Source organism: Strongylocentrotus purpuratus, unplaced genomic scaffold (genome assembly GCF_000002235.5).
Source record: "Strongylocentrotus purpuratus isolate Spur 01 unplaced genomic scaffold, Spur_5.0 spur5_scaffold_18, whole genome shotgun sequence".
Lineage (NCBI taxonomy): Eukaryota > Metazoa > Echinodermata > Echinoidea > Camarodonta > Strongylocentrotidae > Strongylocentrotus > Strongylocentrotus purpuratus.
This window is the reverse complement of record NW_022145603.1, coordinates 3,988,617-4,060,705: the sequence shown is the minus strand read 5'-3', so window position 1 is coordinate 4,060,705 and position 72,089 is coordinate 3,988,617. Positions and strand designations below refer to the sequence as shown.

The following is a 72,089-nucleotide window of genomic DNA, read 5'->3' as shown; positions in this document are numbered from 1 at the left end:
CACGTACGAGGATTCAAATCCTGATCCCAGTGGGATTACTTATAACGTAACCAAAGGAGCAGACGGAGATTTGTTCCCGCCCGGACAAACCCCAGTGACGATGTACGCGGTCGACCTACATGGCAACAGAGCGACATGTCTTTTCTACGTGGAAAATACGCGTAAGTATCTAGAATTCTAGATGGTTTGTGCATACAATGTAATTTTAGACCTTATTTGAAGTAGCAGTTCTAAAGGGTTTTTTTGGAGGGGGGGGGGGGGGGTTCTGGGCAACTGAAGCTCCACCCCCTTAAAAAAAACCTTCAAGCCTTCAAATATTTCGCGAGGCCAATGTAGAAAATCAATACAAGAGCCCTAAGCCCCCGATGAGCTACGACCCCAAAAGATAATAGCTTCTATCTACTCTTCTAGCTCGGACCTCTATTTCAAAACCATCCCTGTAACTTGCTCCCAAGTAAACGAATAACTCGATTTGTTTTTCTTCCTTTGTATAGTGACTGAGCTACCAGTGAATTGCCCAGACCTGAGCAGAACGGTCGCCACTGACATAGGACTGCCCACATATTCTTACACCCCTTCCATAGAGGCCAGTGACGTCACAAAGTCCACTTCCGGGTACAGATACCACGGAGGTGCAGTTTCTGTGGATCCTACAATGGCCATTGGTAGCAAGCTAGATGTCGGTACCCATCCAGACACAGTCTTGATTTCGGATGAGGTGCTGAGTAAGACGTGCATAGGGTTTATTGTTGTACAGGGTAGGTTGTTTGAACTAAGAAAATGTCTGACTTATCTTAATGATAATCATCATAATGACAATACATTGGCGGATCTACGGGGGGGGGGGGGGGTAATAAAAATGTGATGTGCATAGAAACACGTATAGATGCCAGGAAAACATCACTTACGTGGGTTCAAAATAGCACCCCAAAAATTTCGCTTTGCCGCATCGTCAATGGGTCAAATCCCCCTTAGCAAAAAGCTAGATCCGCCCCTGTAATATAATGGTTATGATGGTCATAACAATAAATTATACTCACTTCAATGTTATTTCTATCATTAATATATTTACCATCATTGTTTTAAACAATTTTGATTGTGATTACGATTACGATTATCATTATTATTGTTATCGTTATTTCGCTATTATTGTTATTATTGTGGTCATTATTGGTGTCATGAGTGTTGCTTTTGTTTGCTATATTATAACTATATTCATGATACAATTATTAATGGTAATATCTTATCGCTTTTTGTCTCATTTTTATCATCATTTGTTATTGTATTTATTAATTTAGTAGTAGTAGTAGTAGTAGTAGTAGTAGTAGTATAGTAGTAGAAGTATAATTGTTATTTTCAACAACCTCATCATTGGTAATATGATTATGATCCATACCATCATTTTGAATTAAATTCTTGTGATTGTTACATTAGTTAGTAGTAGTACCATCGCGATGATTATTTATGTGTAATATCATATCTCCTTTCTGTACTTATTTGAAGTTCAATTAAATATCATGTGTCATTTATTTTTAAAAAAACGCTGTGATAAAGTTGTGTATTATGTGGAGTCTACTATAAATGCCAGTTATATTTTTATGATTATTATCATGTCCAGTGACCTTGCAGGATGGTCTAATCCCTCCTATAAAACATTACATAAATTATAAGCTTTAATTGTTCGCAGTTGCTCAATATATGTATAGCAAATATATATCCAGTCAATGTACATGTTATTGTACATGTTACATGTTATATTAATACTTATAGCTTTTGATTTTTTCTCTCAGGAACAACTCCAGGAACAACACCAGGAACCACTCCGGCTACAACACCTGCAACAACACCTGGAACATCTCCAGGAACGACACCCGGAACAACACCTGGAACAACACCTGTGACAACGCCAGCTACAACATCTGGAAGAACACCTAGAACAACACCAGGCACAACACCAGGTTAGGTCAAGTTTTGTTTGGGTTTTAATGTTAGATAAACTACTGTACTATCAAGGAGTTGGGTTCTCTGAATGTCATTTCCAATGCCAAACAGCAACTGATAATCAAGTAAACTAAGCACACAAATCTTGAATATATTTATATATATCATATCTCCTTTCTGTACTTATTTGAAGTTCAATTAAATATCATGTGTCATTTATTTAAAAAAAACGCTGTGATAAAGTTGTGTATTATGTGGAGTCTACTATGAATGCCAGTTATATTTTTATGATTATTATCATGTCCAGTGACCTTGCAGGATGGTCTAATCCCTCCTATAAAACATTACATAAATTATAAGCTTTAATTGTTCGCAGTTGCTCAATATATGTATAGCAAATATATATCCAGTCAATATACATGTTATTGTTAGGACACAAATAAAGGCATTATTATGCCCCCGGAAAATTCATTATTAATTTTTGTTCTTCTCAATTCGAATTCAGACACCACTCCACCGAATGTGACGTGTGATGACGTCACAACGAGGCCCTTTTTACCGAACAGTTTTCTTGGACTGAATGTGGGTGTTTCGTACACGTACGAGGATTCAAATCCTGATCCCAGTGGGATTACTTATAACGTAACCAAAGGAGCAGACGGAGATTTGTTCCCGCCCGGACAAACCCCAGTGACGATGTACGCGGTCGACCTACATGGCAACAGAGCGACATGTCTTTTCTACGTGGAAAATACGCGTAAGTATCTAGAATTCTAGATGGTTTGTGCATACAATGTAATTTTAGACCTTATTTGAAGTAGCAGTTCTAAAGGGTTTTTTTGGAGGGGGGGGGGGGGGGTTCTGGGCAACTGAAGCTCCACCCCCTTAAAAAAAACCTTCAAGCCTTCAAATATTTCGCGAGGCCAATGTAGAAAATCAATACAAGAGCCCTAAGCCCCCGATGAGCTACGACCCCAAAAGATAATAGCTTCTATCTACTCTTCTAGCTCGGACCTCTATTTCAAAACCATCCCTGTAACTTGCTCCCAAGTAAACGAATAACTCGATTTGTTTTTCTTCCTTTGTATAGTGACTGAGCTACCAGTGAATTGCCCAGACCTGAGCAGAACGGTCGCCACTGACATAGGACTGCCCACATATTCTTACACCCCTTCCATAGAGGCCAGTGACGTCACAAAGTCCACTTCCGGGTACAGATACCACGGAGGTGCAGTTTCTGTGGATCCTACAATGGCCATTGGTAGCAAGCTAGATGTCGGTACCCATCCAGACACAGTCTTGATTTCGGATGAGGTGCTGAGTAAGACGTGCATAGGGTTTATTGTTGTACAGGGTAGGTTGTTTGAACTAAGAAAATGTCTGACTTATCTTAATGATAATCATCATAATGACAATACATTGGCGGATCTACGGGGGGGGGGGGGGGTAATAAAAATGTGATGTGCATAGAAACACGTATAGATGCCAGGAAAACATCACTTACGTGGGTTCAAAATAGCACCCCAAAAATTTCGCTTTGCCGCATCGTCAATGGGTCAAATCCCCCTTAGCAAAAAGCTAGATCCGCCCCTGTAATATAATGGTTATGATGGTCATAACAATAAATTATACTCACTTCAATGTTATTTCTATCATTAATATATTTACCATCATTGTTTTAAACAATTTTGATTGTGATTACGATTACGATTATCATTATTATTGTTATCGTTATTTCGCTATTATTGTTATTATTGTGGTCATTATTGGTGTCATGAGTGTTGCTTTTGTTTGCTATATTATAACTATATTCATGATACAATTATTAATGGTAATATCTTATCGCTTTTTGTCTCATTTTTATCATCATTTGTTATTGTATATTATTAATAGTATAGTAGTAGTAGTAGTAGTAGTAGTAGTAGTATAGTAGTAGAAGTATAATTGTTATTTTCAACAACCTCATCATTGGTAATATGATTATGATCCATACCATCATTTTGAATTAAATTCTTGTGATTGTTACATTAGTTAGTAGTAGTACCATCGCGATGATTATTTATGTGTAATATCATATCTCCTTTCTGTACTTATTTGAAGTTCAATTAAATATCATGTGTCATTTATTTTTAAAAAAACGCTGTGATAAAGTTGTGTATTATGTGGAGTCTACTATAAATGCCAGTTATATTTTTATGATTATTATCATGTCCAGTGACCTTGCAGGATGGTCTAATCCCTCCTATAAAACATTACATAAATTATAAGCTTTAATTGTTCGCAGTTGCTCAATATATGTATAGCAAATATATATCCAGTCAATGTACATGTTATTGTACATGTTACATGTTATATTAATACTTATAGCTTTTGATTTTTTCTCTCAGGAACAACTCCAGGAACAACACCAGGAACCACTCCGGCTACAACACCTGCAACAACACCTGGAACATCTCCAGGAACGACACCCGGAACAACACCTGGAACAACACCTGTGACAACGCCAGCTACAACATCTGGAAGAACACCTAGAACAACACCAGGCACAACACCAGGTTAGGTCAAGTTTTGTTTGGGTTTTAATGTTAGATAAACTACTGTACTATCAAGGAGTTGGGTTCTCTGAATGTCATTTCCAATGCCAAACAGCAACTGATAATCAAGTAAACTAAGCACACAAATCTTGAATATATTTATATATATCATATCTCCTTTCTGTACTTATTTGAAGTTCAATTAAATATCATGTGTCATTTATTTAAAAAAAACGCTGTGATAAAGTTGTGTATTATGTGGAGTCTACTATGAATGCCAGTTATATTTTTATGATTATTATCATGTCCAGTGACCTTGCAGGATGGTCTAATCCCTCCTATAAAACATTACATAAATTATAAGCTTTAATTGTTCGCAGTTGCTCAATATATGTATAGCAAATATATATCCAGTCAATATACATGTTATTGTTAGGACACAAATAAAGGCATTATTATGCCCCCGGAAAATTCATTATTAATTTTTGTTCTTCTCAATTCGAATTCAGACACCACTCCACCGAATGTGACGTGTGATGACGTCACAACGAGGCCCTTTTTACCGAACAGTTTTCTTGGACTGAATGTGGGTGTTTCGTACACGTACGAGGATTCAAATCCTGATCCCAGTGGGATTACTTATAACGTAACCAAAGGAGCAGACGGAGATTTGTTCCCGCCCGGACAAACCCCAGTGACGATGTACGCGGTCGACCTACATGGCAACAGAGCGACATGTCTTTTCTACGTGGAAAATACGCGTAAGTATCTAGAATTCTAGATGGTTTGTGCATACAATGTAATTTTAGACCTTATTTGAAGTAGCAGTTCTAAAGGGTTTTTTTGGAGGGGGGGGGGGGGGGTTCTGGGCAACTGAAGCTCCACCCCCTTAAAAAAAACCTTCAAGCCTTCAAATATTTCGCGAGGCCAATGTAGAAAATCAATACAAGAGCCCTAAGCCCCCGATGAGCTACGACCCCAAAAGATAATAGCTTCTATCTACTCTTCTAGCTCGGACCTCTATTTCAAAACCATCCCTGTAACTTGCTCCCAAGTAAACGAATAACTCGATTTGTTTTTCTTCCTTTGTATAGTGACTGAGCTACCAGTGAATTGCCCAGACCTGAGCAGAACGGTCGCCACTGACATAGGACTGCCCACATATTCTTACACCCCTTCCATAGAGGCCAGTGACGTCACAAAGTCCACTTCCGGGTACAGATACCACGGAGGTGCAGTTTCTGTGGATCCTACAATGGCCATTGGTAGCAAGCTAGATGTCGGTACCCATCCAGACACAGTCTTGATTTCGGATGAGGTGCTGAGTAAGACGTGCATAGGGTTTATTGTTGTACAGGGTAGGTTGTTTGAACTAAGAAAATGTCTGACTTATCTTAATGATAATCATCATAATGACAATACATTGGCGGATCTACGGGGGGGGGGGGGTAATAAAAATGTGATGTGCATAGAAACACGTATAGATGCCAGGAAAACATCACTTACGTGGGTTCAAAATAGCACCCCAAAAATTTCGCTTTGCCGCATCGTCAATGGGTCAAATCCCCCTTAGCAAAAAGCTAGATCCGCCCCTGTAATATAATGGTTATGATGGTCATAACAATAAATTATACTCACTTCAATGTTATTTCTATCATTAATATATTTACCATCATTGTTTTAAACAATTTTGATTGTGATTACGATTACGATTATCATTATTATTGTTATCGTTATTTCGCTATTATTGTTATTATTGTGGTCATTATTGGTGTCATGAGTGTTGCTTTTGTTTGCTATATTATAACTATATTCATGATACAATTATTAATGGTAATATCTTATCGCTTTTTGTCTCATTTTTATCATCATTTGTTATTGTATTTATTAATTAAGTAGTAGTAGTAGTAGTAGTAGTAGTAGTAGTATAGTAGTAGAAGTATAATTGTTATTTTCAACAACCTCATCATTGGTAATATGATTATGATCCATACCATCATTTTGAATTAAATTCTTGTGATTGTTACATTAGTTAGTAGTAGTACCATCGCGATGATTATTTATGTGTAATATCATATCTCCTTTCTGTACTTATTTGAAGTTCAATTAAATATCATGTGTCATTTATTTTTAAAAAAACGCTGTGATAAAGTTGTGTATTATGTGGAGTCTACTATAAATGCCAGTTATATTTTTATGATTATTATCATGTCCAGTGACCTTGCAGGATGGTCTAATCCCTCCTATAAAACATTACATAAATTATAAGCTTTAATTGTTCGCAGTTGCTCAATATATGTATAGCAAATATATATCCAGTCAATGTACATGTTATTGTACATGTTACATGTTATATTAATACTTATAGCTTTTGATTTTTTCTCTCAGGAACAACTCCAGGAACAACACCAGGAACCACTCCGGCTACAACACCTGCAACAACACCTGGAACATCTCCAGGAACGACACCCGGAACAACACCTGGAACAACACCTGTGACAACGCCAGCTACAACATCTGGAAGAACACCTAGAACAACACCAGGCACAACACCAGGTTAGGTCAAGTTTTGTTTGGGTTTTAATGTTAGATAAACTACTGTACTATCAAGGAGTTGGGTTCTCTGAATGTCATTTCCAATGCCAAACAGCAACTGATAATCAAGTAAACTAAGCACACAAATCTTGAATATATTTATATATATCATATCTCCTTTCTGTACTTATTTGAAGTTCAATTAAATATCATGTGTCATTTATTTAAAAAAAACGCTGTGATAAAGTTGTGTATTATGTGGAGTCTACTATGAATGCCAGTTATATTTTTATGATTATTATCATGTCCAGTGACCTTGCAGGATGGTCTAATCCCTCCTATAAAACATTACATAAATTATAAGCTTTAATTGTTCGCAGTTGCTCAATATATGTATAGCAAATATATATCCAGTCAATATACATGTTATTGTTAGGACACAAATAAAGGCATTATTATGCCCCCGGAAAATTCATTATTAATTTTTGTTCTTCTCAATTCGAATTCAGACACCACTCCACCGAATGTGACGTGTGATGACGTCACAACGAGGCCCTTTTTACCGAACAGTTTTCTTGGACTGAATGTGGGTGTTTCGTACACGTACGAGGATTCAAATCCTGATCCCAGTGGGATTACTTATAACGTAACCAAAGGAGCAGACGGAGATTTGTTCCCGCCCGGACAAACCCCAGTGACGATGTACGCGGTCGACCTACATGGCAACAGAGCGACATGTCTTTTCTACGTGGAAAATACGCGTAAGTATCTAGAATTCTAGATGGTTTGTGCATACAATGTAATTTTAGACCTTATTTGAAGTAGCAGTTCTAAAGGGTTTTTTTGGAGGGGGGGGGGGGGGTTCTGGGCAACTGAAGCTCCACCCCCTTAAAAAAAACCTTCAAGCCTTCAAATATTTCGCGAGGCCAATGTAGAAAATCAATACAAGAGCCCTAAGCCCCCGATGAGCTACGACCCCAAAAGATAATAGCTTCTATCTACTCTTCTAGCTCGGACCTCTATTTCAAAACCATCCCTGTAACTTGCTCCCAAGTAAACGAATAACTCGATTTGTTTTTCTTCCTTTGTATAGTGACTGAGCTACCAGTGAATTGCCCAGACCTGAGCAGAACGGTCGCCACTGACATAGGACTGCCCACATATTCTTACACCCCTTCCATAGAGGCCAGTGACGTCACAAAGTCCACTTCCGGGTACAGATACCACGGAGGTGCAGTTTCTGTGGATCCTACAATGGCCATTGGTAGCAAGCTAGATGTCGGTACCCATCCAGACACAGTCTTGATTTCGGATGAGGTGCTGAGTAAGACGTGCATAGGGTTTATTGTTGTACAGGGTAGGTTGTTTGAACTAAGAAAATGTCTGACTTATCTTAATGATAATCATCATAATGACAATACATTGGCGGATCTACGGGGGGGGGGGGGGGTAATAAAAATGTGATGTGCATAGAAACACGTATAGATGCCAGGAAAACATCACTTACGTGGGTTCAAAATAGCACCCCAAAAATTTCGCTTTGCCGCATCGTCAATGGGTCAAATCCCCCTTAGCAAAAAGCTAGATCCGCCCCTGTAATATAATGGTTATGATGGTCATAACAATAAATTATACTCACTTCAATGTTATTTCTATCATTAATATATTTACCATCATTGTTTTAAACAATTTTGATTGTGATTACGATTACGATTATCATTATTATTGTTATCGTTATTTCGCTATTATTGTTATTATTGTGGTCATTATTGGTGTCATGAGTGTTGCTTTTGTTTGCTATATTATAACTATATTCATGATACAATTATTAATGGTAATATCTTATCGCTTTTTGTCTCATTTTTATCATCATTTGTTATTGTATTTATTAATTAATAGTAGTAGTAGTAGTAGTAGTAGTAGTAGTATAGTAGTAGAAGTATAATTGTTATTTTCAACAACCTCATCATTGGTAATATGATTATGATCCATACCATCATTTTGAATTAAATTCTTGTGATTGTTACATTAGTTAGTAGTAGTACCATCGCGATGATTATTTATGTGTAATATCATATCTCCTTTCTGTACTTATTTGAAGTTCAATTAAATATCATGTGTCATTTATTTTTAAAAAAACGCTGTGATAAAGTTGTGTATTATGTGGAGTCTACTATAAATGCCAGTTATATTTTTATGATTATTATCATGTCCAGTGACCTTGCAGGATGGTCTAATCCCTCCTATAAAACATTACATAAATTATAAGCTTTAATTGTTCGCAGTTGCTCAATATATGTATAGCAAATATATATCCAGTCAATGTACATGTTATTGTACATGTTACATGTTATATTAATACTTATAGCTTTTGATTTTTTCTCTCAGGAACAACTCCAGGAACAACACCAGGAACCACTCCGGCTACAACACCTGCAACAACACCTGGAACATCTCCAGGAACGACACCCGGAACAACACCTGGAACAACACCTGTGACAACGCCAGCTACAACATCTGGAAGAACACCTAGAACAACACCAGGCACAACACCAGGTTAGGTCAAGTTTTGTTTGGGTTTTAATGTTAGATAAACTACTGTACTATCAAGGAGTTGGGTTCTCTGAATGTCATTTCCAATGCCAAACAGCAACTGATAATCAAGTAAACTAAGCACACAAATCTTGAATATATTTATATATATCATATCTCCTTTCTGTACTTATTTGAAGTTCAATTAAATATCATGTGTCATTTATTTAAAAAAAACGCTGTGATAAAGTTGTGTATTATGTGGAGTCTACTATGAATGCCAGTTATATTTTTATGATTATTATCATGTCCAGTGACCTTGCAGGATGGTCTAATCCCTCCTATAAAACATTACATAAATTATAAGCTTTAATTGTTCGCAGTTGCTCAATATATGTATAGCAAATATATATCCAGTCAATATACATGTTATTGTTAGGACACAAATAAAGGCATTATTATGCCCCCGGAAAATTCATTATTAATTTTTGTTCTTCTCAATTCGAATTCAGACACCACTCCACCGAATGTGACGTGTGATGACGTCACAACGAGGCCCTTTTTACCGAACAGTTTTCTTGGACTGAATGTGGGTGTTTCGTACACGTACGAGGATTCAAATCCTGATCCCAGTGGGATTACTTATAACGTAACCAAAGGAGCAGACGGAGATTTGTTCCCGCCCGGACAAACCCCAGTGACGATGTACGCGGTCGACCTACATGGCAACAGAGCGACATGTCTTTTCTACGTGGAAAATACGCGTAAGTATCTAGAATTCTAGATGGTTTGTGCATACAATGTAATTTTAGACCTTATTTGAAGTAGCAGTTCTAAAGGGTTTTTTTGGAGGGGGGGGGGGGGGGTTCTGGGCAACTGAAGCTCCACCCCCTTAAAAAAAACCTTCAAGCCTTCAAATATTTCGCGAGGCCAATGTAGAAAATCAATACAAGAGCCCTAAGCCCCCGATGAGCTACGACCCCAAAAGATAATAGCTTCTATCTACTCTTCTAGCTCGGACCTCTATTTCAAAACCATCCCTGTAACTTGCTCCCAAGTAAACGAATAACTCGATTTGTTTTTCTTCCTTTGTATAGTGACTGAGCTACCAGTGAATTGCCCAGACCTGAGCAGAACGGTCGCCACTGACATAGGACTGCCCACATATTCTTACACCCCTTCCATAGAGGCCAGTGACGTCACAAAGTCCACTTCCGGGTACAGATACCACGGAGGTGCAGTTTCTGTGGATCCTACAATGGCCATTGGTAGCAAGCTAGATGTCGGTACCCATCCAGACACAGTCTTGATTTCGGATGAGGTGCTGAGTAAGACGTGCATAGGGTTTATTGTTGTACAGGGTAGGTTGTTTGAACTAAGAAAATGTCTGACTTATCTTAATGATAATCATCATAATGACAATACATTGGCGGATCTACGGGGGGGGGGGGGGGTAATAAAAATGTGATGTGCATAGAAACACGTATAGATGCCAGGAAAACATCACTTACGTGGGTTCAAAATAGCACCCCAAAAATTTCGCTTTGCCGCATCGTCAATGGGTCAAATCCCCCTTAGCAAAAAGCTAGATCCGCCCCTGTAATATAATGGTTATGATGGTCATAACAATAAATTATACTCACTTCAATGTTATTTCTATCATTAATATATTTACCATCATTGTTTTAAACAATTTTGATTGTGATTACGATTACGATTATCATTATTATTGTTATCGTTATTTCGCTATTATTGTTATTATTGTGGTCATTATTGGTGTCATGAGTGTTGCTTTTGTTTGCTATATTATAACTATATTCATGATACAATTATTAATGGTAATATCTTATCGCTTTTTGTCTCATTTTTATCATCATTTGTTATTGTATTTATTAATTAATAGTAGTAGTAGTAGTAGTAGTAGTAGTAGTAGTATAGTAGTAGAAGTATAATTGTTATTTTCAACAACCTCATCATTGGTAATATGATTATGATCCATACCATCATTTTGAATTAAATTCTTGTGATTGTTACATTAGTTAGTAGTAGTACCATCGCGATGATTATTTATGTGTAATATCATATCTCCTTTCTGTACTTATTTGAAGTTCAATTAAATATCATGTGTCATTTATTTTTAAAAAAACGCTGTGATAAAGTTGTGTATTATGTGGAGTCTACTATAAATGCCAGTTATATTTTTATGATTATTATCATGTCCAGTGACCTTGCAGGATGGTCTAATCCCTCCTATAAAACATTACATAAATTATAAGCTTTAATTGTTCGCAGTTGCTCAATATATGTATAGCAAATATATATCCAGTCAATGTACATGTTATTGTACATGTTACATGTTATATTAATACTTATAGCTTTTGATTTTTTCTCTCAGGAACAACTCCAGGAACAACACCAGGAACCACTCCGGCTACAACACCTGCAACAACACCTGGAACATCTCCAGGAACGACACCCGGAACAACACCTGGAACAACACCTGTGACAACGCCAGCTACAACATCTGGAAGAACACCTAGAACAACACCAGGCACAACACCAGGTTAGGTCAAGTTTTGTTTGGGTTTTAATGTTAGATAAACTACTGTACTATCAAGGAGTTGGGTTCTCTGAATGTCATTTCCAATGCCAAACAGCAACTGATAATCAAGTAAACTAAGCACACAAATCTTGAATATATTTATATATATCATATCTCCTTTCTGTACTTATTTGAAGTTCAATTAAATATCATGTGTCATTTATTTAAAAAAAACGCTGTGATAAAGTTGTGTATTATGTGGAGTCTACTATGAATGCCAGTTATATTTTTATGATTATTATCATGTCCAGTGACCTTGCAGGATGGTCTAATCCCTCCTATAAAACATTACATAAATTATAAGCTTTAATTGTTCGCAGTTGCTCAATATATGTATAGCAAATATATATCCAGTCAATATACATGTTATTGTTAGGACACAAATAAAGGCATTATTATGCCCCCGGAAAATTCATTATTAATTTTTGTTCTTCTCAATTCGAATTCAGACACCACTCCACCGAATGTGACGTGTGATGACGTCACAACGAGGCCCTTTTTACCGAACAGTTTTCTTGGACTGAATGTGGGTGTTTCGTACACGTACGAGGATTCAAATCCTGATCCCAGTGGGATTACTTATAACGTAACCAAAGGAGCAGACGGAGATTTGTTCCCGCCCGGACAAACCCCAGTGACGATGTACGCGGTCGACCTACATGGCAACAGAGCGACATGTCTTTTCTACGTGGAAAATACGCGTAAGTATCTAGAATTCTAGATGGTTTGTGCATACAATGTAATTTTAGACCTTATTTGAAGTAGCAGTTCTAAAGGGTTTTTTTGGAGGGGGGGGGGGGGGGTTCTGGGCAACTGAAGCTCCACCCCCTTAAAAAAAACCTTCAAGCCTTCAAATATTTCGCGAGGCCAATGTAGAAAATCAATACAAGAGCCCTAAGCCCCCGATGAGCTACGACCCCAAAAGATAATAGCTTCTATCTACTCTTCTAGCTCGGACCTCTATTTCAAAACCATCCCTGTAACTTGCTCCCAAGTAAACGAATAACTCGATTTGTTTTTCTTCCTTTGTATAGTGACTGAGCTACCAGTGAATTGCCCAGACCTGAGCAGAACGGTCGCCACTGACATAGGACTGCCCACATATTCTTACACCCCTTCCATAGAGGCCAGTGACGTCACAAAGTCCACTTCCGGGTACAGATACCACGGAGGTGCAGTTTCTGTGGATCCTACAATGGCCATTGGTAGCAAGCTAGATGTCGGTACCCATCCAGACACAGTCTTGATTTCGGATGAGGTGCTGAGTAAGACGTGCATAGGGTTTATTGTTGTACAGGGTAGGTTGTTTGAACTAAGAAAATGTCTGACTTATCTTAATGATAATCATCATAATGACAATACATTGGCGGATCTACGGGGGGGGGGGGGGTAATAAAAATGTGATGTGCATAGAAACACGTATAGATGCCAGGAAAACATCACTTACGTGGGTTCAAAATAGCACCCCAAAAATTTCGCTTTGCCGCATCGTCAATGGGTCAAATCCCCCTTAGCAAAAAGCTAGATCCGCCCCTGTAATATAATGGTTATGATGGTCATAACAATAAATTATACTCACTTCAATGTTATTTCTATCATTAATATATTTACCATCATTGTTTTAAACAATTTTGATTGTGATTACGATTACGATTATCATTATTATTGTTATCGTTATTTCGCTATTATTGTTATTATTGTGGTCATTATTGGTGTCATGAGTGTTGCTTTTGTTTGCTATATTATAACTATATTCATGATACAATTATTAATGGTAATATCTTATCGCTTTTTGTCTCATTTTTATCATCATTTGTTATTGTATTTATTAATTAATAGTAGTAGTAGTAGTAGTAGTAGTAGTAGTATAGTAGTAGAAGTATAATTGTTATTTTCAACAACCTCATCATTGGTAATATGATTATGATCCATACCATCATTTTGAATTAAATTCTTGTGATTGTTACATTAGTTAGTAGTAGTACCATCGCGATGATTATTTATGTGTAATATCATATCTCCTTTCTGTACTTATTTGAAGTTCAATTAAATATCATGTGTCATTTATTTTTAAAAAAACGCTGTGATAAAGTTGTGTATTATGTGGAGTCTACTATAAATGCCAGTTATATTTTTATGATTATTATCATGTCCAGTGACCTTGCAGGATGGTCTAATCCCTCCTATAAAACATTACATAAATTATAAGCTTTAATTGTTCGCAGTTGCTCAATATATGTATAGCAAATATATATCCAGTCAATGTACATGTTATTGTACATGTTACATGTTATATTAATACTTATAGCTTTTGATTTTTTCTCTCAGGAACAACTCCAGGAACAACACCAGGAACCACTCCGGCTACAACACCTGCAACAACACCTGGAACATCTCCAGGAACGACACCCGGAACAACACCTGGAACAACACCTGTGACAACGCCAGCTACAACATCTGGAAGAACACCTAGAACAACACCAGGCACAACACCAGGTTAGGTCAAGTTTTGTTTGGGTTTTAATGTTAGATAAACTACTGTACTATCAAGGAGTTGGGTTCTCTGAATGTCATTTCCAATGCCAAACAGCAACTGATAATCAAGTAAACTAAGCACACAAATCTTGAATATATTTATATATATCATATCTCCTTTCTGTACTTATTTGAAGTTCAATTAAATATCATGTGTCATTTATTTAAAAAAAACGCTGTGATAAAGTTGTGTATTATGTGGAGTCTACTATGAATGCCAGTTATATTTTTATGATTATTATCATGTCCAGTGACCTTGCAGGATGGTCTAATCCCTCCTATAAAACATTACATAAATTATAAGCTTTAATTGTTCGCAGTTGCTCAATATATGTATAGCAAATATATATCCAGTCAATATACATGTTATTGTTAGGACACAAATAAAGGCATTATTATGCCCCCGGAAAATTCATTATTAATTTTTGTTCTTCTCAATTCGAATTCAGACACCACTCCACCGAATGTGACGTGTGATGACGTCACAACGAGGCCCTTTTTACCGAACAGTTTTCTTGGACTGAATGTGGGTGTTTCGTACACGTACGAGGATTCAAATCCTGATCCCAGTGGGATTACTTATAACGTAACCAAAGGAGCAGACGGAGATTTGTTCCCGCCCGGACAAACCCCAGTGACGATGTACGCGGTCGACCTACATGGCAACAGAGCGACATGTCTTTTCTACGTGGAAAATACGCGTAAGTATCTAGAATTCTAGATGGTTTGTGCATACAATGTAATTTTAGACCTTATTTGAAGTAGCAGTTCTAAAGGGTTTTTTTGGAGGGGGGGGGGGGGGTTCTGGGCAACTGAAGCTCCACCCCCTTAAAAAAAACCTTCAAGCCTTCAAATATTTCGCGAGGCCAATGTAGAAAATCAATACAAGAGCCCTAAGCCCCCGATGAGCTACGACCCCAAAAGATAATAGCTTCTATCTACTCTTCTAGCTCGGACCTCTATTTCAAAACCATCCCTGTAACTTGCTCCCAAGTAAACGAATAACTCGATTTGTTTTTCTTCCTTTGTATAGTGACTGAGCTACCAGTGAATTGCCCAGACCTGAGCAGAACGGTCGCCACTGACATAGGACTGCCCACATATTCTTACACCCCTTCCATAGAGGCCAGTGACGTCACAAAGTCCACTTCCGGGTACAGATACCACGGAGGTGCAGTTTCTGTGGATCCTACAATGGCCATTGGTAGCAAGCTAGATGTCGGTACCCATCCAGACACAGTCTTGATTTCGGATGAGGTGCTGAGTAAGACGTGCATAGGGTTTATTGTTGTACAGGGTAGGTTGTTTGAACTAAGAAAATGTCTGACTTATCTTAATGATAATCATCATAATGACAATACATTGGCGGATCTACGGGGGGGGGGGGGGTAATAAAAATGTGATGTGCATAGAAACACGTATAGATGCCAGGAAAACATCACTTACGTGGGTTCAAAATAGCACCCCAAAAATTTCGCTTTGCCGCATCGTCAATGGGTCAAATCCCCCTTAGCAAAAAGCTAGATCCGCCCCTGTAATATAATGGTTATGATGGTCATAACAATAAATTATACTCACTTCAATGTTATTTCTATCATTAATATATTTACCATCATTGTTTTAAACAATTTTGATTGTGATTACGATTACGATTATCATTATTATTGTTATCGTTATTTCGCTATTATTGTTATTATTGTGGTCATTATTGGTGTCATGAGTGTTGCTTTTGTTTGCTATATTATAACTATATTCATGATACAATTATTAATGGTAATATCTTATCGCTTTTTGTCTCATTTTTATCATCATTTGTTATTGTATTTATTAATTAATAGTAGTAGTAGTAGTAGTAGTAGTAGTATAGTAGTAGAAGTATAATTGTTATTTTCAACAACCTCATCATTGGTAATATGATTATGATCCATACCATCATTTTGAATTAAATTCTTGTGATTGTTACATTAGTTAGTAGTAGTACCATCGCGATGATTATTTATGTGTAATATCATATCTCCTTTCTGTACTTATTTGAAGTTCAATTAAATATCATGTGTCATTTATTTTTAAAAAAACGCTGTGATAAAGTTGTGTATTATGTGGAGTCTACTATAAATGCCAGTTATATTTTTATGATTATTATCATGTCCAGTGACCTTGCAGGATGGTCTAATCCCTCCTATAAAACATTACATAAATTATAAGCTTTAATTGTTCGCAGTTGCTCAATATATGTATAGCAAATATATATCCAGTCAATGTACATGTTATTGTACATGTTACATGTTATATTAATACTTATAGCTTTTGATTTTTTCTCTCAGGAACAACTCCAGGAACAACACCAGGAACCACTCCGGCTACAACACCTGCAACAACACCTGGAACATCTCCAGGAACGACACCCGGAACAACACCTGGAACAACACCTGTGACAACGCCAGCTACAACATCTGGAAGAACACCTAGAACAACACCAGGCACAACACCAGGTTAGGTCAAGTTTTGTTTGGGTTTTAATGTTAGATAAACTACTGTACTATCAAGGAGTTGGGTTCTCTGAATGTCATTTCCAATGCCAAACAGCAACTGATAATCAAGTAAACTAAGCACACAAATCTTGAATATATTTATATATATCATATCTCCTTTCTGTACTTATTTGAAGTTCAATTAAATATCATGTGTCATTTATTTAAAAAAAACGCTGTGATAAAGTTGTGTATTATGTGGAGTCTACTATGAATGCCAGTTATATTTTTATGATTATTATCATGTCCAGTGACCTTGCAGGATGGTCTAATCCCTCCTATAAAACATTACATAAATTATAAGCTTTAATTGTTCGCAGTTGCTCAATATATGTATAGCAAATATATATCCAGTCAATATACATGTTATTGTTAGGACACAAATAAAGGCATTATTATGCCCCCGGAAAATTCATTATTAATTTTTGTTCTTCTCAATTCGAATTCAGACACCACTCCACCGAATGTGACGTGTGATGACGTCACAACGAGGCCCTTTTTACCGAACAGTTTTCTTGGACTGAATGTGGGTGTTTCGTACACGTACGAGGATTCAAATCCTGATCCCAGTGGGATTACTTATAACGTAACCAAAGGAGCAGACGGAGATTTGTTCCCGCCCGGACAAACCCCAGTGACGATGTACGCGGTCGACCTACATGGCAACAGAGCGACATGTCTTTTCTACGTGGAAAATACGCGTAAGTATCTAGAATTCTAGATGGTTTGTGCATACAATGTAATTTTAGACCTTATTTGAAGTAGCAGTTCTAAAGGGTTTTTTTGGAGGGGGGGGGGGGGGTTCTGGGCAACTGAAGCTCCACCCCCTTAAAAAAAACCTTCAAGCCTTCAAATATTTCGCGAGGCCAATGTAGAAAATCAATACAAGAGCCCTAAGCCCCCGATGAGCTACGACCCCAAAAGATAATAGCTTCTATCTACTCTTCTAGCTCGGACCTCTATTTCAAAACCATCCCTGTAACTTGCTCCCAAGTAAACGAATAACTCGATTTGTTTTTCTTCCTTTGTATAGTGACTGAGCTACCAGTGAATTGCCCAGACCTGAGCAGAACGGTCGCCACTGACATAGGACTGCCCACATATTCTTACACCCCTTCCATAGAGGCCAGTGACGTCACAAAGTCCACTTCCGGGTACAGATACCACGGAGGTGCAGTTTCTGTGGATCCTACAATGGCCATTGGTAGCAAGCTAGATGTCGGTACCCATCCAGACACAGTCTTGATTTCGGATGAGGTGCTGAGTAAGACGTGCATAGGGTTTATTGTTGTACAGGGTAGGTTGTTTGAACTAAGAAAATGTCTGACTTATCTTAATGATAATCATCATAATGACAATACATTGGCGGATCTACGGGGGGGGGGGGGGTAATAAAAATGTGATGTGCATAGAAACACGTATAGATGCCAGGAAAACATCACTTACGTGGGTTCAAAATAGCACCCCAAAAATTTCGCTTTGCCGCATCGTCAATGGGTCAAATCCCCCTTAGCAAAAAGCTAGATCCGCCCCTGTAATATAATGGTTATGATGGTCATAACAATAAATTATACTCACTTCAATGTTATTTCTATCATTAATATATTTACCATCATTGTTTTAAACAATTTTGATTGTGATTACGATTACGATTATCATTATTATTGTTATCGTTATTTCGCTATTATTGTTATTATTGTGGTCATTATTGGTGTCATGAGTGTTGCTTTTGTTTGCTATATTATAACTATATTCATGATACAATTATTAATGGTAATATCTTATCGCTTTTTGTCTCATTTTTATCATCATTTGTTATTGTATTTATTAATTAATAGTAGTAGTAGTAGTAGTAGTAGTAGTAGTATAGTAGTAGAAGTATAATTGTTATTTTCAACAACCTCATCATTGGTAATATGATTATGATCCATACCATCATTTTGAATTAAATTCTTGTGATTGTTACATTAGTTAGTAGTAGTACCATCGCGATGATTATTTATGTGTAATATCATATCTCCTTTCTGTACTTATTTGAAGTTCAATTAAATATCATGTGTCATTTATTTTTAAAAAAACGCTGTGATAAAGTTGTGTATTATGTGGAGTCTACTATAAATGCCAGTTATATTTTTATGATTATTATCATGTCCAGTGACCTTGCAGGATGGTCTAATCCCTCCTATAAAACATTACATAAATTATAAGCTTTAATTGTTCGCAGTTGCTCAATATATGTATAGCAAATATATATCCAGTCAATGTACATGTTATTGTACATGTTACATGTTATATTAATACTTATAGCTTTTGATTTTTTCTCTCAGGAACAACTCCAGGAACAACACCAGGAACCACTCCGGCTACAACACCTGCAACAACACCTGGAACATCTCCAGGAACGACACCCGGAACAACACCTGGAACAACACCTGTGACAACGCCAGCTACAACATCTGGAAGAACACCTAGAACAACACCAGGCACAACACCAGGTTAGGTCAAGTTTTGTTTGGGTTTTAATGTTAGATAAACTACTGTACTATCAAGGAGTTGGGTTCTCTGAATGTCATTTCCAATGCCAAACAGCAACTGATAATCAAGTAAACTAAGCACACAAATCTTGAATATATTTATATATATCATATCTCCTTTCTGTACTTATTTGAAGTTCAATTAAATATCATGTGTCATTTATTTAAAAAAAACGCTGTGATAAAGTTGTGTATTATGTGGAGTCTACTATGAATGCCAGTTATATTTTTATGATTATTATCATGTCCAGTGACCTTGCAGGATGGTCTAATCCCTCCTATAAAACATTACATAAATTATAAGCTTTAATTGTTCGCAGTTGCTCAATATATGTATAGCAAATATATATCCAGTCAATATACATGTTATTGTTAGGACACAAATAAAGGCATTATTATGCCCCCGGAAAATTCATTATTAATTTTTGTTCTTCTCAATTCGAATTCAGACACCACTCCACCGAATGTGACGTGTGATGACGTCACAACGAGGCCCTTTTTACCGAACAGTTTTCTTGGACTGAATGTGGGTGTTTCGTACACGTACGAGGATTCAAATCCTGATCCCAGTGGGATTACTTATAACGTAACCAAAGGAGCAGACGGAGATTTGTTCCCGCCCGGACAAACCCCAGTGACGATGTACGCGGTCGACCTACATGGCAACAGAGCGACATGTCTTTTCTACGTGGAAAATACGCGTAAGTATCTAGAATTCTAGATGGTTTGTGCATACAATGTAATTTTAGACCTTATTTGAAGTAGCAGTTCTAAAGGGTTTTTTTGGAGGGGGGGGGGGGGGGTTCTGGGCAACTGAAGCTCCACCCCCTTAAAAAAAACCTTCAAGCCTTCAAATATTTCGCGAGGCCAATGTAGAAAATCAATACAAGAGCCCTAAGCCCCCGATGAGCTACGACCCCAAAAGATAATAGCTTCTATCTACTCTTCTAGCTCGGACCTCTATTTCAAAACCATCCCTGTAACTTGCTCCCAAGTAAACGAATAACTCGATTTGTTTTTCTTCCTTTGTATAGTGACTGAGCTACCAGTGAATTGCCCAGACCTGAGCAGAACGGTCGCCACTGACATAGGACTGCCCACATATTCTTACACCCCTTCCATAGAGGCCAGTGACGTCACAAAGTCCACTTCCGGGTACAGATACCACGGAGGTGCAGTTTCTGTGGATCCTACAATGGCCATTGGTAGCAAGCTAGATGTCGGTACCCATCCAGACACAGTCTTGATTTCGGATGAGGTGCTGAGTAAGACGTGCATAGGGTTTATTGTTGTACAGGGTAGGTTGTTTGAACTAAGAAAATGTCTGACTTATCTTAATGATAATCATCATAATGACAATACATTGGCGGATCTACGGGGGGGGGGGGGGTAATAAAAATGTGATGTGCATAGAAACACGTATAGATGCCAGGAAAACATCACTTACGTGGGTTCAAAATAGCACCCCAAAAATTTCGCTTTGCCGCATCGTCAATGGGTCAAATCCCCCTTAGCAAAAAGCTAGATCCGCCCCTGTAATATAATGGTTATGATGGTCATAACAATAAATTATACTCACTTCAATGTTATTTCTATCATTAATATATTTACCATCATTGTTTTAAACAATTTTGATTGTGATTACGATTACGATTATCATTATTATTGTTATCGTTATTTCGCTATTATTGTTATTATTGTGGTCATTATTGGTGTCATGAGTGTTGCTTTTGTTTGCTATATTATAACTATATTCATGATACAATTATTAATGGTAATATCTTATCGCTTTTTGTCTCATTTTTATCATCATTTGTTATTGTATTTATTAATTAATAGTAGTAGTAGTAGTAGTAGTAGTAGTAGTATAGTAGTAGAAGTATAATTGTTATTTTCAACAACCTCATCATTGGTAATATGATTATGATCCATACCATCATTTTGAATTAAATTCTTGTGATTGTTACATTAGTTAGTAGTAGTACCATCGCGATGATTATTTATGTGTAATATCATATCTCCTTTCTGTACTTATTTGAAGTTCAATTAAATATCATGTGTCATTTATTTTAAAAAAACGCTGTGATAAAGTTGTGTATTATGTGGAGTCTACTATAAATGCCAGTTATATTTTTATGATTATTATCATGTCCAGTGACCTTGCAGGATGGTCTAATCCCTCCTATAAAACATTACATAAATTATAAGCTTTAATTGTTCGCAGTTGCTCAATATATGTATAGCAAATATATATCCAGTCAATGTACATGTTATTGTACATGTTACATGTTATATTAATACTTATAGCTTTTGATTTTTTCTCTCAGGAACAACTCCAGGAACAACACCAGGAACCACTCCGGCTACAACACCTGCAACAACACCTGGAACATCTCCAGGAACGACACCCGGAACAACACCTGGAACAACACCTGTGACAACGCCAGCTACAACATCTGGAAGAACACCTAGAACAACACCAGGCACAACACCAGGTTAGGTCAAGTTTTGTTTGGGTTTTAATGTTAGATAAACTACTGTACTATCAAGGAGTTGGGTTCTCTGAATGTCATTTCCAATGCCAAACAGCAACTGATAATCAAGTAAACTAAGCACACAAATCTTGAATATATTTATATATATCATATCTCCTTTCTGTACTTATTTGAAGTTCAATTAAATATCATGTGTCATTTATTTAAAAAAAACGCTGTGATAAAGTTGTGTATTATGTGGAGTCTACTATGAATGCCAGTTATATTTTTATGATTATTATCATGTCCAGTGACCTTGCAGGATGGTCTAATCCCTCCTATAAAACATTACATAAATTATAAGCTTTAATTGTTCGCAGTTGCTCAATATATGTATAGCAAATATATATCCAGTCAATATACATGTTATTGTTAGGACACAAATAAAGGCATTATTATGCCCCCGGAAAATTCATTATTAATTTTTGTTCTTCTCAATTCGAATTCAGACACCACTCCACCGAATGTGACGTGTGATGACGTCACAACGAGGCCCTTTTTACCGAACAGTTTTCTTGGACTGAATGTGGGTGTTTCGTACACGTACGAGGATTCAAATCCTGATCCCAGTGGGATTACTTATAACGTAACCAAAGGAGCAGACGGAGATTTGTTCCCGCCCGGACAAACCCCAGTGACGATGTACGCGGTCGACCTACATGGCAACAGAGCGACATGTCTTTTCTACGTGGAAAATACGCGTAAGTATCTAGAATTCTAGATGGTTTGTGCATACAATGTAATTTTAGACCTTATTTGAAGTAGCAGTTCTAAAGGGTTTTTTTGGAGGGGGGGGGGGGTTCTGGGCAACTGAAGCTCCACCCCCTTAAAAAAAACCTTCAAGCCTTCAAATATTTCGCGAGGCCAATGTAGAAAATCAATACAAGAGCCCTAAGCCCCCGATGAGCTACGACCCCAAAAGATAATAGCTTCTATCTACTCTTCTAGCTCGGACCTCTATTTCAAAACCATCCCTGTAACTTGCTCCCAAGTAAACGAATAACTCGATTTGTTTTTCTTCCTTTGTATAGTGACTGAGCTACCAGTGAATTGCCCAGACCTGAGCAGAACGGTCGCCACTGACATAGGACTGCCCACATATTCTTACACCCCTTCCATAGAGGCCAGTGACGTCACAAAGTCCACTTCCGGGTACAGATACCACGGAGGTGCAGTTTCTGTGGATCCTACAATGGCCATTGGTAGCAAGCTAGATGTCGGTACCCATCCAGACACAGTCTTGATTTCGGATGAGGTGCTGAGTAAGACGTGCATAGGGTTTATTGTTGTACAGGGTAGGTTGTTTGAACTAAGAAAATGTCTGACTTATCTTAATGATAATCATCATAATGACAATACATTGGCGGATCTACGGGGGGGGGGGGGGGGTAATAAAAATGTGATGTGCATAGAAACACGTATAGATGCCAGGAAAACATCACTTACGTGGGTTCAAAATAGCACCCCAAAAATTTCGCTTTGCCGCATCGTCAATGGGTCAAATCCCCCTTAGCAAAAAGCTAGATCCGCCCCTGTAATATAATGGTTATGATGGTCATAACAATAAATTATACTCACTTCAATGTTATTTCTATCATTAATATATTTACCATCATTGTTTTAAACAATTTTGATTGTGATTACGATTACGATTATCATTATTATTGTTATCGTTATTTCGCTATTATTGTTATTATTGTGGTCATTATTGGTGTCATGAGTGTTGCTTTTGTTTGCTATATTATAACTATATTCATGATACAATTATTAATGGTAATATCTTATCGCTTTTTGTCTCATTTTTATCATCATTTGTTATTGTATTTATTAATTAATAGTAGTAGTAGTAGTAGTAGTAGTAGTATAGTAGTAGAAGTATAATTGTTATTTTCAACAACCTCATCATTGGTAATATGATTATGATCCATACCATCATTTTGAATTAAATTCTTGTGATTGTTACATTAGTTAGTAGTAGTACCATCGCGATGATTATTTATGTGTAATATCATATCTCCTTTCTGTACTTATTTGAAGTTCAATTAAATATCATGTGTCATTTATTTTTAAAAAAACGCTGTGATAAAGTTGTGTATTATGTGGAGTCTACTATAAATGCCAGTTATATTTTTATGATTATTATCATGTCCAGTGACCTTGCAGGATGGTCTAATCCCTCCTATAAAACATTACATAAATTATAAGCTTTAATTGTTCGCAGTTGCTCAATATATGTATAGCAAATATATATCCAGTCAATGTACATGTTATTGTACATGTTACATGTTATATTAATACTTATAGCTTTTGATTTTTTCTCTCAGGAACAACTCCAGGAACAACACCAGGAACCACTCCGGCTACAACACCTGCAACAACACCTGGAACATCTCCAGGAACGACACCCGGAACAACACCTGGAACAACACCTGTGACAACGCCAGCTACAACATCTGGAAGAACACCTAGAACAACACCAGGCACAACACCAGGTTAGGTCAAGTTTTGTTTGGGTTTTAATGTTAGATAAACTACTGTACTATCAAGGAGTTGGGTTCTCTGAATGTCATTTCCAATGCCAAACAGCAACTGATAATCAAGTAAACTAAGCACACAAATCTTGAATATATTTATATATATCATATCTCCTTTCTGTACTTATTTGAAGTTCAATTAAATATCATGTGTCATTTATTTAAAAAAAACGCTGTGATAAAGTTGTGTATTATGTGGAGTCTACTATGAATGCCAGTTATATTTTTATGATTATTATCATGTCCAGTGACCTTGCAGGATGGTCTAATCCCTCCTATAAAACATTACATAAATTATAAGCTTTAATTGTTCGCAGTTGCTCAATATATGTATAGCAAATATATATCCAGTCAATATACATGTTATTGTTAGGACACAAATAAAGGCATTATTATGCCCCCGGAAAATTCATTATTAATTTTTGTTCTTCTCAATTCGAATTCAGACACCACTCCACCGAATGTGACGTGTGATGACGTCACAACGAGGCCCTTTTTACCGAACAGTTTTCTTGGACTGAATGTGGGTGTTTCGTACACGTACGAGGATTCAAATCCTGATCCCAGTGGGATTACTTATAACGTAACCAAAGGAGCAGACGGAGATTTGTTCCCGCCCGGACAAACCCCAGTGACGATGTACGCGGTCGACCTACATGGCAACAGAGCGACATGTCTTTTCTACGTGGAAAATACGCGTAAGTATCTAGAATTCTAGATGGTTTGTGCATACAATGTAATTTTAGACCTTATTTGAAGTAGCAGTTCTAAAGGGTTTTTTTGGAGGGGGGGGGGGGGTTCTGGGCAACTGAAGCTCCACCCCCTTAAAAAAAACCTTCAAGCCTTCAAATATTTCGCGAGGCCAATGTAGAAAATCAATACAAGAGCCCTAAGCCCCCGATGAGCTACGACCCCAAAAGATAATAGCTTCTATCTACTCTTCTAGCTCGGACCTCTATTTCAAAACCATCCCTGTAACTTGCTCCCAAGTAAACGAATAACTCGATTTGTTTTTCTTCCTTTGTATAGTGACTGAGCTACCAGTGAATTGCCCAGACCTGAGCAGAACGGTCGCCACTGACATAGGACTGCCCACATATTCTTACACCCCTTCCATAGAGGCCAGTGACGTCACAAAGTCCACTTCCGGGTACAGATACCACGGAGGTGCAGTTTCTGTGGATCCTACAATGGCCATTGGTAGCAAGCTAGATGTCGGTACCCATCCAGACACAGTCTTGATTTCGGATGAGGTGCTGAGTAAGACGTGCATAGGGTTTATTGTTGTACAGGGTAGGTTGTTTGAACTAAGAAAATGTCTGACTTATCTTAATGATAATCATCATAATGACAATACATTGGCGGATCTACGGGGGGGGGGGGGGGGTAATAAAAATGTGATGTGCATAGAAACACGTATAGATGCCAGGAAAACATCACTTACGTGGGTTCAAAATAGCACCCCAAAAATTTCGCTTTGCCGCATCGTCAATGGGTCAAATCCCCCTTAGCAAAAAGCTAGATCCGTCCCTGTAATTATTATTATTATTATTTTTCGGCATTTCAAATACAAGAACAATACAGAGTAATATGCAAATACAGCAATTACAGGAACATATATATATACATGATAAAGAAAGGACCTGAATCAGAGATGATGGGGCTGCCTGGGTTTGGAAAAGGTTAACTAAATTACCATGACCCACAGGTCTTCCTTCCCACACCCTTCAACTCCATCCAGGTCAGGATAAGAAAATCCAAAGAAAACATATTATATAAATTAACAGTGTATAACTGGAAACTGGCAACACACTTGGTGTAATAAATGTAACATGAATGTCTCAAGCAATATAACATCAAACTGATCATTTAAACATGTATAATAATTCAAATATATGATTGAATTATAAACAGATTGACAAAACTTACCAATAATTATTATCTAATTTGTCTGCCATCGACTGTACTTAGTAATTCAATTAATTCGTAAAAAGAGTCGGTTTTCATTATTATTAATTAAAAACAACTATAAGACAATGATTTGTTAAATAGTTGTGGAGACAAATACATAGTGAGACTATAATAATGAGATCAAGAATATTCTTATATTTATACAAAATAAAAATTATGAGTTAAATTAATTACATGTTCAGAGTATGACATAGACCAGAACGAATGACCAAATGAAAAAGAAAGTAAAGAAAGTAATGCCAGATGACATCAAGAATGTCAAGATCAAGAATATCCTTGCAATTATACAAATAAAATTATGAGTTGCATTAATAACATAGAGTAAGGACAAGGGCAAGAACCGAATGACCTAATGAAAGTGAAAGTAATGCCAGATGGGTATACTAAACAAAATCATGTCAGCTGTTAGGTGGTATAGAAAAGATTGTAATGAAATTTAAAGAACAGAGAAAATTTCCTGACGAAGAAGAGTGAGAAGCTTTGAAATATTTCCAGAAACAATTTCGTCTTTGACATGTGAGGGAAGACTCTCCCAAATAATGGGAAATCTGTGAACTGCAGTTTGGTGAAGAGTTCGGTTCTTGCCCTGAGGTGTTGGAATAAAATGGTATGTTCACTCTGGCGTGGTCTTATGGCTACATTCTCATTCACTGCTTCACACCACACGATACCGTAGAGAGTTTTAATTACGAAGGAAATCAAGAGATATTTCCTTCTTGATTCCAGGGTAAACCATGCAAGGTTTTGGAGACGTTGTGGATAAGGCATTTCTTGACGCCTTTGTTTCAAAATCAGTCGTGTTGCCCTCCTCTGAACTCGTTCCAAGGCTTCCACATGTTTTCTGTGTAAACATACCAGGATGGAACTCCATATTCCAAGATAGGCAACACGAGTGATTTGTACAAACATAACAATGCCTGCTGGGACACGCCCCTACCCAACCTAGAAATGAGACCAAGCATTCTGTTTGCCTTCTTAATTACATTATTAACTTGATCATCCCATGTCAGGCTGGAATTGAGGTAATTCCAAGGTACTCGATTGAATTCACTTGTTCAATTGTGTTATCATCAATGGTGTACTTTGTCTTTTCGACATTTCTCTACGAGGGGCAATTCTGAGAACTTTGGTTTTCGTAGCATTAAGTTGCATTTTGTTAATGCTGCACCAGTTTATGACATGAGTAATGTCTGCTTGGAGCATTTGCATATCAGTTCATTTCTAATTATGCGGTACAGAAGCGTGTCGTCAGCAAAAAGCACACATTTCGATTGGACTACATGGGTGATATCATAACGAACAAAATTGAATAGCCGTGGTCCTAATACACTTCCCTGAGGTATTCCCGAGGTCACTATTGACCAATCAGACCGTGATCCTCGGAACTGGACAGTTTGTTCCCTCCCACAAACAAAAGAACTAACCCATTCCCAAACATTACTTTGAATGTTATATTTCTTAGCTAATTTATTGAGGAGAAGATCATGGGGCATGCGATCAAACGCTTTGCTAAAATCCAAGAAAATAGCATCAATTAGAGGGGTGGGTGTTACATCAAGGGACGAAAACCAGTCATGTGTGATGTTGAGTACTTGTGTAACACATGATCGTTTAGGTGTGAATCCGTGTTGTTTGGGGGAAAGTAGACCATATGACTCAACATGTGCTACAATACATTTGTCAACAAAGGTTTCCATCATTTTGCAAACAACAGAAGTGAGCGCAACTGGGCGATAATTGCGAAAATCAGAGGGATTGCCAGATTTATGAACAGGGATGACAATCGATTGTCCATTGTTTGGGTAGTTGACCTAGTGAAAGTGAAATTTGGAACATGCGTTGTAATACTATGGATATGGGCTCTTTCACTTTTTTGAGGATAACAGCATTAATCCCATCAATTCCGGGTGATTTATTCAATGACAAGTTATCAATGAGCTTCACAATTTCACATGTAGGGAAATCAAGGGTATTCAATGGAGCAATAGGAAAGTCACAAGCACTGGGCAATTCGGGAACATTATCAGGGTCAGATTGATTAAAAACTGAAACAAAATAATCAGAAAAACAATAGCAATCTCCTCGGGCTTGTTCAGTACATTATCTTGATCAGAAATTATAGGTGGAGTTGGGTTGCGTCTCAGAGAGCGCATATATCCAAAGAATCGCTTCCTGTTATCATGCATAGAGAAAAGACCATTCAAATAACGCCAATAAGACTTGTTAGATTCTTGCTTGGCATGATTGCGAGCTCTTTGTACTTGTCCCACCATTCATTCTACGTCTTCCTCGTCTTCAAAATGAGATTTGGCTGAAACAAAAGCTTCTTAGCCTTATTAGTAGCCGTTTATTTGCGGGGTTACCCATGGACAGAATTGTTTCTTGTTTTGAACTTTATGCGGTATACAGTCATGATAGCGGCTTGATACAAATCCAAAAATCCTTCCCAGCTTTCATCTACATCATTGTGATTCATGAATAGGTCCCAGGGAGCAAGCCTAAGGAGATTGTTAAGATGCTCATAGTCCCCCTTTTGGTAGCACAAGAACTTCCGTATGATTGATTTGGGTAATTGAGGTGTAACAGTATGGAATGTGATCAATACTGCATGGTGATCACTAATTACACAATTTGAAGTAACATTAATACTTTGACAGAGCTCAGGACGGTTCACAAAAACAAGATCAATAATTGAGCCTTTACTTGGGTCATCAAGTTGTGGCCTAGTTACATCAGTAACACACTGGGTCATATTCATTGTTTCAAATATCTGAAGAAGTCTATCCCTATTTCTACAGTTTTCATCTTTCCAATTCACATTAAAGTCTCCGACGAAGACTATACCTTGATATTTTCTACTCAAATTTTGCACACTATCGACTACGTTTCTAGTTATCAAAGAACTCAGCCTTTGAATTGGGAGGTCTGTACACTGAGCAAACAATCCATTTCATTTTCTTCTTTAGAGTTATCACAAATGACCATCTCAAATCAGGTGTCTCAAGATCCGGTAGACGTAGCGGGAGGAGATATTATATCATAATATAATGGTTATGATGGTCATAACAATAAATTATACTCACTTCAATGTTATTTCTATCATTAATATATTTACCATCATTGTTTTAAACAATTTTGATTGTGATTACGATTACGATTATCATTATTATTGTTATCGTTATTTCGCTATTATTGTTATTATTGTGGTCATTATTGGTGTCATGAGTGTTGCTTTTGTTTGCTATATTATAACTATATTCATGATACAATTATTAATGGTAATATCTTATCGCTTTTTGTCTCATTTTATCATCATTTGTTATTGTATTTATTAATTAATAGTAGTAGTAGTAGTAGTAGTAGTAGTAGTATAGTAGTAGAAGTATAATTGTTATTTTCAACAACCTCATCATTGGTAATATGATTATGATCCATACCATCATTTTGAATTAAATTCTTGTGATTGTTACATTAGTTAGTAGTAGTACCATCGCGATGATTATTTATGTGTAATATCATATCTCCTTTCTGTACTTATTTGAAGTTCAATTAAATATCATGTGTCATTTATTTTTAAAAAAACGCTGTGATAAAGTTGTGTATTATGTGGAGTCTACTATAAATGCCAGTTATATTTTTATGATTATTATCATGTCCAGTGACCTTGCAGGATGGTCTAATCCCTCCTATAAAACATTACATAAATTATAAGCTTTAATTGTTCGCAGTTGCTCAATATATGTATAGCAAATATATATCCAGTCAATGTACATGTTATTGTACATGTTACATGTTATATTAATACTTATAGCTTTTGATTTTTTCTCTCAGGAACAACTCCAGGAACAACACCAGGAACCACTCCGGCTACAACACCTGCAACAACACCTGGAACATCTCCAGGAACGACACCCGGAACAACACCTGGAACAACACCTGTGACAACGCCAGCTACAACATCTGGAAGAACACCTAGAACAACACCAGGCACAACACCAGGTTAGGTCAAGTTTTGTTTGGGTTTTAATGTTAGATAAACTACTGTACTATCAAGGAGTTGGGTTCTCTGAATGTCATTTCCAATGCCAAACAGCAACTGATAATCAAGTAAACTAAGCACACAAATCTTGAATATATTTATATATATCATATCTCCTTTCTGTACTTATTTGAAGTTCAATTAAATATCATGTGTCATTTATTTAAAAAAAACGCTGTGATAAAGTTGTGTATTATGTGGAGTCTACTATGAATGCCAGTTATATTTTTATGATTATTATCATGTCCAGTGACCTTGCAGGATGGTCTAATCCCTCCTATAAAACATTACATAAATTATAAGCTTTAATTGTTCGCAGTTGCTCAATATATGTATAGCAAATATATATCCAGTCAATATACATGTTATTGTTAGGACACAAATAAAGGCATTATTATGCGCCCGGAAAATTCATTATTAATTTTTGTTCTTCTCAATTCGAATTCAGACACCACTCCACCGAATGTGACGTGTGATGACGTCACAACGAGGCCCTTTTTACCGAACAGTTTTCTTGGACTGAATGTGGGTGTTTCGTACACGTACGAGGATTCAAATCCTGATCCCAGTGGGATTACTTATAACGTAACCAAAGGAGCAGACGGAGATTTGTTCCCGCCCGGACAAACCCCAGTGACGATGTACGCGGTCGACCTACATGGCAACAGAGCGACATGTCTTTTCTACGTGGAAAATACGCGTAAGTATCTAGAATTCTAGATGGTTTGTGCATACAATGTAATTTTAGACCTTATTTGAAGTAGCAGTTCTAAAGGGTTTTTTTGGAGGGGGGGGGGGGGGGTTCTGGGCAACTGAAGCTCCACCCCCTTAAAAAAAACCTTCAAGCCTTCAAATATTTCGCGAGGCCAATGTAGAAAATCAATACAAGAGCCCTAAGCCCCCGATGAGCTACGACCCCAAAAGATAATAGCTTCTATCTACTCTTCTAGCTCGGACCTCTATTTCAAAACCATCCCTGTAACTTGCTCCCAAGTAAACGAATAACTCGATTTGTTTTCTTCCTTTGTATAGTGACTGAGCTACCAGTGAATTGCCCAGACCTGAGCAGAACGGTCGCCACTGACATAGGACTGCCCACATATTCTTACACCCCTTCCATAGAGGCCAGTGACGTCACAAAGTCCACTTCCGGGTACAGATACCACGGAGGTGCAGTTTCTGTGGATCCTACAATGGCCATTGGTAGCAAGCTAGATGTCGGTACCCATCCAGACACAGTCTTGATTTCGGATGAGGTGCTGAGTAAGACGTGCATAGGGTTTATTGTTGTACAGGGTAGGTTGTTTGAACTAAGAAAATGTCTGACTTATCTTAATGATAATCATCATAATGACAATACATTGGCGGATCTACGGGGGGGGGGGGGGTAATAAAAATGTGATGTGCATAGAAACACGTATAGATGCCAGGAAAACATCACTTACGTGGGTTCAAAATAGCACCCCAAAAATTTCGCTTTGCCGCATCGTCAATGGGTCAAATCCCCCTTAGCAAAAAGCTAGATCCGCCCCTGTAATATAATGGTTATGATGGTCATAACAATAAATTATACTCACTTCAATGTTATTTCTATCATTAATATATTTACCATCATTGTTTTAAACAATTTTGATTGTGATTACGATTACGATTATCATTATTATTGTTATCGTTATTTCGCTATTATTGTTATTATTGTGGTCATTATTGGTGTCATGAGTGTTGCTTTTGTTTGCTATATTATAACTATATTCATGATACAATTATTAATGGTAATATCTTATCGCTTTTTGTCTCATTTTTATCATCATTTGTTATTGTATTTATTAATTAATAGTAGTAGTAGTAGTAGTAGTAGTAGTATAGTAGTAGAAGTATAATTGTTATTTTCAACAACCTCATCATTGGTAATATGATTATGATCCATACCATCATTTTGAATTAAATTCTTGTGATTGTTACATTAGTTAGTAGTAGTACCATCGCGATGATTATTTATGTGTAATATCATATCTCCTTTCTGTACTTATTTGAAGTTCAATTAAATATCATGTGTCATTTATTTTTAAAAAAACGCTGTGATAAAGTTGTGTATTATGTGGAGTCTACTATAAATGCCAGTTATATTTTTATGATTATTATCATGTCCAGTGACCTTGCAGGATGGTCTAATCCCTCCTATAAAACATTACATAAATTATAAGCTTTAATTGTTCGCAGTTGCTCAATATATGTATAGCAAATATATATCCAGTCAATGTACATGTTATTGTACATGTTACATGTTATATTAATACTTATAGCTTTTGATTTTTTCTCTCAGGAACAACTCCAGGAACAACACCAGGAACCACTCCGGCTACAACACCTGCAACAACACCTGGAACATCTCCAGGAACGACACCCGGAACAACACTGGAACAACACCTGTGACAACGCCAGCTACAACATCTGGAAGAACACCTAGAACAACACCAGGCACAACACCAGGTTAGGTCAAGTTTTGTTTGGGTTTTAATGTTAGATAAACTACTGTACTATCAAGGAGTTGGGTTCTCTGAATGTCATTTCCAATGCCAAACAGCAACTGATAATCAAGTAAACTAAGCACACAAATCTTGAATATATTTATATATATCATATCTCCTTTTGTACTTATTTGAAGTTCAATTAAATATCATGTGTCATTTATTTAAAAAAAACGCTGTGATAAAGTTGTGTATTATGTGGAGTCTACTATGAATGCCAGTTATATTTTTATGATTATTATCATGTCCAGTGACCTTGCAGGATGGTCTAATCCCTCCTATAAAACATTACATAAATTATAAGCTTTAATTGTTCGCAGTTGCTCAATATATGTATAGCAAATATATATCCAGTCAATATACATGTTATTGTTAGGACACAAATAAAGGCATTATTATGCCCCCGGAAAATTCATTATTAATTTTTGTTCTTCTCAATTCGAATTCAGACACCACTCCACCGAATGTGACGTGTGATGACGTCACAACGAGGCCCTTTTTACCGAACAGTTTTCTTGGACTGAATGTGGGTGTTTCGTACACGTACGAGGATTCAAATCCTGATCCCAGTGGGATTACTTATAACGTAACCAAAGGAGCAGACGGAGATTTGTTCCCGCCCGGACAAACCCCAGTGACGATGTACGCGGTCGACCTACATGGCAACAGAGCGACATGTCTTTTCTACGTGGAAAATACGCGTAAGTATCTAGAATTCTAGATGGTTTGTGCATACAATGTAATTTTAGACCTTATTTGAAGTAGCAGTTCTAAAGGGTTTTTTTGGAGGGGGGGGGGGGGGGTTCTGGGCAACTGAAGCTCCACCCCCTTAAAAAAAACCTTCAAGCCTTCAAATATTTCGCGAGGCCAATGTAGAAAATCAATACAAGAGCCCTAAGCCCCCGATGAGCTACGACCCCAAAAGATAATAGCTTCTATCTACTCTTCTAGCTCGGACCTCTATTTCAAAACCATCCCTGTAACTTGCTCCCAAGTAAACGAATAACTCGATTTGTTTTTCTTCCTTTGTATAGTGACTGAGCTACCAGTGAATTGCCCAGACCTGAGCAGAACGGTCGCCACTGACATAGGACTGCCCACATATTCTTACACCCCTTCCATAGAGGCCAGTGACGTCACAAAGTCCACTTCCGGGTACAGATACCACGGAGGTGCAGTTTCTGTGGATCCTACAATGGCCATTGGTAGCAAGCTAGATGTCGGTACCCATCCAGACACAGTCTTGATTTCGGATGAGGTGCTGAGTAAGACGTGCATAGGGTTTATTGTTGTACAGGGTAGGTTGTTTGAACTAAGAAAATGTCTGACTTATCTTAATGATAATCATCATAATGACAATACATTGGCGGATCTACGGGGGGGGGGGGGTAATAAAAATGTGATGTGCATAGAAACACGTATAGATGCCAGGAAAACATCACTTACGTGGGTTCAAAATAGCACCCCAAAAATTTCGCTTTGCCGCATCGTCAATGGGTCAAATCCCCCTTAGCAAAAAGCTAGATCCGCCCTGTAATATAATGGTTATGATGGTCATAACAATAAATTATACTCACTTCAATGTTATTTCTATCATTAATATATTTACCATCATTGTTTTAAACAATTTTGATTGTGATTACGATTACGATTATCATTATTATTGTTATCGTTATTTCGCTATTATTGTTATTATTGTGGTCATTATTGGTGTCATGAGTGTTGCTTTTGTTTGCTATATTATAACTATATTCATGATACAATTATTAATGGTAATATCTTATCGCTTTTTGTCTCATTTTTATCATCATTTGTTATTGTATTTATTAATTAATATAGTAGTAGTAGTAGTAGTAGTAGTAGTAGTAGTAGTATAGTAGTAGAAGTATAATTGTTATTTTCAACAACCTCATCATTGGTAATATGATTATGATCCATACCATCATTTTGAATTAAATTCTTGTGATTGTTACATTAGTTAGTAGTAGTACCATCGCGATGATTATTTATGTGTAATATCATATCTCCTTTCTGTACTTATTTGAAGTTCAATTAAATATCATGTGTCATTTATTTTTAAAAAAACGCTGTGATAAAGTTGTGTATTATGTGGAGTCTACTATAAATGCCAGTTATATTTTTATGATTATTATCATGTCCAGTGACCTTGCAGGATGGTCTAATCCCTCCTATAAAACATTACATAAATTATAAGCTTTAATTGTTCGCAGTTGCTCAATATATGTATAGCAAATATATATCCAGTCAATGTACATGTTATTGTACATGTTACATGTTATATTAATACTTATAGCTTTTGATTTTTTCTCTCAGGAACAACTCCAGGAACAACACCAGGAACCACTCCGGCTACAACACCTGCAACAACACCTGGAACATCTCCAGGAACGACACCCGGAACAACACCTGGAACAACACCTGTGACAACGCCAGCTACAACATCTGGAAGAACACCTAGAACAACACCAGGCACAACACCAGGTTAGGTCAAGTTTTGTTTGGGTTTTAATGTTAGATAAACTACTGTACTATCAAGGAGTTGGGTTCTCTGAATGTCATTTCCAATGCCAAACAGCAACTGATAATCAAGTAAACTAAGCACACAAATCTTGAATATATTTATATATATCATATCTCCTTTCTGTACTTATTTGAAGTTCAATTAAATATCATGTGTCATTTATTTAAAAAAAACGCTGTGATAAAGTTGTGTATTATGTGGAGTCTACTATGAATGCCAGTTATATTTTTATGATTATTATCATGTCCAGTGACCTTGCAGGATGGTCTAATCCCTCCTATAAAACATTACATAAATTATAAGCTTTAATTGTTCGCAGTTGCTCAATATATGTATAGCAAATATATATCCAGTCAATATACATGTTATTGTTAGGACACAAATAAAGGCATTATTATGCCCCCGGAAAATTCATTATTAATTTTTGTTCTTCTCAATTCGAATTCAGACACCACTCCACCGAATGTGACGTGTGATGACGTCACAACGAGGCCCTTTTTACCGAACAGTTTTCTTGGACTGAATGTGGGTGTTTCGTACACGTACGAGGATTCAAATCCTGATCCCAGTGGGATTACTTATAACGTAACCAAAGGAGCAGACGGAGATTTGTTCCCGCCCGGACAAACCCCAGTGACGATGTACGCGGTCGACCTACATGGCAACAGAGCGACATGTCTTTTCTACGTGGAAAATACGCGTAAGTATCTAGAATTCTAGATGGTTTGTGCATACAATGTAATTTTAGACCTTATTTGAAGTAGCAGTTCTAAAGGGTTTTTGGAGGGGGGGGGGGGGGGGTTCTGGGCAACTGAAGCTCCACCCCCTTAAAAAAAACCTTCAAGCCTTCAAATATTTCGCGAGGCCAATGTAGAAAATCAATACAAGAGCCCTAAGCCCCCGATGAGCTACGACCCCAAAAGATAATAGCTTCTATCTACTCTTCTAGCTCGGACCTCTATTTCAAAACCATCCCTGTAACTTGCTCCCAAGTAAACGAATAACTCGATTTGTTTTTCTTCCTTTGTATAGTGACTGAGCTACCAGTGAATTGCCCAGACCTGAGCAGAACGGTCGCCACTGACATAGGACTGCCCACATATTCTTACACCCCTTCCATAGAGGCCAGTGACGTCACAAAGTCCACTTCCGGGTACAGATACCACGGAGGTGCAGTTTCTGTGGATCCTACAATGGCCATTGGTAGCAAGCTAGATGTCGGTACCCATCCAGACACAGTCTTGATTTCGGATGAGGTGCTGAGTAAGACGTGCATAGGGTTTATTGTTGTACAGGGTAGGTTGTTTGAACTAAGAAAATGTCTGACTTATCTTAATGATAATCATCATAATGACAATACATTGGCGGATCTACGGGGGGGGGGGGGGGTAATAAAAATGTGATGTGCATAGAAACACGTATAGATGCCAGGAAAACATCACTTACGTGGGTTCAAAATAGCACCCCAAAAATTTCGCTTTGCCGCATCGTCAATGGGTCAAATCCCCCTTAGCAAAAAGCTAGATCCGCCCCTGTAATATAATGGTTATGATGGTCATAACAATAAATTATACTCACTTCAATGTTATTTCTATCATTAATATATTTACCATCATTGTTTTAAACAATTTTGATTGTGATTACGATTACGATTATCATTATTATTGTTATCGTTATTTCGCTATTATTGTTATTATTGTGGTCATTATTGGTGTCATGAGTGTTGCTTTTGTTTGCTATATTATAACTATATTCATGATACAATTATTAATGGTAATATCTTATCGCTTTTTGTCTCATTTTTATCATCATTTGTTATTGTATTTATTAATTAATAGTAGTAGTAGTAGTAGTAGTATAGTAGTAGAAGTATAATTGTTATTTTCAACAACCTCATCATTGGTAATATGATTATGATCCATACCATCATTTTGAATTAAATTCTTGTGATTGTTACATTAGTTAGTAGTAGTACCATCGCGATGATTATTTATGTGTAATATCATATCTCCTTTCTGTACTTATTTGAAGTTCAATTAAATATCATGTGTCATTTATTTTAAAAAAAACGCTGTGATAAAGTTGTGTATTATGTGGAGTCTACTATAAATGCCAGTTATATTTTTATGATTATTATCATGTCCAGTGACCTTGCAGGATGGTCTAATCCCTCCTATAAAACATTACATAAATTATAAGCTTTAATTGTTCGCAGTTGCTCAATATATGTATAGCAAATATATATCCAGTCAATGTACATGTTATTGTACATGTTACATGTTATATTAATACTTATAGCTTTTGATTTTTTCTCTCAGGAACAACTCCAGGAACAACACCAGGAACCACTCCGGCTACAACACCTGCAACAACACCTGGAACATCTCCAGGAACGACACCCGGAACAACACCTGGAACAACACCTGTGACAACGCCAGCTACAACATCTGGAAGAACACCTAGAACAACACCAGGCACAACACCAGGTTAGGTCAAGTTTTGTTTGGGTTTTAATGTTAGATAAACTACTGTACTATCAAGGAGTTGGGTTCTCTGAATGTCATTTCCAATGCCAAACAGCAACTGATAATCAAGTAAACTAAGCACACAAATCTTGAATATATTTATATATATCATATCTCCTTTCTGTACTTATTTGAAGTTCAATTAAATATCATGTGTCATTTATTTAAAAAAAACGCTGTGATAAAGTTGTGTATTATGTGGAGTCTACTATGAATGCCAGTTATATTTTTATGATTATTATCATGTCCAGTGACCTTGCAGGATGGTCTAATCCCTCCTATAAAACATTACATAAATTATAAGCTTTAATTGTTCGCAGTTGCTCAATATATGTATAGCAAATATATATCCAGTCAATATACATGTTATTGTTAGGACACAAATAAAGGCATTATTATGCCCCCGGAAAATTCATTATTATTTTTGTTCTTCTCAATTCGAATTCAGACACCACTCCACCGAATGTGACGTGTGATGACGTCACAACGAGGCCCTTTTTACCGAACAGTTTCTTGGACTGAATGTGGGTGTTTCGTACACGTACGAGGATTCAAATCCTGATCCCAGTGGGATTACTTATAACGTAACCAAAGGAGCAGACGGAGATTTGTTCCCGCCCGGACAAACCCAGTGACGATGTACGCGGTCGACCTACATGGCAACAGAGCGACATGTCTTTTCTACGTGGAAAATACGCGTAAGTATCTAGAATTCTAGATGGTTTGTGCATACAATGTAATTTTAGACCTTATTTGAAGTAGCAGTTCTAAAGGGTTTTTTGGGGGGGGGGGGGGGGTTCTGGGCAACTGAAGCTCCACCCCCTTAAAAAAAACCTTCAAGCCTTCAAATATTTCGCGAGGCCAATGTAGAAAATCAATACAAGAGCCCTAAGCCCCCGATGAGCTACGACCCCAAAAGATAATAGCTTCTATCTACTCTTCTAGCTCGGACCTCTATTTCAAAACCATCCCTGTAACTTGCTCCCAAGTAAACGAATAACTCGATTTGTTTTTCTTCCTTTGTATAGTGACTGAGCTACCAGTGAATTGCCCAGACCTGAGCAGAACGGTCGCCACTGACATAGGACTGCCCACATATTCTTACACCCCTTCCATAGAGGCCAGTGACGTCACAAAGTCCACTTCCGGGTACAGATACCACGGAGGTGCAGTTTCTGTGGATCCTACAATGGCCATTGGTAGCAAGCTAGATGTCGGTACCCATCCAGACACAGTCTTGATTTCGGATGAGGTGCTGAGTAAGACGTGCATAGGGTTTATTGTTGTACAGGGTAGGTTGTTTGAACTAAGAAAATGTCTGACTTATCTTAATGATAATCATCATAATGACAATACATTGGCGGATCTACGGGGGGGGGGGGGGGGTAATAAAAATGTGATGTGCATAGAAACACGTATAGATGCCAGGAAAACATCACTTACGTGGGTTCAAAATAGCACCCAAAAAATTTCGCTTTGCCGCATCGTCAATGGGTCAAATCCCCCTTAGCAAAAAGCTAGATCCGCCCCTGTAATATAATGGTTATGATGGTCATAACAATAAATTATACTCACTTCAATGTTATTTCTATCATTAATATATTTACCATCATTGTTTTAAACAATTTTGATTGTGATTACGATTACGATTATCATTATTATTGTTATCGTTATTTCGCTATTATTGTTATTATTGTGGTCATTATTGGTGTCATGAGTGTTGCTTTTGTTTGCTATATTATAACTATATTCATGATACAATTATTAATGGTAATATCTTATCGCTTTTTGTCTCATTTTTATCATCATTTGTTATTGTATTTATTAATTAATAGTAGTAGTAGTAGTAGTAGTAGTAGTATAGTAGTAGAAGTATAATTGTTATTTTCAACAACCTCATCATTGGTAATATGATTATGATCCATACCATCATTTTGAATTAAATTCTTGTGATTGTTACATTAGTTAGTAGTAGTACCATCGCGATGATTATTTATGTGTAATATCATATCTCCTTTCTGTACTTATTTGAAGTTCAATTAAATATCATGTGTCATTTATTTTTAAAAAAACGCTGTGATAAAGTTGTGTATTATGTGGAGTCTACTATAAATGCCAGTTATATTTTTATGATTATTATCATGTCCAGTGACCTTGCAGGATGGTCTAATCCCTCCTATAAAACATTACATAAATTATAAGCTTTAATTGTTCGCAGTTGCTCAATATATGTATAGCAAATATATATCCAGTCAATGTACATGTTATTGTACATGTTACATGTTATATTAATACTTATAGCTTTTGATTTTTTCTCTCAGGAACAACTCCAGGAACAACACCAGGAACCACTCCGGCTACAACACCTGCAACAACACCTGGAACATCTCCAGGAACGACACCCGGAACAACACCTGGAACAACACCTGTGACAACGCCAGCTACAACATCTGGAAGAACACCTAGAACAACACCAGGCACAACACCAGGTTAGGTCAAGTTTTGTTTGGGTTTTAATGTTAGATAAACTACTGTACTATCAAGGAGTTGGGTTCTCTGAATGTCATTTCCAATGCCAAACAGCAACTGATAATCAAGTAAACTAAGCACACAAATCTTGAATATATTTATATATATCATATCTCCTTTCTGTACTTATTTGAAGTTCAATTAAATATCATGTGTCATTTATTTAAAAAAAACGCTGTGATAAAGTTGTGTATTATGTGGAGTCTACTATGAATGCCAGTTATATTTTTATGATTATTATCATGTCCAGTGACCTTGCAGGATGGTCTAATCCCTCCTATAAAACATTACATAAATTATAAGCTTTAATTGTTCGCAGTTGCTCAATATATGTATCACTCATAATTTCATATTGATGTGAAAAAATTAGTAAAATTCCTGAGTACAATTACACTGGAGGTATATTTATATGTAGTTTTTTTTGTGTGCAATAAACACGGGAAATGTCAAAATAAAGTGAAATTAAACAAACGAAAACGAGAGGTTTCCAGATATTGGCAATGTTGAATATCTCATCGTAAGCTAATTGTTGTTCAGAACTTTTAGATTCGTATAAATGGTAAAAAACGATAAGTTCCCCTTTCTTCCTTTTTGTTAATAAAACAGGCATTTAGGGCTCGAATTCGACTGCAACTTCTTGATTTAGCTGAGTATTTAATTCTAAATATATATATTCTCTTTTTTTCTGTTTTTTGTTTTGTTGTTGCAACAGTCGCGCGCCACTCCGACTAACCGCAAGCGCCACAAGTGGCGCGCGCGCCGCCAGTTGAGAAGGCCTGGTCTAATCCCTCCTATAAAACAATTGTTCGCAGTTGCTCAATATATGTATAGCAAATATATATCCAGTCAATTTACATGTTATTGTACATGTTACATGTTATATTAATACTTATAGCTTTTGATTTTTTCTCTCAGGAACAACTCCAGGAACAACACCAGGAACCACTCAGGCTACAACACCTGCAACAACACCTGGAACATCGCCAGGAACGACACCCGGAACAACACCTGGAACAACACCTGTGACAACGCCAGCTACAACATCTGGAAGAACACCTAGAACAATACCAGGCACAACACCAGGTTAGGTCAAGTTTTGTTTGGGTTTTAATGTTAGACAAACTACTGTACTATCAAGGAGTTGGGTTCTCTGAATGTCATTTCCAATGCCAAACAGCAACTGATAATCAAGTAAACTAAGCACACAAATCTTGAATATATTTAGTTCTTTATTAATACATATAACTTTTGATTCTTCCCCTCTGGAACAACTCCAGGAACAACACCAGAAACCACTTCGGCTACAACACCTGCAACAACACCTGCAACAACACCAGGAACGACACATGCAACAACACCTTTGACATCACCTGGAACAACACCAGGCACAACACCAGGTACTACACCAGTCACAACACCAGGTTAGGTCAAGTTTTGTTTGAGGTTTAAAGGTAGACAAACTACTCTACTTAAAAGGAGTTGGGTTCTCTGAATGTCATGTGGTTATTGCATCTGTAAGAAGATTAACCATTTATCACACCTAATATATGTCATTTCCAATGCCAAGCAGCACCTGATAATCAAGTAAACTAAGTACACAAATCTTGAATATGTTTAGTTCTATATTAATACATATAACTTTTGATCCTTTCCCTTGGAACAACTCCAGGAACAACACCTGGAACCACTCCAGCTACAACACCTGCAACAACGCCAGGAACAACAACCGAAACAACACCTGCAACAACACCAGGTTAGGTCAAGTTTTGTTTGAGGTTTAAAGGTAGACAAACTACTCTACTTAAAAGGAGTTGGGTTCTCTGAATGTCATGTGGTTATTGCATCTGTAAGAAGTTTAACATTTGTCACACCTAATATATGTCTTTTTCAATGTCAAACAGCACCAATCAAATAAACTAAGCGCACAAATCGTGAATATGTTTAGTTCTATATTAATACTTATAACTTTTGACTTTTTTCCTCAGGAACAAGTCCAGGAACAACACCAGGAACCACTCCGGCTACAACACCTGCAACAACACCTGGAACATCGCCAGGAACGACACCCGGAACAACACCTGGAACAACACCTTTGACAACGCCAGCTACAACATCTGGAAGAACACCTAGAACAACACCAGGCACAACACCAGGTTAGGTCAAGTTTTGTTTGGGGTTTAATGTTAGACAAACTACTGTACTATCAAGGAGTTGGGTTTCTCTGAATGTCATTTCCAATGCCAAACAGCAACTGATAATCAAGTAAACTAAGCACACAAATCTTGAATATATTTAGTTCTTTATTAATACATATAACTTTTGATTCTTCCCCTCAGGAACAACTCCAGGAAAAACAACACCAGAAACCACTCCGGCTACAACACCTGCAACAACACCTGCAACAACACCAGGAACGACACATGCAACAACACCTGTGACATCACCTGGAACAACACCTGTGACAACGCCAGCTACAACACCTGGAACAACACCTAGAACAACACCAGGCACAACACCAGGTTATGTCAGTTTTGTTTGGGGTTTTATGTTAGACACACTACTGTACTTTCAAGGAGTTGGGTTCTCTGAATGTCATTTCCAATGCCAAACAGCAACTGATAATCAAGTAAACTGAGCACACAAATCTTGAATATATTTAGTTCTTTATTAATACATATAACTTTTGATTCTTTCCCTCAGGAACAACTCCAGGAACAACACCAGAAACCACTCCGGCTACAACACCTGCAAAAACACCTGCAACAGCGCCAGGAACGACACCCGGAACAACACCTGGAACGACACCTTTGACAATGCCAGCTACAACACTTGGAACAATACCTGGAACAACACGAGGCTCAACATCAGGTTAGCTAGGTCAAGTTTTGTATACGGTTTAAAGTTAGACACACTACTGTACTGTCAAGGACTTGGGTTCTCTGAATGTCATGTGGTCATTGCCTCTGTAAGAATTTTAAACATGTGTCACACCTAATATATGTCATTTCCAATGCCAAACAGCAACTGATAATCAAGTAAACTAAGTACAAAAATCTTGAATATGTTTCTTTCTGTATTAATACATATTACTTTTGATTCTTTCCCTCGGGAACAACTCCAGGAAAAACCCCTGGAACCACTCCAGCTACAACACCTGCAACCACGCCAGGAACGACAACCGGAACAACACATGCAAAAACATCTGTGACAACACCTGGAACAACACCAGGCACAACACCAGGTACTACACGAGGCACAACACAAGGTTAGCTAGGTCAAGTTTTGTATAGGGTTTAAAGCTTATCTGCCATAGTTTACAGGAGGGATTAGAGCGCCCTGCAAGGTCACTTGACAGGTGGTTATCTCATCAACTCAGTTCTCAGTTAACATAAAGAAAAAGAGGATCATGGGGGACCAATGGTCACCGATTAGGCATTGTTCGTTATATAGAGGGCGAAAGTAGCTACTAGTAGTGCAGTGGGCCTTTGAAGTTAGACACACTACTGTACTTTCAAGCAGTTGGGTTCTCTGAATGTCATGTGGCCATTGCATCGGTAAGAAGTTTAAACATTTGTCACACCTTATATATGTCTTTTTCAATGTCAAACAGCAATAATCAAATAAACTAAGCGCACAAATCTCAAATATATGTAGTTCTATATTAAAACTTATAACTTTTGTTTTTGTCCCTCACGAACTACTCCAGGAACAACACGAGGAACCACTCCGGCTACAACATCTGCAATAAAACCTGCAACAACACCAGGAACGACACCCGGAACAACAACTGGAACAACACCTGTGACAACGCCAGCTACAACATCTGGAAGAACACCTAGAACAACACTAGGGACAACACCAGGTTAGGTCAAGTTTTGTTTGGGGTTTTAATGTTAGACAAACTACTGTACTATAAAGGAGTTGGGTTCTCTGAATGTCATTTTCAATGCCAAACAGCAACTGATAATCAAATAAACTAAGCACACACATCTTGAATATATTTAGATCTTTATTAATACATATAACTTTTGATTCTTCCCCTCAGGAACAACTCCAGGAACAACACCAGAAACCACTCCGGCTACAACACCTGCAACAACACCTGCAACAACACCAGGAACGACACATGCAACAACACCTGTGACATCACCTGGAACAACACCTGTGACAACGCCAGCTACAACACCTGGAACAACACCTAGAACAACACCAGGCACAACACCAGGTTAGGTCAAGTTTTGTTTGGGGTTTAATGTTAGACACACTACTGTACTTTCAAGGAGTTGGGTTCTCTGAATGTCATTTCCAATGCCAAACAGCAACTAATAATCAAGTAAACTAAGCACACAAATCTTGAATATTTTAAGTTCTTTATTAATACATATAACTTTTGATTCTTCCCCTCAGGAACAACTCCAGGAACAACACCAGAAACCACTCCGGCTACAACACCTGCAACAACACCTGCAACAACACCAGGAACGACACATGCAACAACACCTGTGACATCACCTGGAACAAAACCTGTGACAACGCCAGCTACAACACCTGGAACAACACCTAGAACAACACTAGGCACAACACCAGGTTAGGTCAAGTTTTGTTTGGGGTTTAATGTTAGACACACTACTGTACTTTTAAGGAGTTGGGTTTTCTGAATGTCATTTCCAATGCCAAACAGCAACTGATAATCAAGTAAACTAAGCACACAAATCTTGAATATATTTAGTTCTTTATTAATACATATAACTTTTGATTCTTTCCCTCAGGAACAACTCCAGGAACAACACCAGAAACCACTCCGGCTACAACACCTGCAACAACACCTAAAACAACACCAGGAACGACACCCGAAACAACTGGAACAACACCTGTGACAACGCCAGCTACAACATCTGGAAGAACACCTAGAACAACACCAGGCACAACACCAGGTTAGGTCAAGTTTTGTTTGGGGTTTAATGTTAGACACACTACTGTACTTTTAAGGAGTTGGGATTTCTGAATGTCATTTCCAATGCCAAACAGCAACTGATAATCAAATAAACTAAGCACACACATCTTGAATATATTTAGATCTTTATTAATACATATAACTTTTGATTCTTCCCCTCAGGAACAACTCCAGGAACAACACCAGAAACCACTCCGGCTACAACACCTGCAACAACACCTGCAACAACACCAGGAACGACACATGCAACAACACCTGTGACATCACCTGGAACAACACCTGTGACAACGCCAGCTACAACACCTGGAACAACACCTAGAACAACACCAGGCACAACACCAGGTTAGGTCAAGTTTTGTTTGGGGTTTAATGTTAGACACACTACTGTACTTTCAAGGAGTTGGGTTCTCTGAATGTCATTTCCAATGCCAAACAGCAACTAATAATCAAGTAAACTAAGCACACAAATCTTGAATATTTTAAGTTCTTTATTAATACATATAACTTTTGATTCTTCCCCTCAGGAACAACTCCAGGAACAACACCAGAAACCACTCCGGCTACAACACCTGCAACAACACCTGCAACAACACCAGGAACGACACATGCAACAACACCTGTGACATCACCTGGAACAAAACCTGTGACAACGCCAGCTACAACACCTGGAACAACACCTAGAACAACACTAGGCACAACACCAGGTTAGGTCAAGTTTTGTTTGGGGTTTAATGTTAGACACACTACTGTACTTTTAAGGAGTTGGGTTTTCTGAATGTCATTTCCAATGCCAAACAGCAACTGATAATCAAGTAAACTAAGCACACAAATCTTGAATATATTTAGTTCTTTATTAATACATATAACTTTTGATTCTTTCCCTCAGGAACAACTCCAGGAACAACACCAGAAACCACTCCGGCTACAACACCTGCAACAACACCTAAAACAACACCAGGAACGACACCCGGAACAACAACTGGAACAACACCTGTGACAACGCCAGCTACAACATCTGGAAGAACACCTAGAACAACACCAGGCACAACACCAGGTTAGGTCAAGTTTTGTTTGGGGTTTAATGTTAGACACACTACTGTACTTTTAAGGAGTTGGGTTTTCTGAATGTCATTTCCAATGCCAAACAGCAACTGATAATCAAATAAACTAAGCACACACATCTTGAATATATTTAGATCTTTATTAATACATATAACTTTTGATTCTTCCCCTCAGGAACAACTCCAGGAACAACACCAGAAACCACTCCGGCTACAACACCTGCAACAACACCTGCAACAACACCAGGAACGACACATGCAACAACACCTGTGACATCACCTGGAACAACACCTGTGACAACGCCAGCTACAACACCTGGAACAACACCTAGAACAACACCAGGCACAACACCAGGTTAGGTCAAGTTTTGTTTGGGGTTTAATGTTAGACACACTACTGTACTTTCAAGGAGTTGGGTTCTCTGAATGTCATTTCCAATGCCAAACAGCAACTAATAATCAAGTAAACTAAGCACACAAATCTTGAATATTTTAAGTTCTTTATTAATACATATAACTTTTGATTCTTCCCCTCAGGAACAACTCCAGGAACAACACCAGAAACCACTCCGGCTACAACACCTGCAACAACACCTGCAACAACACCAGGAACGACACATGCAACAACACCTGTGACATCACCTGGAACAAAACCTGTGACAACGCCAGCTACAACACCTGGAACAACACCTAGAACAACACTAGGCACAACACCAGGTTAGGTCAAGTTTTGTTTGGGGTTTAATGTTAGACACACTACTGTACTTTTAAGGAGTTGGGTTTTCTGAATGTCATTTCCAATGCCAAACAGCAACTGATAATCAAGTAAACTAAGCACACAAATCTTGAATATATTTAGTTCTTTATTAATACATATAACTTTTGATTCTTTCCCTCAGGAACAACTCCAGGAACAACACCAGAAACCACTCCGGCTACAACACCTGCAACAACACCTAAAACAACACCAGGAACGACACCCGGAACAACAACTGGAACAACACCTGTGACAACGCCAGCTACAACATCTGGAAGAACACCTAGAACAACACCAGGCACAACACCAGGTTAGGTCAAGTTTTGTTTGGGGTTTAATGTTAGACACACTACTGTACTTTTAAGGAGTTGGGTTTTCTGAATGTCATTTCCAATGCCAAACAGCAACTGATAATCAAGTAAACTAAGCACACAAATCTTGAATATATTTAGTTCTTTATTAATACATATAACTTTTGATTCTTTCCCTCAGGAACAACTCCAGGAACAACACCAGAAACCACTCCGGCTACAACACCTGCAACAACACCTAAAACAACACCAGGAACGACACCCGGAACAACAACTGGAACAACACCTGTGACAACGCCAGCTACAACATCTGGAAGAACACCTAGAACAACACCAGGCACAACACCAGGTTAGGTCAAGTTTTGTTTGGGGTTTAATGTTAGACACACTACTGTACTTTCAAGGAGTTGGGTTCTCTGAATGTCATTTCCAATGCCAAACAGCAACTGATAATCAAGTAAACTAAGCACACAAATCTTGAATATATTTAGTTCTTTATTAATACATATAACTTTTGATTCTTCCCCTCAGGAACAACTCCAGGAACAACACCAGAAACCACTCCGGCTACAACACCTGCAACAACACCTGCAATAACACCAGGAACGACACATGCAACAACACCTGTGACATCACCTGGAACAACACCTGTGACAACGCCAGCTACAACACCTGGAACAACACCTAGAACAACACCAGGCACAACACCAGGTTAGGTCAAGTTTTTTATTGGGGTTTAATGTTAAACACACTACTGTACTTTTAAGGAGTTGGGTTCTCTGAATGTCATTTCCAATGCCAAACAGCAACTGACAATCAAGTAAACTAAGCACACAAATCTTGAATATATTTAGTTCTTTATTAATACATATAACTTTTGATTCTTTCCCTCAGGAACAACTCCAGGAACAACACCAGAAACCACTCCGGCTACAACACCTGCAACAACACCTAAAACAACACCAGGAACGACACCCGGAACAACAACTGGAACAACACCTGTGACAACGCCAGCTACAACATCTGGAAGAACACCTAGAACAACACCAGGCACAACACCAGGTTAGGTCAAGTTTTGTTTGGGGTTTAATGTTAGACAAACTACTGTACTATAAAGGAGTCGGGTTCTCTGAATGTCATTTCCAATGCCAAACAGCAACTGATAATCAAGTAAACTAAGCACACAAATCTTGAATATATTTAGTTCTTTATTAATACATATAACTTTTGATTCTTCCCCTCAGGAACAACTCCAGGAACAACACCAGAAACCACTCCGGCTACAACACCTGTGACATCACCTGGAACAACACCTGTGACAACGCCAGCTACAACACCTGGAACAACACCTAGAACAACACCAGGCACAACACCAGGTTAGGTCAAGTTTTGTTTGGGGTTTAATGTTAGACACACTACTGTACTTTCAAGGAGTTGGGTTCTCTGAATGTCATTTCCAATGCCAAACAGCAACTGATAATCAAGTAAACTAAGCACACAAATCTTGAATATATTTAGTTCTTTATTAATACATATAACTTTTGATTCTTCCCCTCAGGAACAACTCCAGGAACAACACCAGAAACCACTCCGGCTACAACACCTGCAACAACACCTGCAACAACACCAGGAACGACACCCGGAACATCAACTGGAACGACACCTTTGACAACGCCAGCTACAACACCTGGAACAATACCTGGAACAACACGAGGCACAACACCAGGTTAGCTAGGTCAAGTTTTGTATAGTGTTTAAAGTTAGACACACTACTGTACTTTCAAGGACTTGGGTTCTCTGAATGTCATGTGGCCATTGCATCGGTAAGAAGTTTAAACATTTGTCACACCTTATATATGTCTTTTTCAATGTCAAACAGCAATAATTAAATAAACTAAGCCCACAAATCTCAAATATATTTAGTTCTATATTAAAACTGATAACTTTTGTTTTTTTCCCTCACGAACTACTCCAGGAACAACACGAGGAACCACTCCGGCTACAACACCTGCAACAAAACCTGCAACAACGCCAGGAACGACACCCGGAACATCACCTGGACCAACACCTGTGACAACGCCAGCTACAACACCTGGAACAACACCTGGAACAACACCAGGCACAACACCAGGTACTACACCAGGCACAACACTAGGTAAGGTCAAGTTTTGTTTGAGGTTTAAAGGTAGACAAATTAGTAGTAGTAGTAGTAGTAGTAGCTGTCTGTCGCGAAGCGACAATGACCGCCTTCATTTTCACTTTACAGCTGTTCTCCATACAGCTCGCTGGCCTGCAGCAGTTGTCCAAGTCTTGGTTTCAATTTGCCTCCGCTTAAGGTTCCTCTTGATCGTGTCCTTGTAGCGAAGCCGTGGACGACCAATCCCTCTTTCGCCAGCGGGTAGTTGCGAGAATAGTACTTGCTTTGGTAACCTCTCAGAGGGCATCCTGATGACATGGCCTGTCCATCGTAGGTTCTTCCTAATGAGCAGGTCCTCCATAGAAGGAAGGTTTGCTCGCTCTAGTACCTCTTTGTTGGTCACCTTGTCCTTCCAACTGATTCTCATGATTGCTCGAAGGTGTCTCATCATGAACGCGTGAAGTTTCTTTACTTGACTTGTGTAGAGAGTCCAGCTTTCCGCACCGTATAAGAGAGTGGATAGGACGATAGCCCTGTAGATTTTGCACTTCACTCTTGTTGAGACATGATGGTTGTTCCATAGCCTGGTTCGCAGTCTTCCAAAGGCACTGCTGGCCTTTGACATTCTTTTCACCAGCTCAGAGTCGATGCGTCCGTCTTTGGATATGGTGCTGCCGAGGTAAGTGAAGTCATCTACCTGGTTTAGGGCTGTCCCATCCACTAGGATTTCCTCCTCCTCTAGGTGGTCTGTACCTGGTTGGAATAGTACTTCAGTCTTTTTGATGTTTATTTGTAGACCGAACTTCTTTGATGCTGATGAAAATACATCTATAACATGTTGCATCTGCTCTGGTGTATGAGAAACAAGAGCACTGTCATCTGCAAAGAGGAGTTCCCTCACGAGAATCTGTGTAGACTTCGTCTTAGCTTTGAAGTGTGCGACATTGAATAGGTCGGCGTCTTGACGTGATTGTATGTAAACGCCTTCCTCAAAGTCCGCAAAGGCCTCCTCCAGCATCGCCGAGAGAAAGATGGAGAACAGCGTAGGGGCCAACACACATCCTTGTTTTACACCGTTACTTACAGGGAAGCTATGGGATGTTTCGCCTGCTTCCTTGACTTTAGCCATCATACCCGTATGTAAGGACTCTACCATTCCGGTGAACTTCTCGGGACATCCATACTTTCGTAGTAGTTCCCAAAGACCTGTCCTACCAACAGTGTCAAAGGCTTTCGTGAAATCGACAAAAACCACATAGAGGGATCGGTTGTGCTCAATGCACTTCTCCTGTAGTTGTCTGAGGCAGAAGATCATATCTACTGTGCTGCGGTTGTTCCTAAATCCGCATTGCGTCTCCGGCAATATATCTGGTGCTATGTGGGTATTCAATCTGTTCAGAAGGATCCTGGCAAAAACTTTCCCTGCTATTGACAATAGCGATATTCCTCTGTAGTTTCCACATTGAGTTCTATCTCCTTTTTTGAAGATGGCGACAATATTAGCATCCTTCCAATCCTGAGGTACGGAGCCTTCTGCCCATGCTTGTTGTATCAGCATTAGTAAACTGCTGGTTAGTGTGGCTCCTCCGTGCTTCCATATCTCGCTTGGTATCCCATCCACTCCGGGTGCCTTGCCATCACCCAAGGAGGCAATTGCCAGGTTTAGCTCTTTTCGTGTTGGAATATCATCGAGTGCAGTAACTACAGGTCGCTGGTTGATCCTATCACGCGCTGCAGGCTCGATATCTCCTGGCTGGTTGAGTAGTGTCTCAAAATGCTGCGACCATCGTTCAAGCACCCTTTTGTTGTCTGAAAAGGTTGTGTTACCGTCCAGGGACTTGAGATGAACTGTACTCCTAGTCTGGGGGCCCCAGACTTCTTTCAGTCCAGTGTAGAAGGACTTCATGTCATTATTGTCTGCGGAGCGCTGCAGGTCCTCTGCCTTTTTCTCCCACCAGGTGGTTTTCATTTTCCGTGTGTACCTCTGCAAGTGTCTGCAGGCTTCCTTGTACGCGGTGGTGGTTGACCTGGTACTTCTAGTCTGTAATACACGTTGGTGTGTTTCATTCCTTTTCTTCATGAGTATCAGAAGCTCGGAGTCTTCTGGGTCAAACCAGTCCTGGTGTTTTCGCTCTGGTTTACCGAGGGTGTTGCTCGCTGTGTCATATACTACTTTGCTGAGTGATGCCCAGGTCTGATCAACTGTCATTCCCTCTTGCACTCCCCAAGTCGCCAGAGCTTTCTCCATATCTTGCTCTAGCTTTAGCCGTTGTGTGTTGACGTGTAGCCGGTCTGTGTTCAGCTTTGCAAGTTTAGTAGCTCCTTGCTTCCTACGCTTTGAACGTAAAGCAAATGCAATCTTTGATCTTAGTAGCTGGTGATCGGTCAAGCAGTTAGCTCCACGCATAGTTCTTGTGCTGTGAACATCCATTCTGTCTCGTTGTCTTGTTATGATGTAATCAATCAGGTGCCAATGCTTAGAGCGAGGGTGCATCCAGGTGGTTTTGTGTTCTTCCCTCTGCTTGAACACGGTGTTTGTCAGTAGGAGTTCGAACTCAGAGCACAGCGCTAGAAGTAGCTCACCATTGGTGTTGCATTTACCGATTCCGTGCCTGCCTAACACCGACTGCCATTTCTCATAGTCTCGTCCTACCCGGGCATTGAAGTCTCCCATCAATATCAGCTTGTCAGTCCGGGGGGTGTCCCGCAACGTTCGTCTAAGCTGATTGTAGAAGTTCTCCTTTGTTTCATCCGGACTCGTCATGGTTGGTGCGTATACACTGATGAGAGTAGCATTTCCCTTCTTCATCAGTGGTACTGTCATTGTCATAATTCTATCATTCACCGCTTTAGGCATTTCTGTGAGCTTCGCTAAGATCTCTTTTCTGATGGCGAATCCCACTCCAGCCTCTCGTCGTACCCCGTCCGGCTTGCCGCTCCAGAAGAATGTGTAGCCCATGTCATCGAGCCTACCTGACTCGGAGAAACGTGTTTCACTCAGAGCAGCAATGTCAATTTTGTACTTCTCCAGCTCCATGGCTACAAGGGCAGTCCTTCTCTCTGGCCTGCCAGTTCCTTCCCGATCGAGGAGTGTCCTGACATTCCACTGTCCAAACGTCATTGTAGTAATTCCGCTGGTGTCATCTTTTTGTTGTTGTTGTTTACTTCCTAGCATACTTGGCACTGTCGACGGAAGTCCTGATCTAACAGCGCGGTCCTTGTTAACCCGGAAGACGACCGAACCGGTATGAAGTTTCATACTGTTGCGCATAGTGAAGGCTGCTTGCAAAGGTGGATAAGTACCGGTAGCTCTTGCAAGTTACTACCGGCACTCTCTCGGGGAACTGGTGGCAGTTTCACACCGGCGAGGACAAACCAGGACGGGTGTGAACCACTAGACCCTGCAGTGACTGGTCGAAGGATGTCGGGAGTTCCGTATCGTCAATCGCCCTCAATGCTGTCACGGTGGCATGGTTTTCTGTTAGGGTTTGCTCCCTTAGCCTTAGTTAGATTCTAAAGAGAACCTGAACCACAGGGCAGTGGTTACAACTAAGCATGGCAAAACCAATTAACAATTATCAAAAGAATGAGGCGGTTACAATTACTCTTATGACAAGAGTACTAATTGAACCAACAAAATATTACCTTACTTTATTGATTATATCTATTCAGTGCTGTGATAAAAACACTGATTATAGTAGAGAAACAAAGATTTTTTTCTCGAAATAAGTGCAAGAATATTAAGGAGATTAAGGGCAGATCGAATAACCTTACGATATCAAACTAATTTAAATTAAAAAAAAAAAAAAAAAAAAAAAAAAAAAAAATGAATAACTGATTATAATATATTATGAATCAATGGATTTGATCTGCAGTAACCTCTAAGTAAGCTATATGGTAATGCAGCAGAATTAATGATAGTCTATCGTATATATATATTGAGGAGGTATCAGCAATTAAGGTAGACTATAAACTATAAAAAAAAATATTTAAAAAAAGAAAAGAAAAGAAGATAAAGACGTAGGACATAAAAAGAATATAATCGAAATGTCCGACTAAGTTCCGTGGCACAAACTCGGCATTATTGGACAAACCTACCATTGGAGAAACCTAACAATTACAGAGCTTGGTCTTGTTGCTCTGTTCGCCAGCAGTTTAAGGATATGAAACCCCGCGGCACACTACTCACAAGAGCTCTAACAAGCCAAGCTTATACAGAGCCTAAAAGTAAAATAAAATAATACCGCGTAAGTACCACTCACCCAATCGATTCAAGAACAAATTATGATTAAGTTAATCACGTAAAAACAGGAAAATATAAAAACAATAATTGAATAAACACCAAATTGTGAACTATAATAATATTATCAGCACTCAAACACACCCAACGCACATATCAGTACAAAGCGTAGTATATATATCTTTACAAATCCAGTAATATAATTATTTATTATTATTATTATTATTATTATTCATTTATTTATTTATTTATTATTCATATTATTTCATATTAATAGTAACATAAAGTGTTCATATTGTAATAAAGGATAATTCCTCTGCGCGTACTTCAATTGAAAGGCGCTGGCGCAGGTGTATATGCGCAATTATAAATTAAGAAGTAATAAAACAAATAACAGAGTGCGCAATATGTTGTCACTGACAACAGGTGTTTAGCACTACGCGCAGCAAAAACAACTGCAATTTTGACTTCCTTCACTATAAAAAAAACAAAATTTGATCACTAAATCACCAAATATATGAAAATCAAAAAGCTAAATCAAAAGACTCATCCTAGAAATGGCTTGTACGTGTCCAGATCATCACTTTAGTACCAATCACAGCATAGAAACAAACGCCAAAACGGAAAAAATATGAGAAACAAGGGAGCTCAGCAGAAACACGTCCGCCCCCATTCGCAGCTCATCTGTAGACAAATTACTCTACTTAAAAGGAGTTGGGTTCTCTGAATGTCATGTGGTTATTGCATCTGTAAGAAGATTAACCATTTGTCACACCTAATATATGTCATTTCCAATGCCAAGCAGCAACTGATAATCAAGTAAACTAAGTACACAAATCTTGAATATTTTAAGTTCTTTATTAATACATATAACTTTTGATTCTTCCCAACAGGAACAACTCCAGGAACAACACCAGAAACCACTCCGGCTACAACACCTGTGACATCACCTGGAACAACACCTGTGACAACGCCAGCTACAACACCTGGAACAACACCTAGAACAACACCAGGCACAACACCAGGTTAGGTCAAGTTTTGTTTGGGGTTTAATGTTAGACACACTACTGTACTTTCAAGGAGTTAGGTTCTCTGAATGTCATTTCCAATGCCAAACAGCAACTGATAATCAAGTAAACTAAGCACACAAATCTTGAATATATTTAGTTCTTTATTAATACATACAACTTTTGATTCTTCCCCTCAGGAACAACTCCAGGAACAACACCAGAAACCACTCCGGCTACAACACCTGCAACAACACCTGCAACAACACCAGGAACGACACCCGGAACATCAACTGGAACGACACCTTTGACAACGCCAGCTACAACACCTGGAACAATACCTGGAACAACACGAGGCACAACACCAGGTTAGCTAGGTCAAGTTTTGTATAGTGTTTAAAGTTAGACAAACTACTGTACTTTCAAGGACTTGGGTTCTCTGAATGTCATGTGGCCATTGCATCGGTAAGAAGTTTAAACATTTGTCACACCTTATATATGTCTTTTTCAATGTCAAACAGCAATAATCAAATAAACTAAGCGCACAAATCTCAAATATATTTAGTTCTATATTAAAACTGATAACTTTTGTTTTTTTCCCTCACGAACTACTCCAGGAACAACACGAGGAACCACTCCGGCTACAACACCTGCAACAAAACCTGCAACAACGCCAGGAACGACACCCGGAACATCACCTGGACCAACACCTGTGACAACGCCAGCTACAACACCTGGAACAACACCTGGAACAACACCAGGCACAACACCAGGTACTACACCAGGCACAACACTAGGTAAGGTCAAGTTTTGTTTGAGGTTTAAAGGTAGACAAATTACTCTACTTAAAAGGAGTTGGGTTCTCTGAATGTCATGTGGTTATTGCATCTGTAAGAAGATTAACCATTTGTCACACCTAATATATGTCATTTCCAATGCCAAGCAGCAACTGATAATCAAGTAAACTAAGTACACACATCTTGAATATGTTTAGTTCTATATTAATACATATAACTTTTGATCCTTTCCCTTGGGAACAACTCCAGGAACAACAACCGGAACAACACCTGCAACAACATCTGTGACAACACCTGGAACAACACCAGGCACAACACCAGGTACAACACCAGTCACAACACCAGGTTAGGTCAAGTTTTGTTTTAGGTTTAAAGGTAGACAAACTACTCTACTTAAAAGAAGTTGGGTTCTCTGAATGTCATGTGGTTATTGCATCTGTAAGAAGTTTAAACATTTGTCACACCTAATATATGTCTTTTCAATGTCAAACAGCAACAATCAAATAAACTAAGCGCACAAATCGTGAATATGTTTAGTTCTATATTAAAACTTATAACTTTTGACTTTTTTCGTCAGGAACAAGTCCAGGAACAACACCAGGAACCACTCCGGCTACAACACCTGGAACAACACCTGGAACATCGCCAGGAACGACACCCGGAACAACACCTGGAACAACACCTGTGACAACGCCAGCTACAACACCTGGAACAACACATAGAACAAGACCAGTCACAACACCAGGTTAGGTCAAGTTTTGTTTGGGGTTTAATGTTAGACACACTACTGTACTTTCAAGGAGTTGGGTTCTCTAAATGTCATTTCCAATGCCAAACAGCAACTGATAATCAAGTAAACTATGTACACAAATCTTGAATATATTTAGTTCTTTATTAATACACATATCTTTTGATTCTTCCCCTCAGGAACAACTCCAGGAACAACACCAGAAACCACTCCGGCTACAACACCTGCAACAACACCTGCAACAACACCAGGAACGACACATGCAACAACACCTGTGACAACATCTGGAACAACACCTGGCACAACACCAGGTACTACACCAGTCACAACACCAGGTTAGGTCAAGTTCTGTTTTCGATTTAAAGGTAGACAAACTACTCTACTTAAAAGAAGTTGGGTTCTCTGAATGTCGTGTGGTTATTGCATCTGTAAGAAGAATAAACATTTCTCACACCTATAATATATGTCATCTCCAATACCAAACAGCAACTGATAATAAAGTAAACTAAGCACACAAATCTTGAATATTTTAAGTTCTCTATTAATACATATAACTTTTGATTCTTTCACTCGGGAACAACTCCAGAAACAACACCTGGAACCACTCCAGCTAAAACACCTGCAACAACGCCAGGAACGACAACCGGAACAACACCTGCAACAACACCTGTGACAACACCTGGAACAATACCAGGCACAACACCAGGCACAACACCAGGTTAGGTCAAGTTTTGTTTGATGTTTAAAGGTAGACAAACTACTCTACTTAAAAGGAGTTGGGTTCTCTGAATGTCATGTGGTTATTGCATCTGTAAGAAGTTTAAACATTTGTCACACCTAACATATGTCTTTTTCAATGTCAAACAGCACCAATCAAATAAACTAAGTGCACAAATCGTGAATATGTTTAGTTCTATATTAATACTTATAACTTTTGATTTTTTTTCCTCAGGAACAAGTCCAGGAACAACACCAGGAACCACTCCGGCTACAACACCTGCAACAGCACCTGGAACATCGCCAGGAACGACACCCGGAACAACACCTGGAACAACACCTGTGACAACGCCAGCTACAACACCTGGAACAACACCTAGAACAACACCAGGCACAACACCAGGTTAGGTCAAGTTTTGTTTGGGGTTTAATGTTAGACACACTACTGTACTTTCAAGAAGTTAGGTTCTCTGAATGACATTTCCAATGCCAAACAGCAACTGATAATCAAGTAAACTAAGCACACAAATCTTGAATATATTTAGTTATTTATTAATACATATAACTTTTGATTCTTTCCCTCAGGAACAACTCCAGGAACAACACCAGAAACCATTTCGGCTACAACACCTGCAACAACACCTGCAACAACACCAGGAACGACACCCGGAACAACACCTGGACCAACACCTGTGACAACGCCAGCTACAACACCTGGAACAACACCTGGAACAACACTAGGCACAACACCAGGTACTACACCAGGAACAACACTAGGTTAGGTCAAGTTTTGTTTGAGGTTTAAAGGTAGACAAACTACTCTACTTAAAAAGAGTTGGGTTCTCTGAATGTCATGTGGTTATTGCATCTGTAAGAAGATTAACCATTTGTCACACCTAATATATGTCATTTCCAATGCCAAGCAGCAACTGATAATCAAGTTAACTAAGTACACAAATCTTGAATCAGTTCGTTTACTTTGTTTGATTTATTGACTGATAGTTTCACAAATGAGGTAACTCTTTCCCTCACTGTCGTTAATCGAATTGAAGATACCACTTTTGACTTTATTTTGCTGTATCCCTGCAAGTGAAGATTAATCTTTTCAAACGAGTATTTTCTCTTCTCGTTATCTTTATCAAATTCATTGCCTTCGGAAATCATTTTTTTTTTTACATGTTTAGCTGATTGTCTTGACGATTCGTGTACAAGTAGAGGAACTTGTACTCCTGGATCAGCCGCCGTAACGTGCGCGTGTAATTCCGGCTATTCTGGCGATTCATGTGAAACAGGTAATCTATAACTTCTGAAAAGATGATACAAAAAACATACATACATTCACTTTTGATGTAAAGCAAAATCCAATGAAATTCTTATTCGTTGCTTATCAAGAAATTAAAGATACAGAGCGAACAGGGGAACAGAAAGAAAGAAATTACAGTGATTGTTGAGGAAACTCTTTGAGTTTCTTCTTACTTGAGAGTCAACAGAAGTGAAAGTACAGACATACAGATTTGAACTTTGAAAGAAATAATCAGTCCGTTTACTTTGTTTAATCTATTGACTGATAGTTTCACAAATGAGGTAACTCTTTCGCTCACTGTCGTTAATTGAATTGAAGATACCACTTTTGACTCTATTTTACTGTATACCTCCAAGTGAAGATTAATCTTTTCCAACGGGTATTTTTCTCTTCTCGTCATCTTTATCAAATTCATTGCCTTCGGAAATCATTTTTTTGTTGTTACATGTTTAGCTGATTGTCTTGACGATTCGTGTACGAGTACACGTAGAGGAACTTGTACTCCTGGATCAGCCGCCGTAACGTGCGCGTGTAATTCCGGCTATTCTGGCGATTCATGTGAAACAGGTAATCTATAACTTCTGAATAGATCATACAAAAAACATACATACATTCATATTTGATGTAAAGCAAAATCCAATGAAATTCTTATTCGTTGCTTATCAAGAAATTAAAGATACAGAGCGAACAGGGGAACAGAAAGAAAGAAATTACAGTATACAAATGATGCACAGGTTTGAGTGCGTCGGTAGGGATTGTGTGCACAAGGTACCTTTGAATGGTTTGAACCTACGAGGCGCAGCCGAGTGGGTTTTAGACCAAATTCAAAGGTACCGCGTGCACACAATTCCACCGACCCACGAATTAAACCTGTGCATCATCTGTTTTATAAGATGGCGCCCAAAAATTTGTCAAAAATACAAAATTGTGTTATTTTACAGATTTACCGGATGCATGGCCAAATCATGCTTTCCGGTAATTACCGGAAAGCATGATTTGGCCGTAGCCATGCTTTCCGGTAATTACCGGAAAGCATGATTTTTTTAAAAATTTGCATAAATTTGCTTTATTTTTAAATTTGCATAATTTTTAAATTTTAGTGCAATGGATGATAAAAAATGTAATGTAATTACCGCAAAGCATGATTTTTTTAGAAATTTGCATAAATTTGCATAATTTTTAAATTTGCATAATTTTTAAATTTTAGTGCAATGGATGAAAAAAAAAATGTAATGACTTACCTTAAACATGAAACTTGTGAAGTCAAGTATGAAAAATCAATGCTAACAACAAAAATGATGAACGCTGAACAGGAAAAATGATGAACGCTGAACAGGAAAAAATGATGAACGCTGAACAGGAAAACTGATGAACGCTGAACGTATCTACACTGTCTGTATTACAGTCTAGTTATTGTGAATGTGTACTACACAGTCACTAAAGCTAAAGTTGTGACTGGTGGCACGCATATTGTTCTCTGATGACAGAGACAATGAGAGTGGAGCACGAGGTTGCGGAGTTTGTGCTAATGCCAATGGCATGAGAGGGGTAGTAGGAGGAGGTGGTGCTAGTGCTACGGTAGTAGTAGTAGTAGAAGGAGGTGGTGCTTGTGCTACGGTTGATGTAGCAGGAGCATAGGACATCTGTTTTCCAATTTCACTGCTCATCTCCCGTTTTCGGCCATCACTAGTCTTGCTGTAGATCTTGATGGAACTCTCGCTGCGATGCCCACTCACAGCCATAATGTCCCTTGACTGAAAACCAGCTTTGTCGAGTGACGTGACACACGTTGCACGCAGGCAGTGATTAGTGTAGACTTTACTACATCCGGCAGCGGTGGAGATTTTCTTCATCTTGTTTGAGAGTGTATTGACACCAACCGGGCTGTTGCAGTACCATGGCTCATTTCCATCGTGCGGTTGACTAGCTTTTGGTTTTTGCCAAAACCATTCACAAGATGGATGCAGTTTTGAAACATAAATCTCAAATGACTTCACAGGGCATCGGTCACTGCCTGGAATTTCGTACATATATCCTCCGGTCGTTTCATCGTCATTCTCTCTGTGGTTTTTTGTGAGCTGGTCACGTTTCGTTACATACCGCAGTCCATCTTCATCGGTGAAGATCGTAAAATCAGACACTTTGAAGTTACGTACATTCTCACGACCTCTATTGCAAAAGAAAGTCATTAAATCTAGAAACACTTTGTTTTGCAAGCCTTTTGGGGAGGTGCAATCCAACTCTGAAGAGGTCTGGATCTTGTTCATGTCAAGCAAAGAAATTGAGGCTTTATGTGTGGTGCTTCCCAGCCCCTCTCGCTTCAGTTTCACCAACACAGCCTTAAACATACGTGTGCTCACTGGAAATTGCAATTTGCTACAGATATCCAAAGCATTACGGTTATCCAAAAAGTGGCGTTGTATGCCATAGCGAAGGTATTGAAGAGACTTCTTCGTATATAACTCACCGTCAGTCTTACGGACACTGGCATAGAATGATGATAAAAGTTTATCCAATTCTGGCGTTGAAATCTCTCCTAAATTGACTTCCTTTATCTGCGCAAACTTTTCCAACTTAGAGAATCCGTACTTTATTGATCTTTTCGTGCTGGCCGCATCGGAATCACCCAACAATTTAGCTAATTCTTCCTCCGACAGAAGCTGGAAAGTCAAATCGCCGCCGAGATTCGCCATCTTGAGCCGCAGATATCAGCTGGCTATCAGCTGACGTTCGAAATGTCAACAATCTAGATATCGGTGCTATCGATTCCGATATCGCATATATCGTGTTGATATCGCGTGCATCCAGTAAAATTAATTAAACGGTAATTGACCAATCAGATTGCAGGGATTCTTCCACCCATCTTATAATGATTGTTGAGGAAACTCTTTGAGTTTCTTCTTACTTGAGAGTCAACAGAAGTGAAAGTACAGACGTACAGATTTGAACTTTGAAAGAAATTATCAGTCCGTTTACTTTGTTTGCTTTATTGACTGATAGTTTCACAAATGAGGTAACTCTTTCGCTCAATGTCGTTAATTGAATTGAAGATACCACTTTTGACTCTATTTTACTGTATACCTCCAAGTGAAGATTAATATTTTCCAACGGGTATCTTTCTCTTCTCTTTATCTTTATCAAATTCCTTGCCTTCGGAAATCATTTTTTGTTTTACATGTTTAGCTGATTGTCTTGACGATTCGTGTACAAGTAGAGGAACTTGTACTCCTGGATCAGACGCCGTAACGTGCGCGTGTAATTCCGGCTATTTTGGCGATTCATGTGAAACAGGTAATCTATAACTTCTGAATAGATCATACAAAAAACATACATACATTCACTTTTGATTTAAAGCAAAATCCAATCAAATTCTTATTCGTTGCTTATCAAGAAATTAAAGATACAGAGCGAACTGGGGAACAGAAAGAACGAAATTACAATGTTTGTTGAGGAAACTCCTTAAGTTTCTTCTTACTTGACAGTCAACAGAAGTGAAAGTACAGACATACAGATTTGAACTTTGAAAGAAATAATCAGTCCGTTTACTTTGTTTGATTTATTGACTAATAGTTTCACAAATGAGGTAACTCTTTTCCTCACTGTCGTTAATCGAATTGAAGATACCACTTTTGACTCTAATATACTGTATCCCTCCAAGTGAAGATTAATCTTTTCAAACGGGTATTTTTCTCTTCTCGTTATCTTTATCAAATTCATTGCCTTCGGAAATCATTTTTGTTTTTTTACATGTTTAGCTGATTGTCTTGACGATTCGTGTACGAGTACAAGTAGAGGAACTTGTACTCCTGGATCAGCCGCCGTAACGTGCGCGTGTAATTCCGGCTATTCTGGCGATTCATGTGAAACAGGTAATCTATAACTTCTAAATAGATTATACAAAAAACATACATACATTCACTTTTGATGTAAAGCAAAATCTAATGAAATTCTTATTCGTTGCTTATCAAGAAATTAAAGATACAGAGCGAACAGGGGAACAGAAAGAAAGAAATTACAGTGATTGTTGAGGAAACTCTTTGAGTTTCTTCTTACTTGAGAGTCAACAGAAGTGAAAGTACAGACGTACAGATTTGAACTTTGAAAAAAATTATCAGTCCGTTTACTTTGTTTGATTTATTGACTGATAGTTTCACAAATGAGGTAACTCTTTCGCTCACTGTCGTTAATTGAATTGAAGATACCACTTTTGACTCTATTTTACTGTATACCTCCAAGTGAAGATAATATTTTCCAACGGGTATTTTTCTCTTCTCTTTATCTTTATCAAATTCCTTGCCTTCGGAAATCATTTTTTTTTTTACATGTTTAGCTGATTGTCTTGACGATTCGTGTACAAGTAGAGGAACTTGTACTCCTGGATCAGCCGCCGTAACGTGCGCGTGTAATTCCGGCTATTCTGGCGATTCATGTGAAACAGGTAATCTATAACTTCTGAATAGATCATACAAAAAACATACTTACATTCACTTTTGATTTAAAGCAAAATCCAATGAAATTCTTATTCGTTGCTTATCAAGAAATTAAAGATACAGAGCGGACAGGGGAACAGAAAGAAAGAAATTACAGTGATTGTTGAGGAAACTCTTTGAGTTTCTTCTTACTTGAGAGTCAACAGAAGTGAAAGTACAGACGTACAGATTTGAACTTTGAAAGAAATTATCAGTCCGTTTACTTTGTTTGCTTTATTGACTGATAGTTTCACAAATGAGGTAACTCTTTCGCTCACTGTCGTTAATTGAATTGAAGATACCACTTTTGACTCCATTTTACTGTATACCTCCAAGTGAAGATTAATATTTTCCAACGGGTATTTTTCTCTTCTCGTCATCTTTATCAAATTCATTGCCTTCGGAAATCATTTTTTTTTTTTTACATGTTTAGCTGATTGTCTTGACGATTCGTGTACGAGTACAAGTAGAGGAACTTGTACTCCTGGATCAGCCGCCGTAACGTGCGCGTGTAATTCCGGCTATTCTGGCGATTCATGTGAAACAGGTAATCTATAACTTCTAAATAGATGATACAAAAAACATACATACATTCATATTTGATGTAAAGCAAAATCCAATGAAATTCTTATTCGTTGCTTATCAAGAAATTAAAGATACAGAGCGGACAGGGGAACAGAAAGAAAGAAATTACAGTGATTGTTGAGGAAACTCTTTGAGTTTCTTCTTACTTGAGAGTCAACAGAAGTGAAAGTACAGACGTACAGATTTGAACTTTGAAAGAAATTATCAGTCCGTTTACTTTGTTTGCTTTATTGACTGATAGTTTCACAAATGAGGTAACTCTTTCGCTCACTGTCGTTAATTGAATTGAAGATACCACTTTTGACTCTATTTTACTGTATACCTCCAAGTGAAGATTAATATTTTCCAACGGGTATTTTTCTCTTCTCTTTATCTTTTTCAAATTCCTTGCCTTCGGAAATCATTTTTTTTTGTACATGTTTAGCTGATTGTCTTGACGATTCGTGTACAAGTAGAGGAACATGTACTCCTGGATCAGACGCCGTAACGTGCGCGTGTAATTCCGGCTATTTTGGCGATTCATGTGAAACAGGTAATCTATAACTTCTGAATAGATCATACAAAAAACATACATACATTCACTTTTGATTTAAAGCAAAATCCAATCAAATTCTTATTCGTTGCTTATCAAGAAATTAAAGATACAGAGCGAACAGGGGAACAGAAAGAACGAAATTACAATGTTTGTTGAGGAAACTCCTTAAGTTTCTTCTTACTTGACAGTCAACAGAAGTGAAAGTACAGACATACAGATTTGAACTTTGAAAGAAATAATCAGTCCGTTTACTTTGTTTGATTTATTGACTAATAGTTTCACAAATGAGGTAACTCTTTTCCTCACTGTCGTTAATCGAATTGAAGATACCACTTTTGACTCTAATATACTGTATCCCTCCAAGTGAAGATTAATCTTTTCAAACGGGTATTTTTCTCTTCTCGTTATCTTTATCAAATTCATTGCCTTCGGAAATCATTTTTGTTTTTTTTTACATGTTTAGCTGATTGTCTTGACGATTCGTGTACGAGTACACGTAGAGGAACTTGTACTCCTGGATCAGCCGCCGTAACGTGCGCGTGTAATTCCGGCTATTCTGGCGATTCATGTGAAACAGGTAATCTATAACTTCTAAATAGATTATACAAAAAACATACATACATTCACTTTTGATGTAAAGCAAAATCTAATGAAATTCTTATTCGTTGCTTATCAAGAAATTAAAGATACAGAGCGAACAGGGGAACAGAAAGAAAGAAATTACAGTGATTGTTGAGGAAACTCTTTGAGTTTCTTCTTACTTGAGAGTCAACAGAAGTGAAAGTACAGACGTACAGATTTGAACTTTGAAAGAAATTATCAGTCCGTTTACTTTGTTTGATTTATTGACTGATAGTTTCACAAATGAGGTAACTCTTTCGCTCACTGTCGTTAATTGAATTGAAGATACCACTTTTGACTCTATTTTACTGTATACCTCCAAGTGAAGATTAATATTTTCCAACGGGTATTTTTCTCTTCTCTTTATCTTTATCAAATTCCTTGCCTTCGGAAATCATTTTTTTTTTTACATGTTTAGCTGATTGTCTTGACGATTCGTGTACAAGTAGAGGAACTTGTACTCCTGGATCAGCCGCCGTAACGTGCGCGTGTAATTCCGGCTATTCTGGCGATTCATGTGAAACAGGTAATCTATAACTTCTGAATAGATCATACAAAAAACATACATACATTCACTTTTGATTTAAAGCAAAATCCAATCAATTTCTTATTCGTTGCTTATCAAGAAATTAAAGATACAGAGCGAACAGGGGAACAGAAAGAACGAAATTACAATGTTTGTTGAGGAAACTCCTTAAGTTTCTTCTTACTTGACAGTCAACAGAAGTGAAAGTACAGACATACAGATTTGAACTTTGAAAGAAATAATCAGTCCGTTTACTTTGTTTGATTTATTGACTAATAGTTTCACAAATGAGGTAACTCTTTTCCTCACTGTCGTTAATCGAATTGAAGATACCACTTTTGACTCTAATATACTGTATCCCTCCAAGTGAAGATTAATCTTTTCAAACGGGTATTTTTCTCTTCTCGTTATCTTTATCAAATTCATTGCCTTCGGAAATCATTTTTTTTTTTTACATGTTTAGCTGATTGTCTTGACGATTCGTGTACGAGTACAAGTAGAGGAACTTGTACTCCTGGATCAGCCGCCGTAACGTGCGCGTGTAATTCCGGCTATTCTGGCGATTCATGTGAAACAGGTAATCTATAACTTCTGAATAGATCATACAAAAAACATACTTACATTCACTTTTGATTTAAAGCAAAATCCAATGAAATTCTTATTCGTTGCTTATCAAGAAATTAAAGATACAGAGCGGACAGGGGTACAGAAAGAAAGAAATTACAGTGATTGTTGAGGAAACTCTTTGAGTTTCTTCTTACTTGAGAGTCAACAGAAGTGAAAGTACAGACGTACAGATTTGAACTTTGAAAGAAATTATCAGTCCGTTTACTTTGTTTGCTTTATTGACTGATAATTTCACAAATGAGGTAACTCTTTCGCTCACTGTCGTTAATTGAATTGAAGATACCACTTTTGACTCCATTTTACTGTATACCTCCAAGTGAAGATTAATATTTTCCAACGGGTATTTTTCTCTTCTCGTCATCTTTATCAAATTCATTGCCTTCGGAAATCATTTTTTTTTTTTTTACATGTTTAGCTGATTGTCTTGACGATTCGTGTACGAGTACAAGTAGAGGAACTTGTACTCCTGGATCAGCCGCCGTAACGTGCGCGTGTAATTCCGGCTATTCTGGCGATTCATGTGAAACAGGTAATCTATAACTTCTAAATAGATGATACAAAAAACATACATACATTCATATTTGATGTAAAGCAAAATCCAATGAAATTCTTATTCGTTGCTTATCAAGAAATTAAAGATACAGAGCGGACAGGGGAACAGAAAGAAAGAAATTACAGTGATTGTTGAGGAAACTCTTTGAGTTTCTTCTTACTTGAGAGTCAACAGAAGTGAAAGTACAGACGTACAGATTTGAACTTTGAAAGAAATTATCAGTCCGTTTACTTTGTTTGCTTTATTGACTGATAGTTTCACAAATGAGGTAACTCTTTCGCTCACTGTCGTTAATTGAATTGAAGATACCACTTTTGACTCTATTTTACTGTATACCTCCAAGTGAAGATTAATATTTTCCAACGGGTATCTTTCTCTTCTCTTTATCTTTATCAAATTCCTTGCCTTCGGAAATCATTTTTTTTTTTACATGTTTAGCTGATTGTCTTGACGATTCGTGTACAAGTAGAGGAACTTGTACTCCTGGATCAGACGCCGTAACGTGCGCGTGTAATTCCGGCTATTTTGGCGATTCATGTGAAACAGGTAATCTATAACTTCTGAATAGATCATACAAAAAACATACATACATTCACTTTTGATTTAAAGCAAAATCCAATCAAATTCTTATTCGTTGCTTATCAAGAAATTAAAGATACAGAGCGAACAGGGGAACAGAAAGAACGAAATTACAATGTTTGTTGAGGAAACTCCTTAAGTTTCTTCTTACTTGACAGTCAACAGAAGTGAAAGTACAGACATACAGATTTGAACTTTGAAGGAAATAATCAGTCCGTTTACTTTGTTTGATTTATTGACTAATAGTTTCACAAATGAGGTAACTCTTTTCCTCACTGTCGTTAATCGAATTGGAGATACCACTTTTGACTCTAATATACTGTATCCCTCCAAGTGAAGATTAATCTTTTCAAACGGGTATTTTTCTCTTCTCGTTATCTTTATCAAATTCATTGCCTTCCGAAATCATTTTTGTTTTTTTTACATGTTTAGCTGATTGTCTTGACGATTCGTGTACGAGTACAAGTAGAGGAACTTGTACTCCTGGATCAGCCGCCGTAACGTGCGCGTGTAATTCCGGCTATTCTGGCGATTCATGTGAAACAGGTAATCTATAACTTCTAAATAGATTATACAAAAAACATACATACGTTCACTTTTGATGTAAAGCAAAATCTAATGAAATTCTTATTCGTTGCTTATCAAGAAATTAAAGATACAGAGCGAACAGGGGAACAGAAAGAAAGAAATTACAGTGATTGTTGAGGAAACTCTTTGAGTTTCTTCTTACTTGAGAGTCAACAGAAGTGAAAGTACAGACGTACAGATTTGAACTTTGAAAGAAATAATCAGTCCGTTTACTTTGTTTGATTTATTGACTAATAGTTTCACAAATGAGGTAACTCTTTTCCTCACTGTCGTTAATCGAATTGAAGATACCACTTTTGACTCTAATATACTGTATCCCTCCAAGTGAAGATTAATCTTTTCAAACGGGTATTTTTCTCTTCTCGTTATCTTTATCAAATTCATTGCCTTCGGAAATCATTTTTTTTTTTTACATGTTTAGCTGATTGTCTTGACGATTCGTGTACAAGTAGAGGAACTTGTACTCCTGGATCAGCCGCCGTAACGTGCGCGTGTAATTCCGGCTATTCTGGCGATTCATGTGAAACAGGTAATCTATAACTTCTGAATAGATCATACAAAAAACATACATACATTCACTTTTGATTTAAAGCAAAATCCAATCAAATTCTTATTCGTTGCTTATCAAGAAATTAACGATACAGAGCGAACAGGGGAACAGAAAGAACGAAATTACAATGTTTGTTGAGGAAACTCCTTAAGTTTCTTCTTACTTGACAGTCAACAGAAGTGAAAGTACAGACATACAGATTTGAACTTTGAAAGAAATAATCAGTCCGTTTACTTTGTTTGATTTATTGACTAATAGTTTCACAAATGAGGTAACTCTTTTCCTCACTGTCGTTAATCGAATTGAAGATACCACTTTTGACTCTAATATACTGTATCCCTCCAAGTGAAGATTAATCTTTTCAAACGGGTATTTTTCTCTTCTCGTTATCTTTATCAAATTCATTGCCTTCGGAAATCATTTTTTTTTTTACATGTTTAGCTGATTGTCTTGACGATTCGTGTACGAGTACAAGTAGAGGAACTTGTACTCCTGGATCAGCCGCCGTAACGTGCGCGTGTAATTCCGGCTATTCTGGCGATTCATGTGAAACAGGTAATCTATAACTTCTGAATAGATCATACAAAAAACATACTTACATTCACTTTTGATTTAAAGCAAAATCCAATGAAATTCTTATTCGTTGCTTATCAAGAAATTAAAGATACAGAGCGGACAGGGGTACAGAAAGAAAGAAATTACAGTGATTGTTGAGGAAACTCTTTGAGTTTCTTCTTACTTGAGAGTCAACAGAAGTGAAAGTACAGACGTACAGATTTGAACTTTGAAAGAAATTATCAGTCCGTTTACTTTGTTTGCTTTATTGACTGATAGTTTCACAAATGAGGTAACTCTTTCGCTCACTGTCGTTAATTGAATTGAAGATACCACTTTTGACTCCATTTTACTGTATACCTCCAAGTGAAGATTAATATTTCCAACGGGTATTTTTCTCTTCTCGTCATCTTTATCAAATTCATTGCCTTCGGAAATCATTTTTTTTTTTTTTACATGTTTAGCTGATTGTCTTGACGATTCGTGTACGAGTACAAGTAGAGGAACTTGTACTCGTGGATCAGCCGCCGTAACGTGCGCGTGTAATTCCGGCTATTCTGGCGATTCATGTGAAACAGGTAATCTATAACTTCTAAATAGATGATACAAAAAACATACATACATTCATATTTGATGTAAAGCAAAATCCAATCAAATTCTTATTCGTTGCTTATCAAGAAATTAAAGATACAGAGCGAACAGGGGAACAGAAAGAACGAAATTACAGTGTTTGTTGAGGAAACTCCTTAAGTTTCTTCTTACTTGACAGTCAACAGAAGTGAAAGTACAGACGTACAGATTTGAACTTTGAAAGAAATAATCAGTCCGTTTACTTTGTTTGCTTTATTGACTGATAGTTTCACAAATGAGGTAACTCTTTCGCTTACTGTCGTTAATTGAATTGAAGATACCACTTTTGACTCTATTTTACTGTATACCTCCAAGTGAAGATTAATATTTTCCAACGGGTATCTTTCTCTTCTCTTTATCTTTATCAAATTCCTTGCCTTCGGAAATCATTTTTTTTTTTACATGTTTAGCTGATTGTCTTGACGATTCGTGTACAAGTAGAGGAACTTGTACTCCTGGATCAGACGCCGTAACGTGCGCGTGTAATTCCGGCTATTTTGGCGATTCATGTGAAACAGGTAATCTATAACTTCTGAATAGATCATACAAAAACATACATACATTCACTTTTGATTTAAAGCAAAATCCAATCAAATTCTTATTCGTTGCTTATCAAGAAATTAAAGATACAGAGCGAACAGGGGAACAGAAAGAACGAAATTACAATGTTTGTTGAGGAAACTCCTTAAGTTTCTTCTTACTTGACAGTCAACAGAAGTGAAAGTACAGACATACAGATTTGAACTTTGAAGGAAATAATCAGTCCGTTTACTTTGTTTGATTTATTGACTAATAGTTTCACAAATGAGGTAACTCTTTTCCTCACTGTCGTTAATCGAATTGAAGATACCACTTTTGACTCTAATATACTGTATCCCTCCAAGTGAAGATTAATCTTTTCAAACGGGTATTTTTCTCTTCTCGTTATCTTTATCAAATTCATTGCCTTCGGAAATCATTTTGTTTTTTTTACATGTTTAGCTGATTGTCTTGACGATTCGTGTACGAGTACAAGTAGAGGAACTTGTACTCCTGGATCAGCCGCCGTAACGTGCGCGTGTAATTCCGGCTATTCTGGCGATTCATGTGAAACAGGTAAGTTATAACTTCTAAATAGATTATACAAAAAACATACATACATTCACTTTTGATGTAAAGCAAAATCTAATGAAATTCTTATTCGTTGCTTATCAAGAAATTAAAGATACAGAGCGAACAGGGGAACAGAAAGAAAGAAATTACAGTGATTGTTGAGGAAACTCTTTGAGTTTCTTCTTACTTGAGAGTCAACAGAAGTGAAAGTACAGACGTACAGATTTGAACTTTGAAAGAAATTATCAGTCCGTTTACTTTGTTTGATTTATTGACTGATAGTTTCACAAATGAGGTAACTCTTTCGCTCACTGTCGTTAATTGAATTGAAGATACCACTTTTGACTCTATTTTACTGTATACCTCCAAGTGAAGATTAATATTTTCCAACGGGTATTTTTCTCTTCTCGTCATCTTTATCAAATTCCTTGCCTTCGGAAATCATTTTTTTTTTTACATGTTTAGCTGATTGTCTTGACGATTCGTGTACAAGTAGAGGAACTTGTACTCCTGGATCAGCCGCCGTAACGTGCGCGTGTAATTCCGGCTATTCTGGCGATTCATGTGAAACAGGTAATCTATAACTTCTGAATAGATCATTCAAAAAACATACATACATTCACTTTTGATTTAAAGCAAAATCCAATCAAATTCTTATTCGTTGCTTATCAAGAAATTAAAGATACAGAGCGAACAGGGGAACAGAAAGAACGAAATTACAATGTTTGTTGAGGAAACTCCTTAAGTTTCTTCTTACTTGACAGTCAACAGAAGTGAAAGTACAGACATACAGATTTGAACTTTGAAAGAAATAATCAGTCCGTTTACTTTGTTTGATTTATTGACTAATAGTTTCACAAATGAGGTAACTCTTTTCCTCACTGTCGTTAATCGAATTGAAGATACCACTTTTGACTCTAATATACTGTATCCCTCCAAGTGAAGATTAATCTTTTCAAACGGGTATTTTTCTCTTCTCGTTATCTTTATCAAATTCATTGCCTTCGGAAATCATTTTTTTTTTTTACATGTTTAGCTGATTGTCTTGACGATTCGTGTACAAGTAGAGGAACTTGTACTCCTGGATCAGCCGCCGTAACGTGCGCGTGTAATTCCGGCTATTCTGGCGATTCATGTGAAACAGGTAATCTATAACTTCTGAATAGATCATACAAAAAACATACATACATTCACTTTTGAT

The 72,089-nt window shown here is 37.8% G+C and overlaps 1 protein-coding gene and 3 long non-coding RNA genes across 4 annotated transcripts; all 4 read left to right on the top strand.

The window, feature by feature from the left end:
* Positions 1 to 39,054: 39,054 nt before the first annotated feature.
* LOC105440314 (mucin-2-like) lies at positions 39,055 to 56,281 on the top strand. Its single transcript, XM_030989394.1, has 13 exons — positions 39,055 to 39,115; positions 39,446 to 39,709; positions 41,874 to 42,029; positions 43,647 to 43,814; positions 44,068 to 44,211; positions 44,653 to 44,808; positions 44,992 to 45,171; positions 49,274 to 49,405; positions 49,588 to 49,755; positions 50,005 to 50,184; positions 55,300 to 55,431; positions 55,614 to 55,781; positions 56,031 to 56,281. Exons 1-13 carry the CDS (start codon positions 39,055 to 39,057, stop codon positions 56,279 to 56,281), a joined length of 2,160 nt encoding a protein of 719 aa, XP_030845254.1.
* On the top strand, positions 46,007 to 46,834 carry LOC115925374. The gene is made up of 3 exons (XR_004064669.1): positions 46,007 to 46,242; positions 46,425 to 46,604; positions 46,787 to 46,834. It is a non-coding gene; the product is annotated as an uncharacterized LOC115925374 (long non-coding RNA).
* LOC115925375 lies at positions 47,081 to 47,903 on the top strand. Its single transcript, XR_004064670.1, has 3 exons — positions 47,081 to 47,316; positions 47,499 to 47,678; positions 47,861 to 47,903. It is a non-coding gene; the product is annotated as an uncharacterized LOC115925375 (long non-coding RNA).
* Positions 56,282 to 63,364: 7,083 nt separating the features above from the next.
* Positions 63,365 to 65,068, top strand: LOC115925373. Its single transcript, XR_004064668.1, has 3 exons — positions 63,365 to 63,416; positions 64,457 to 64,564; positions 65,031 to 65,068. It is a non-coding gene; the product is annotated as an uncharacterized LOC115925373 (long non-coding RNA).
* Positions 65,069 to 72,089: the final 7,021 nt, after the last annotated feature.

Excerpts from the sequence above, each read along its gene's own strand:
- LOC105440314 (XM_030989394.1), top strand. The coding sequence starts at position 39,055 with ATGTACGCGGTCGACCTACATGGCAACAGAGCGACATGTCTTTTCTAC. Across the intron at positions 49,406-49,587 it reads AACACCAGGCACAACACCAG|GAACAACTCCAGGAACAACA; the intron begins GTTAGGTCAAGT and ends TCTTCCCCTCAG. Across the intron at positions 55,432-55,613 it reads AACACCAGGCACAACACCAG|GAACAACTCCAGGAACAACA; the intron begins GTTAGGTCAAGT and ends TCTTCCCCTCAG.